General features: G+C 40.2%; 1 protein-coding gene across 4 annotated transcripts; it reads left to right on the forward strand.

The window, feature by feature from the left end:
• The first annotated feature begins 24,100 nt into the window (after positions 1 to 24,100).
• LOC149808209 (dimethyladenosine transferase 1, mitochondrial-like) lies at positions 24,101 to 44,665 on the forward strand. Of its 4 annotated transcripts, none has more exons than XM_089974890.1 (5): positions 24,101 to 24,238; positions 28,699 to 28,979; positions 37,447 to 37,822; positions 40,061 to 40,214; positions 44,300 to 44,665. In XM_089974890.1, the coding sequence occupies exons 2-5, from the start codon at positions 28,722 to 28,724 to the stop codon at positions 44,562 to 44,564; spliced, it is 1,053 nt and encodes a 350-aa protein (XP_089831016.1). In that variant the 5' UTR covers positions 24,101 to 24,238; positions 28,699 to 28,721; the 3' UTR covers positions 44,565 to 44,665. The 4 variants fall into 4 exon arrangements, with proteins under 4 accessions (XP_089831016.1, XP_089830996.1, XP_089831026.1 ...); XM_089974870.1 differs by having other exon boundaries at positions 24,173 to 24,307; XM_089974880.1 differs by having other exon boundaries at positions 24,194 to 24,311.
• The last annotated feature ends 27,424 nt before the right edge of the window (positions 44,666 to 72,089 follow it).

Here is a 72,089-nt window from a genome sequence, read left to right on the forward strand (position 1 = left end):
TACTTGTAAGTTATTATTGTTCAGTATTTTTAACAATAAATTGGTTTGCCTAAGATAGTTTTCTCTTGATTTGGTGTTGTTATTAAGTATTGAGTTTATGACGCTTAGCGAGTCACTTATTATTACCGCTTGGGGTATTTTGTTCTCTTTGATCCATTTGAGTGCTTTAAGTATGGCCCAGAATTCAGCTGTGTATATAGAGCAGAGGTTAGGTAGTCTTCGTCCTACTTTAATGTTAAGTTCGGGGATTACGTAAGCTGCTGCTGTTCTGGGTGGTTCTGTAATTTTGGATCCATCAGTGTAAATCTTAATGTAGTTGCAATATTTTGAGTTGATTTCTTCTGTACAGATTGTGTTTAGTTTGAGTTCCTGTTCGTTTTTATTGCCATATTTCGTAATGAGGGTGTTAACTGTGGGGTTGATATTTATCCATGGTTCTTTGTCATAGTGATTTGCAATTTCTGCTTGGAGTTTGTCTATAGGAAGTTGTTCAACTAATTGATGGACTAATTTCCCTGCTGGTATGTTTTGTGATAATTTAGTTCTAAAAGGTATGTTGCATTTATTTATAGCTAGCCGGGTGGGGTGTGTGTCGGGGTGTGTTGTTAGCCTGGCTGCATATCTGAGGGTGAGTTCTTGTCTTCTAAGGTGGAGCGGCAGTTCTCCAGTTAAGATTTGAAGTTCCACTAGTGATGTGGATGGTAGTGCACCAGTGCAAATAATTAGGGCCTTTCTTTGTATGCTATCTAGTTTTTTGAGGTTATTTTGGGGTGCCGAGTTGTAAATTTGGCATCCGTAATCTAGTTTAGATCTAATTAACGATTTATATAATGCTAGTAAGGTTTCTTGATTGGATCCCCAGGTGGTTCCTTTAAGGGTTGTAAGGAGGTTAAGGTCTTCATTGCACCTTTTGACTAGTTCGTTTATGTGGTGTCCCCAGTTTAGCTTGGAGTCATAATGCATTCCTAAAAATCGTGCTACATTTACGAATTTAATTTCTTGATTTTGGATGGTGAGTTTGGGAAACTGATTTTGTAATTTACGTTTGGTGGTGAATAATACTGCTATGGTTTTTTCATGGGATATTTTGAAACCCCATTTATCAGCCCATTTCCCTATTTTGTTTAAACTTGTTTGAATATCGCTGATTACTTTGTGGTTGGAGGGGTTTCCTGCTCTCCATAATCCTCTATCATCAGCAAATTGTGAGAGTTCAATTAGTTTTGATGTTAAGTTGGTGTCCAAGTCATTAATCATGATGTTGAAAAGGGTTGGGCTGAGTACGCTCCCTTGTGGTGTACCGTTTTCAAGTGTGTGTGGTTCAGAGTAGGTGTCGCCGACTCTGGTTGATATTTTACGGTCAGCGAGGAAGTTTTCAATGAATTTAAACATTCGACCTGTGATGGCGTAGTGGTTGAGTTTGGCTAATAAGCCTTTGGTCCATACAAGGTCGAATGCCTTTTCGAGGTCAATAAATACTGCAATTAAATTCCTATCAGCTTTGCGTTTGGAGTTGAACGCCAATTTAATTGCGGTTTCTAATCGTATTAGTTGATCCGTGGTGGATCTTTTGTTTCTAAATCCGCATTGATTATCGGAGATTAAATTATTGCTCTCTAGGTGGTGTTTGAGTCGGTTGGTGACTATGGTTTCCATGATCTTACAAATGTTGTTTGTTAGGGAAATGGGTCTGTAGGAGCTAATATCGTTAGGGTCTTTTCCTTGCTTGGGTATTGGAATTACTATTGCGTGTTTCCATTTATCGGGTAGTTTGCCTGAGGTCCATATTTGGTTTAGTAATTTAATAATTGTTTGTTTAATGTTATTTGGGATATTTTTGTATATTGTGTATCCTATTTGATCTTCCCCTGGGCTAGTTTCGTTTTTGGTTTTCAATGCTAGGTCCCATTCGTAAGTTGTAATGTCTTTATTTAGGTTCGAGACTTTGGGACCGAGGTCTTTAAAGAGATTACTATGGGTTCTTTCTACTTTGTCCCTATGTAATTGAAATGCTGGGGTGTGGTTGGTGTTGCTACTCATATCTGAGAAATGCTGAGCTAGTCGGTCAGCCTTTTCTTTATTAGTAATGGCTCCAGCTATTTTTGGAGTGGTGTTAGTTGTCTTTCCTCTAATTGATCTAATCTTATCCCAGACTTGTTTGGTACTAGTTGTGATATTGATATTCGTGCAGTAATTATGCCAAGTTGATTCCTTTGCCTGTTTAATTATGTTTTTAAGGTTTTTCTCCTTTTGTTTATATATAGTGAAATCAATAGAGTTTTTAGTGCGTTTGAATTTATTGAGGGCTTTTTTCTTATCAGTGATGGCTTGTTTGCATTCATCATTCCACCATGGGACTCCTTGTTTATGTGGGTTACCACTAGTTTTGGGTATGTTAGTGGTGGCTGCCTTTAGTATGGTATCAATCAGGTCTTCGTAATATTTATTAATATTATCATTTTCTATGTTTTTGGTGTCTATTTTGCTTAGTGTTTCATTAAATGAGGTCCAATCTGCTTTTGAATATATCCATCTAGGGGTTCTTTTTAGCGAGTTGCATTGGACCGTCATATGCAGGGTGACTATTACTGGAAAGTGGTCACTGCCCAAGGGGTCAGTTTGATCCACTCTCCAGTCCGCCACCTGGGTTATTGATGGCGAGCAAATGGTGAGGTCGATGGCGGACATGAGACCGTTTTCTGTGTTAAGGCGTGTTTTTGTACCGTCATTTAAAATGGCTAAGTTAGATTCTGCGGTCCATTCTTCAATCAATTTGCCTCTTTTGTCCGTCACACCGCCCCCCCCCCCATAGCTCGTTATGGGCATTGAAATCTCCACAGATGACGATCTGATTTACTCGTTACAAAATTGATATTACCTAGATCATAACCAAACAACGCGCGGACGTGAAGGAAAACATCCCCTACTTTTCTCATTTCATATGATCTACTATCCACATACGTGAAGCATCAATAAACAAACCCCTAATCTACTATTTACACACGCAAAGCATTAAAATTAAACCCAAATCTACTATCCACACAAACCTACGTCAGCGCTTACAAACAAACAAACACACACACACACACACACACACACACACACACACACACACATACACACACACAAGAAAAAAAGAGTCAGTGTTTATATTCACACTACTCTACATACACACATTGGCAAATCGATTGTTATTTCTTTTCTAAAGGTTTGGGTAGCCCTGAAAAGGTCTGTTTGTTTTTGAACTCCAGTGACACCTGGTTAATGATGGCACCTTCCAGGCCTGGCACCACACACACATCTTCTTCCCCAGTCTCCTTTTACCTTTTTTTGTGGGAGTGCAGAGGCGGGATAAGTGGCTTATTCACCCCAATCCTCTGTCTCTGGTATCTTGTAAGCCATTCTCTCTCCTATTTTCTTTTCCTCCTCTTCCCTCTGTCTTCTCTCCTCCTCTTCCTTCTTTATTCTTTCCTCTTCTACTATGGCCTCCGCGGCCAGTTCATTTAACAGGCGCCTGACATATTCCAGATGTATCTGGAGTTCAAGAAGTTTGCTTATTCTGGTATTCATTGTCTTGTTAACGAATGAACAGGGTACCTAGAGTGCCAAGCGAGTTTCAATTTATACTTAAAGCGCGGACGTGAAGGAAAACATCACCCTAAAACAAAATTGATCTTACCTAGATCATAACCAAACAAACGCGCGGACCTAAAAGAAACACTCACTCACTTTTTTCTACTGCCCATCACTATTTTAAAAAATTTTCATTAATCACTTCAATATACTATTCACATACGCAAAGCAATCCAATCAAACCCCAAATCTACTCTCCCCACACCTCAAACAGCAAAAATCATGATCTTAATCGACTATCCACACAAACGTACGTGAGCACTTACAAACACACAATCATATACACAAACACATACACTCACATCACAAAAGAGTCAGTGTTTATATTCACACTACTCTACATACACACATTGGCAAATCGATTGTTATTTCTTTTCTAGAGTATTGGGTAGCCCTAAAAAGGGCTGTTTTTTGTTTGCTATGGCAATCTTTTAGTTTCTAAGAATGCGTCGTCCTCTGAGGATAGACTTTCTGACGATAGGTCTGCTTCTTCGGAAAGAGAAGAAGAACTCTTTGGTGTCGATACGACAATCGACAAAGCCTCTGTCAGGTTCAGGTTGCTGCTGCTGCTGCTGTTGCTGCTGTTGTTGTTGTTGCTGTTGCTGCTGTCTCTGAAGTCTGTACTTCTCTGTCCATTCTTCTTTCTCCCTGTTCACTTCTTCTCTGAAGAGCTCTTCTATCAGGTCTTCACTGACTTTTAGCATTCTCACATTCTCTATCTCTTCATTCTTCGGTATCAGACTGTGTCTGACCCTGTGCAAATTCACGTAAGCTTCGTTTAGCTTAGCTAGTTTGGAGCACATCTTCGTAGGAGGATGAGTCGACAATGGATGGTTAGACTTGAAACTACCCCGGTTCTTAAAGTCAAAGCGCGGACGTGAAGGAAAACATCCCTCTACGGTTTTCGAGCCGGAACGATCAATGAGTGTCATGAGAGAGATAGAGAGAAGTGAAAGAGCATGAATCAACATTCTTATAGCCAAACAAAAAACAAAGGCATTTTTTTTCAAAACACAAATTTTTTTAATTCAAAATCACTTAACACTAACCAACAACTCTAACATTTTTAACAATAATCCAACAATATAACATCAAACATTTTTTTTCAAATGACAAACATTTTTTCAATTCACACTCTACTTTAAACAGGGCTGACAAGGTTGTGAATGAAATTGTGATTTCCACTGTTGGAAGTCATTAGGCCATTGATGGACACTACGTTTCCTAGCTTGAGACAAAAGATAAGCATAATGGTCACAAAACCATCGATCTACTTCCACATCATTTCTAGAAGAAGAACGAGGATCAAAATGAGTCACTAAATGTTCTAAGGAATAGCCCAGGCTGCGATGATGCAGAAAATACACACAATATTGTCCACACACCAAGGAATCTGTGCCTTGTAATTTCACATTATTGAATCGGGTAGTCTGAGCATTTCTTCTCATGAAGTCAATGATATCGTCTTCCAAAGGGGGCAATCCGTACGAATCGAAATATTCCACACAGCCTTCTTGAGGAAAGTAGACGGCTACCCAGTGGGTTCCTGGGAGATGACTGTCGTCCGTGTTGATCACGTAAGCTAGATGGTCTTGAGGTTTGCGATGAGGGAGTTCATCTTTAGCACAGACGACAGGATTCCAAGAAGACGTGTACGAACTGTGGTTCAAAAGGTAATAAAGTTCCCAGGTATCCATGTTTTGTGTATGCTTTTTTTCTTCTTCTTCACAGGTAATAATAAGTCATCAATTCGATCCTGATTTTTTGCTTGAAAATGTCTGACAAATAACCGTTTCTTCGTTTCGTCTCCTCACTCTGATTCAGGAGAGCTTCGATACGATCGATCTTTTGAGTGGTTAATGGTGGACAAGAATGTTCACGCAAGTCTTTATACCACTGATGCAACACGACTTCGTCCGAGATGAGACTCCAAGCTTCGTCCAGATACTCGTCCAATTTTTCTTCTTGACTCAGCATCAGGCATTTATCGTGTTGAATTTGACTGGGATGATCGTTTTGACATCCATAGCAATCTTTCTTGATCAATTGCGTCATTTTTTTCGACCAAGTGTTTGGCAAAACAGGAGACTAAATGAGCTTCTTGTTCTGGCCATCTTGACTTCATCATAACTTCGTCGTCTTTGTCTTGAGATTCTTTTTCCACGGTCTCCTCACATTACATCTCCAAAGTTTCTCCACTAGGTAAAGAGGGATAACAGTCTTCCATGGCTTCTAATAGTCTAGAATGACTTTTCTCAAACTGTTGATTTCTATGGTATTATCGAATTCTGCATACAGGATGACGTTCACTGTCTTGTCCAGTGGTTCTGCAAACTGAAGTTCCACACGAATCTGGCCAGATTTTATAGGGTGAAAATGTCCCTCGTCGCTGCCTTGGTCTGGAGTGAAATCGAAAGCCCACAAATCATAGCCTCCTGCGTAATCTTCGTACGTAATGCCGTGACTGGTGTTGGTCCCTAACTGACCGGTGGCTTCGTACAGGGACAAGTACGATCTCAAGTAATTGTTCTGGATAAAGTCCGGTTCGAAAGGTCTGATACACAAGGTCTTGTCATCGCGACTGACTTCGATTTTCTTCACCTTAAGGTGTTTAAACTTAAAACGATTTTCACTGAAGGCTCCGTTGAAGGCTGAATTCTTGACCATACCAAGGATTAAACGCTTGGGCAACTGTCCTTGAAACAGATGATCTTCGATCATGGATTGATGGTTAGCGGAAATGGTGAACGTTTTCACGTCCACGCGTTGTATGGGATACTTGGCGGTCGTTCTGCTCAACGTTTGACTGATGTCATTTCCCACTTTAGGTAACACTTCCACGCGTCGTAGGTAGAGTTTGACGTCCTCGATTTTGCTTTTAGGATTGCCACCAGTAGTAGCATCAGCATCAGCCAACAAATGGAAAGCAGCACTGCTACGATTCAGTCTCAAGTGAACATTTACACCGTTCAGCAAATATTTCTCTTGCAACCACATGTCCAAATGCAAACGATCCATCAGTTCTAAATTCTTTCCATTTAATATTTTGTTTCTTCGTTCTACAAATCCCTCATTGGTGTCTGCTTTTCTTTTTGGGTCATCACTAATACCTGTTTTATCAAAATCGCCCTCTTCGTCAGGTTCCCATAGCACGCAAGCATTGAGATGGGTGTTCTTGGCATCTATTCCATACGTCAAGAGATTTTCCAGGTAGACACGGTAAGGGTAAGTATCCATGCTGCTACTGACCAGTTTGCTATTCAAGTACAAGTCCACTGAGCTGAACAAGGAATGCATGAAATTGTTGACGGGAGCTACTTTCTCTTCGCCGCTTATAGAATCTCCTCCCTTATCTAGAACTCTGAGTTTCAAGTACAAGTAACTGCTGTTCAGATCGATGGAATCTTCGGGCTGTCCTTTGATTTCAAACTCGATGGAAGCGGAATCCGTCAAAGAGGAGACAGGGTGAAATTCCACCCACTGTGATTCTTGCATCGTCATCATGGTGGGGGGCATGGCAAACAGATCCAGTTCCGACTTGGAACAGGCGCAAGATTCTCGGTGCATCATTTTTTTCTGTTTCTCAATAATCAAAAACGTCTAAGTTTCGAACGGTTCTTCTTTTCTTTGTCTTTCTAGCTTTAGACGTGTGAAGTCTGGTGAAAGGGTGTTTCTTCGTCGTCTCTTTCTGCCTTGTCCTTGCTGAATGCCTGACTCGGTAGCGTGCAGGGCATTTATAGGTGTTTCTCGTCGGCCCAAAAGGTCTTTGCCCCTTTGCAGCAAGACATTTTTGCCTGCCCTCATGAAGGCTTCTTTGGGGTTTTGTTTATCGATGATGACATTTTGGAGAAATTCTTTGCCTTGTGTCAGTGCCGCATCTTTCAAGGCGTGCAATCCGCGTGTCACCATCGGTTTCAACACCGGAGCCACCGAACGAAAGACCGATTTTAACACATCTCCTAAACCGTGTCCTCGCTGTCGAGCAACCCCTCGGTACACTGGATACATGACTTACGAGTCGTGAGAGAACCGTTTTCGAAAATGGAGTTTCACCGTGACTTTTCCTTTGGTGAATGGAATATTTTGTCCCAAATCTCCTTTTATAGCAATGTTCACCGTGTCCAAATACGACTTGCTTACAGGCAAATAATGAGGATGTACAAATTCGCGGTGGACGTGATAAGTGTTTCCACCTTCCTCGTCAGTGTTCGTGGCAGAATTTACTTTGAAAGGAATGACACGCAGTAACGACACGGAGGTGTGTCCCACTTCGTTGTACTCCATTACATCGGAGTACACAAACATCAAATTCAGTCCCTGGTTCAGTTCTACCGGGAAACGAAAATACCTCGCAAAATGCCCGTTGTTGTCAATGTCTGCCATGTGAATCTTTTTGGTCTGCTTATCCGTGACCATATTGAGGTCTCCACCCAAAATGTCATACAATTCAGGGCAAAATTTAATACGTATACTTCTATCCTCATTTTCAAATTTGATGAGTAGACGGTGAGACAGTTGATGGTACTCAATGGTGACACGTTTTCTTAGTCCGGTCAGAACTTTGTCAAATGTTGCATAGAATTTGTCAGCGATGGCCTCCACCAGATGTTGACCACTAAAATAATGGCCTGAGTTAATTTTAAAGTGATAAACGTAAAAAGGAGGAGAAGGGTCACTGGTGCTACGGGGTATTGGGGTATGCGCAAGAAATGATTTATGTTGATGAGTGGTAGTCATGATTTGCTGCACTATTGGGTCCAGAATTTCGACGTCAAAAGTGTTTTGAGTTTCAGTGATGTTTTTGATTTGTGTTGGGTAAATCATTTCTACCAAAGCCACTTCCCAATGGGCTTCGTGATCTAATAGGATGGCCTGAGGTAATTTGGCCGTGTAACAGCACAACGTGTTGTGGGGAAACACCTCCAATGAACTGTCACTGGGTAAGGTTAAGTAAAATTGGTTTTGGTGACTCATAATTCCAGAGATCTGTGGCTGTCCGAGGGGTTACTGGACGTAAGAGGCGTGTCTCCGCTCAAAATGGGGTTCTGGTTGTGGTTAGAGTTGTGACTGGCACTGGCACTGGACACAAGGTTCCCGTGGTTCCCGTTCGAGGAGAATTTCAGGGAGGGATTGGGAAGCAGGTAACCGATGCAACTGCTCAATAAAATGGTCCACACTTGTTTGTCTCCTTGTTGCAAACTCAAATTGGCAATGGCTGCCCCGATGACACAATACACCACGAAGATTTGGCAGAAAAAGACGTTTTGCGTTTTAGGCACACGTTCTCCACACCACACCCACAAGGGTTGTTTTTGTAAATCTTGCAGAGAAGAACTAGGTGAAGGAGTGGTCGACGTAGCTGCGTCTGTGTGAAAGGGCATGATGGTCACTTCTTTTTATAGTCGATGACTTGCGAAGCGTCGATCCAAGAATCAAAACTGGGTGGATATCCTTTCCAACGTACTTTGACTTCTTTGACACGTCGTTTGCCCACTTTACGGATTCTGCGTTCGAGAATGCTTTCGATGTCGTACACGTCGTCTTCTTTTTTGGTGACACGTTGTAACTCGGGCAAATAAAACGTTCCTTTGAGCACTTCTCCGTTCATGTCTTCCAATTTATAGACGGCAGGATGACGGCCATGCACTCGTCCAGTGACACGAAACAATTCGGTGGTCCAGTTAGGTAAGTAACCTTTGTCGAAAGTGCGTTTGGTTTTGCCAATGCGCACCCAATCTCCTACGACCAACACTCCACTTTTCTTGGGGACAGCCCTCGTCGGGGACGTACCAAACAGGCGCTCAAACACCAACACTTCGTTCTCGGGAGTCACTTCTTGCGGGGCACGTCCAATGCTTCGATGGTAAGATTGGTTGTACGCTTGCACCAGGTGCGGTAAGATGTCGATGTACTTCAGAGTGTGGTGATGCGTAAAATATTTCCACATGCGTTCTTTCAAAGTGCGTTGAAAACGTTCCACGATGCTGGCTTTGGTTTCCGGATTCTCGGTGGTAAAAAAATGAATGTCACGTTTCTTTAATTCTTTTTGGAAAGCTTGGTTCAGAAATTCGGTACCTTTGTCCGTTTGCCATCGAAGAGGGTGACGACCGCTTTGTTTCAACACTCGTTGCAGGGCTCGCATTAACTCGTTGCTGGATTTGGAAGTCAAAGGCACGATCCAGGCAAATTTGGAAAAGACGTCGATGACACAAAACAAATATTTGTAGCCACGATTGTAGCTGACCAAATGAGAGACATCGGCTAAATCGGCTTGCCATTGATGATCGATGCCTTCCACTCGGGTGCGACTTCTGGAAAACTTGCGTCGAATGGGTTTGTGTAAAGTGTAGGTACCTTGTTTTGGAACCATCGTTGCACTTGAGGTAAACGGAGACTTTTCAGTCGAGTTTTGGCAGCACGATACAACTTTTGAACTCCTGCGTAACCTGCAGGATGGGAGGGATCGTAGTAAATGCTGGCTAAGACTTTTTCCATTTTTTGTGTTTGTTTGTGTGTTAATAAGTCACCCACTCTTCGGTGATGCTACTTTGGGTGGGTCGAAAGGGTGGTTTAGAAACGGATTTACGTGTCCGATGGGCTACGGGAGTAGAAGTCGAAGGTAGTGGTGGTGGAGGTGGCAATGGAATGGCTTTGGTCTTCTTTTCTTTTTTCACTTCTGGTTTCCATTCTTTCTTTTTCACTTCTGTCGAAGGAGTGGACATCATCTTTTTAACCCAAGCTTTCATTTCTTCTCGTTGGGGTGTGGGGGACGGGGTCAACAAGGATGCTGCAATCTTACTCGAAATGGGAGCTGCTGACGGTGTTTGAAACATTTCTCGCATCTCTTCTTCCTCAGGTCTTCGTGGGGTAGCATCTTTGGTGATCCATGGGGATGGTAGTAGTGGTGGTGGTAGTAGTGATGATGGTGCTGGACTTTTCATCAAGGTCTTAAAATCTTTCAGAGTGGGAAGAGCTGTTTCGTCTAAAGCTTTCTGGTGAAAGAGTTGCAGTCTTTGCAAGAGTTGACCGTACTTTTGCGATTTTTCTGTTTCGGACAAATCTTGGCGATCCATCAAGGACTGCAATTCGTGTTGTAACTGGGACATCTCGCTCCAATTGGGATTGGAAGGTAAATGCGGGGTGCGTTGTTCTTGCCAACGATGGTATTCCATCCATCGTTTGTAAGGCACTAAAGCTAGTTTCCGTCCTTCCATGGGGTTTTCAGGGGTCGATTGTGAGATCTTGGGACTTCCGAGGGCCTTTTTATCTTGCTCCCACCAGTCCTCCCAACATGGTTCCCATGACTCCTTTCAGTAAGGGGCCTAACAAGAGGGGTAAAATGCCTCCACGTTGGACCAACATCTTCTTCTTTTGACGAATGGGAATTTTCTTTTGAACCATTTGGCGAAGAACGTGACGATGTTTGCCTAAGCATTGTTTCTGGTGTTTGGACAAAGGGATCGTGCCTTTCAAGACGTTCAAACAGCATTCGCACACGGTATCGATGACCTCTTTGGAGGCTGATTGAATGAGTTTTTTTCGTAGAGGTGGAGAAGCTTTGGACAGGACAGATAACATGTCCCCATGTTTGACTAAACGAGGAGGCAGTCCTTTTCTTTTCTTTCCTTGGGGCTGTTTAGAAGAGGGATGTTTTCTGGAGGGTGACATCTTTGAGTCTTCAGCAGCAAAAACACTGATACCCCGACTTGGTCACAGGCCTTTTTTATACTGGAACGCGTCGCCACTGATTGTCTTTACGTCGTATCAACTTCAGGACAGGCATGACACGTCGTGCAGGGGTACGCAACGGACTAAATCGAGCCAGTTCTTGCTTGGACAAATCCAGTAAACTTTGTAACATGCCCGATCTTTCTTGAACTTTGATTTTGGGAGAAGGTACTTTGTGAGCAGCAGCCACTGCCACTAAATTGGAGGGTCCTGCCACTGGGGAAGTTCTTTTTGGGGTCATCAACGGAGAAGTTCTTGGTGTGATCAACGTCTCCAAGTACTCTTCAGTTCTTGGTGTCATCAACGGAGAAGTGGATGAACGTGAGGCTGCCGGAGACGCAGTCACCGCCGTGGCAGGTCGTGGTTTGTGAGTGTAAGGTTGCCTCCTGGCCGAAGTGCCTCTCTTGCGACTAGTTTTTTGTGGACTTTTCTTTTTCTGGGGAGTTTTTCTCTGTTTCTTTTTCTGGGGGTTATTTTCTTTTTCCGGGGTGGTGTCTGGTAAGAGGAGGGTCCCGCCACTGGAGAAGTTCTCCTTGGGGACCTGGTCTTTTTCTTCTTCTTGGAGCTTCGTTTGACTTTTTTCTTGGGGAGAAGTTTGGGGGCATTAGGATCCCATCTTAAGAGAGAGCGAATGATGACCCCTCCTAGAGTACCGCTCCCTCCAGGTTTCAAAATGATTTGATTTTTGGTTTGAGTGTCGATGCGGGGATCGGCCAGTTGGGTCAAAGCGACTTTGTTTCGATCAAAAAAGCGTTTGGTTTGATGAGGAATCTGAATGATCCCTTGGAGTAATTGACGTGCCGTCACCGTGAACCATCGTAAGACTTCTTTGAGACTAGCTTCTAAGACACGAGCTCGTGTTTGTGGATTTTTTTCTCGACTGATGCCATACAAGGCGCGAATCAATTTGACGAGAAGATGCGACTGAAGGGACGTCATATTCAAAATGTGTGTGAGACAGACGAAAAGGGTCTGAGGTTTTTATAGATTTTTTTGTGGGGTGAAGTTAAGTCGAGGACGGAGACGTGTACAGGACAGGCCCTCCGTCTTGGCACCAGTGGTGAAACAAGTGGGTACGAAATCGCAAATCATCGGTGGTCGCAGGTTTCAAATCGACGAGTAAATAGGCGTGTGGAGTTTGAGTGGCATCGTCGTACGCCTGAGTCAGCCAAGGCGTTCCTAACTGTTTGGCTAAGACTTGCACTTGCGATTTATCTCAAGGGCTTTTAAACAAGACCACGTAATGCGCATTGAGACTGATGGTGCGATGGGCTTTACTTTGTTGAAACAAATGTTGAGTGATGTAAACGACACTGGCATTACGGTGATGCCCTTTGCGCGTGAACCACAGCTTAATTTCTTCTTCGTCTTCTTCTAACATGTCGTCGAAAATGACCAAATGGGTTTGACGGGAGTCAGAGACGATGCCGTCGTCTTCTTTAGGAATGCCTCCCACAAACACGATGGAATCGCCTTGACTTTCTCGCAGGAGGCTGTACGCCGATTGCCACTCTTTGTAACACCACACGATGCGCTGAGGTGGTCGATCGATCAAATGATGTCTATGTTCGATCAAACGTTTGACGAATTCGGTTTTGCCTGAACCGCTAGGTACAGCAATGAGCATGTTAAAGGGAGTGCGAAGATACAAGGCCTCCCAACTGGCACGATCTAAGTGTTCGTCGATGACTTTGACAGTGGAGGAAGAGGGAGCAGAGACAGCAGAAGTAGCCATAGTGTGAGGAATGTCACTTGTGACACGAAAACAAACAAGACGAGAGTTTATATACTTTTTTCAGAACACGTTTATTGAATGTTTTAAACATGAACAACACGAAAGACAAAAATACATAAAAGCCAAATAGGTATGTACAGGAATGAAAAACACATCAAAACGATCAAAGTGGAATATAAACAAGTCTCTGTACAACATGTTTTGGGTAACCAAGATGTCCTAGGGACAGTGTGTAATGTTCTTACAGTCTCTACATGAGGTATTGTCACACAAGTGTCCTCCCGGAATGACCTTTCAGGAACGTCCATGACAGTCCTGTCCTGAAGCGAGTGGTTGTTCTCGGTGACGGGCTCTTCTGGCACTGTCACTAACACAGGTTGAAAAGTAACTTTTTTCCTTGAACAACTCTTGTGCATACTGGGCCACTTCTTGGGTCCAAGCCTCAAAACCCCTCTTTTTCCAGTCACGAACATCTGTCCAGTGGGGGTGTAAGTCACAAGCGACACACACATCGTCATACACGTCTTCGGTAGCTAAAAGTTGACGAATCTTTTTTTCCTGTTGAGGTCGAGAAGTATCCAGATGAAATCGCAAGGCTTTAAGCAAAAGGAGTCTTTCGTGACCATTTAAGGCCATTGGGGTGGTAAGTACTGTTCGTAAAGAGTTCACAAGGAATCGGCTGGTAAACGAAATCCTAGAAAACAAGTCACTAAGACACACACCACTTGTCGACCCAAATTGAATGGATACAGTTCTTGTAATAATTGATGGTAATGATCCACGGTTTGAATATGGTCATTGAGTTCCTTCCACGGAATCTGTTCAATTAATGCGACATAAGTCGTGGCATGGCAGCCTGTTTTTATAGTCTCTTTGTTTCGGAAACAATACACGTACTTTCTAGCCAGAGATCTTCGTTCTCCACTTGGGAATCTAAATGTTGCATACTGTAACCTAAACGTCACAGCGTACAGCATCGTTCCCATCGCAAGGCTCACAATCGCATTCCACTTCAGAAGCCCAACACTTGAATTGTGCCTTTCTAAACTTGTTTTGTGTTTCTCTGAAAGTATTCATCTTGTTCGCTTGGTCTTGGCAGTCACAATGAACTATCGATCTTGCCTAGGGTTCCTTTTTATATACAGACCAATACCGACGTGTCCATACGGTAAGGTGAAATGATTGGGAAGTCGCACTCGCTTCTGGCACACGATTTGATAGACTTTTTCCAAGGGTCGACTGACGATGTGGTGAGTGGGTAAACGTACAATCTTGTTCGGTTGATAGGTGGTCACTTTAAAGTGTTCATCCTCTCCAGATTGCAAGGCTTCTTTCAATACCCCAAAGTTGACCACACGACTGGTACGATAATTCAGAGTCAATCCTTTCACTTTACACTTCGTGTGCACTTCTCCTTGTTTGTCCCGGTATTCGTAGCCGTAATTTTTGGGACCGCCACTGACGAAACTTAGAATCTTGTCGTCGGGATGCTCGTCTGTCCAGGCTCCTAAACGGTCTCCTTCGATGTCAGGGTGCTGTGGACTCGGGTGATGGATGTAAATGCAACTGTCCGTGTCAAAGTACAGGACGCGTTCCCCTAACAGTTCTAAAGCTTCGTACAATTTTAAGCGAGCATGAGCTGTCACGTAAGCCGCAATGATGACATTTCCAAAAGGGTCGTCTTGTACAAAGTCCAGATCTTCTTCGTAATTGACCAAGATCAAATCCTCGCGAACGACGTCCACGTGTTTCATGTATTTGGTTTTGTCGTGAATCATCTGGAAGTAGCGGGAAGGTTCTGTCAAATATTCCGTCTTGGGTAAACACGGTCGTTGTGCCATTTTACCCCACAAGCAATTTAACATCACTTTGGCAAACGATCGCCTGCCTTCGTTTTTTTCGATGTGGTCTAAAGAGATGCCTTCTTGTTCGTAGTATTTCTCTTTGAATTGTATTTGGTCTTCGGGAGTGTGACACCAGGAAGGATAGCCGCTGGCTTCTTGTTTCAGTTTCAAAAAGGCATCCACGTAGTCGGCGAAAATGCCTTTCTGACTGGGATCACCCTTGTGGTACTGTTGTGTCTTGGGAAAGTGGCAAATTTCGTACACTTCTAACAGCTGGTATCCCATGTCCAGAGCTTTGAACAATTCTACGCTGACCCAGGTTCCCGTCAAGGCACGTTCTTCCTGGCTGTGCTGACAAGGTTGGTCTTGGTTGCACGTTTCGGCACAAGTACGGCACAAGGGAAACATCAGTTTGCCTTGACAATGGTGAGGTAAGACGGGATGGTACAAGTCCGTGGGAGGCAAAACTTTACACTTGATCAAGCCTTCGTATTGTCGAATGTTTTTCAGGTCGATGTGTTCCGTTAACAATTGTGGGTGCCCTACAGGAAAGCGACAATATTTGCACACGTAAGGATACAGCGAACACACGTCCAAGTATTTGATTTCTTCTCCTTTCTCTTCGTCGGCTTGGTACAGCAAACAGGTGGCATTGGTCCTTCCTCCGTACAAACTATCCCTCGGGTTCAGCGGGTCCATGAACTGGTAACTTTCCACGAGGCGTTTAAATTCGGGATCGGTTTTCATACGGTGATCGTACTCGTGTTCCCACATTTCCACCACTTGGTATCCTTGCTGTTCTAACTTTAGGCGTCGCTGACAAGTGTCCTGGTACAAGTCTTCCATGGTTCGTTGCAAAAACTGATTTTTAGTGCTACGATCAGGGTAACAAACGGGACATCCGTGAAATAAGCAACCGTTAAACTCGTACACGATCTTGGGGTTTTCTAAGTCCCAGCCATCTACCGAATACGTTCCGATGGTCTTTTCGCCCCCTCCGTTGCGGGCATGCTGAATCCACTTGTCTTCCTTGTCGCACAAGTAATGTAACCAACGTAGGGCTTTGACCGAGTATTGACGCTTGACATAGTGGGTCGTTTGAGGGCTGATGACAGCCACGGTGTTTTCAGGCATGAATCGTTGTCGATACACTAAGGAACACGCTTTGGCAATGGTGCAAGCTTCTTTCAAAGGATCGACCCCTCCGTGTTCCATGAACAGTTCTCGAAATTTTCCACAGCAACGTCGTAAAATGTCCACGTCGGAACGACAATACTTTAGCATTTCTTTTTGAAAGTCGAAAGGGTCCGAGGCGTGAGCCTGGTACCAAGCGTAGAAAGCGTCTCGTTGTTCGGTACGCATGTTGTCGGGGTCGTAATAGTGAGCCTCAGGCAAGTGGGGTAGAACGGCGTGTTGATTGGCTTCCGTATTGAAAAAGTGTGGAAAGTACCCTTTAGCCATTTCTGTCATTCCAAACGTTTTAGGCATTCGACTCAAAGGCATGGCCAAGTAACTCATCGAATCTTTAAACTGCACTTGTCCCACTTGCATGAAAATGATTTTGGCTCCGTTCAAAGTCACTTTAGGACGCTCGGTGCCTTGTTCCGTATAGTATCTCAAAAGAAACTGTCCATCGTATCCGGAGAAATTGTGAGCCATCACCGTGGCATGACGATGACAATCTCCGTAACGTTCGATGTCCTCTTGGCTCCACGTCTTGTCGATGGGGTCTAAGACCCATGGAGCGAAATCGGCTAGCGTGTTTGGTCCCCGAAAGATTTTTTCACGCCCTCCAGGAATCTTGCTGCAGTGAGGGCAATGACTGAAGATAGGTTCTTGAATGCACTTCTCGCACACTCGATGAGCCACGCAGAAATTAGGAACGTGAATGCCAGTCTCTTGCATGCATTCGAAATCGAAAAAGATGAAATTCCCTTTCTTTTTGTGACCGTCCTCTTTCTCTGGTGGGGGTTGGTATTTTTGCACGTAGCATTGGTGTTCCAAGTCCACGATGTGGTGACAAATGTGACATTTTTTCTTTCCTCGATATACGTGTGCCTTGGCAGTATTGGTACATATGCCTTGTCCACACGTAGGGCACAATCTCAGGAGTTGACAAGCACATTTCTTCTGTGAACCTTGTGTTTTCAGATGTTGTTGGTAACAGGTAGGGCTGACAAACGTGCGCAGACAAGTTGAACAAGGCACTGGTTCTTCGCTCAGACAGGGTGAAGAGGCCAAACATCCTGAGCATTTCAATCCACAATGCTTGTGTTGCTCTCGATTATTATAACCATAATCACATTTCTCACAATAATAAATATATCCCAGGAAACCGGTGATAGTGGTAATGGTATCGAAATGGTCATCGTGATAATAAACATGAATGTATTTTCCGTCCTTAAAATCTTGGCCTCGAAACAACAGAGGCCCGCGCACTTCTTGAGGGTACACTTTCAAGGTGTAGCGTGGAGCTAGGACATCTTGCAATGTTTGCATTTCAGGAATGCCACAGGGTGTGTCTTTGGACAGGCCAGCTTGTTGCAACAGGAGTTCTGCTTCGTTTCGTTGTTTGGCTCGGTCCGATTGTCGAATAGTTTTCCAGGCTCTTTTCCATTCTGCCGTGTCGTTCTTGTTGGCATAGGTTCGTCCCACCACGATGGCTCGAGCTAAACACATCTGGTCCTGAGGGTTGTTAATTCGGACGAGACTCTTTTTGGTGCTGCGAAGGTCGTCCACCAATAACATCTTTTTGCGTCCAGTCCCTTGAGGAGGAGAGACGTGGGTCATGTCCAGTGTGGCTTTTCCATCGGTGATGTCAAACTGGTCATTAGATTGTTGTACGTGTTGAATCTTGTCCATGACTTTGGAAGCGGTCAATTCTGCAGGGGTGCTAAACTCGATCCAAACAGGGGATTTCAAACCGTCGTGTTGTATGGAAAGTCTCAAGCGATCGTCTTCTTTGGGTTGACATTGTCGCTTGAGTGCAGTGAGTAAAGAATCCCACACCCCAGTGATAAACACTTCTGCTTTCTCTAACGGCACTTCAGCCTTGAAATCTTTAAACTTCACCGTGTATTTGTAAGCCGTGGTTCTAAATTTTCTAGAGGAGCGCTTTTCCGTCTCTCGAATGGAATAGTACTTTTCAGAATTGACTAAGGATGGTGAACTTGGTTTAGAGGGTTCGGATTCTGGTTCACTCATGTCCTCTTCAAAATCACTGGCATGAATTTGTGCCAAGCTTTCAGCCCTGGTTCGAGGCGATAGATCACGTTTCTGCCTCTTACTTTCTTCTTCTTTCTTCTCGAATGAATAGGATCGTTTCATCTTGAGTGCAAAACGTCAAATGACTCAAGTTTAAACACCATAGACTAATTTATAGTCATGGCAGACGAGCGTATATAAAAGGGTGTGTGTCTTGTCCTTTCACTATTCATTTCACTCTCAAACCGAGCACAACGATGGAAGAGACTAACCAAATCGAACGTTTCGTCAGAGCTTTGCGAGGGGTCATTAGAAAATTCTCTTCAGACCAGCCTACGGACTACTCTCCTTCCTTTCGAGATAAAAGTCAAGATACTTGCTATATCTGTCAGAAGAAAGGGCATTGGTCTTCAGAGTGTCCAGACCGTCAAAAAAGAAAAAAAACAAGGGCTAAATAAGACAAAAGTAAAGATACCTGTTATTATTGTAAAGAAAAAGGACATTGGTCTCCAGATTGCCCAAAAAAGAAACAAGAGGAATCAGAAGAAAAGAGGAATTCTTCAGAAGAAGAGAGGGATTCTTCAGAGGAAGAGAGTGATTCTTCAGAGGAAGAGAGGGATTCTTCTGAGGAAGAAAGAAGACAGGTGAAGAAAAAGAAACAGGAGAAAAAAAAAAGAAGAAGGGAAGAAAGCGAGGAGGAGAAAGAAGAAGAGGAAAAGAGTGTGACGGTGAAAAAATTCAAAAAACAGAGAGACTTAACAAGGAGACAGAAGAAGTCAATGAACTTTTAATTAAAGTGTTCTGTTGTGAATTGTGAATTGGATTGTAACAATGGATAAAAGAATAAATTAATGATACAAGGTAAGTGTCTTTGAGTTGTGATTTTAAAATAAGAAGCTACACTCACGCACTCATACACAGACACGTACTATAAGGGTAAAATGGGTGGTTTTTTTTTTTTTTTTTTTTTTTTGAGTTATTGGCAAATTGAAATTGTATTTCTTTTCGAGAAATGTGGGTGGCCCTGAAAAGGGCCTTTTTATTTTGGTGTAGGGGTGAGTTTAAGCAATCAACTTTAACTGCCTTAAGCCTTTGCCACGGCCAAGGCCTACTTCTGGACTGCGTAATGTTGATGATGATGATTGGGTTGAAATCACTAAGGGTGGTACGGTAAGCTTAGTCACAGGGTTGACTTGTTTAGCCCGGGAAGGTCGTATTCTCTTCGGTCGTAATAAAGAAGTCTGATACATTTGTTTCAGACTTCTTAACTCCGCTAAAATGTCCAACAGTACCGTGACCGTTTGATTTTCACCCTCTTGTTTCTTTGCTGCTACTTCTTCTTGCTGTTGTTGCTGTTGTTTTTTTCTTACCTCTTCTTCTTGTTGCTGTTGCTGTAGGAGAAAAGCTTGTTCCGCTTCCTTTTGTCGTTGTATAAATTTCTCCAATTCTTCTTTCTGTCTCTGTCTAAAATTCTCCACTTGCGGTAATGAAGAAGGTAACGAAGGTTCCGGAACAAATTCTTGCGAGGAGAGAAAATCCACAAAATCCCAATTCACCTCTTCTGAAAGTAAGTCCGGGTTCCCTTGGGCAGTCTCCCCTGCTGGTGCACCCCAATGGATCGTTTTCTGAATTTCCGTCATGTTGAATCACTGTCGCATAGATTGACTGTACACAAGCACTAGCGAATCTATATAGACCACGTGACGTCACAGACTGCTCTCTTCGGATTGGATGTGGGCTGACTGAATTTTGTAACGCGTGTTCGGATTGGTGAATGAACTCAATCCGTTTCAATCCTTCCTCTACCTATAAATAAGCGCAGTTCACTGCATTGATTTACCTGTTCTCGTCGCTTCAAGATGTGGACCACGGTTGAATCATCCACCCTTGTGTCTTCCATGATGTTTAGGACGGACATGCTCATGTATGTCCGATCCAAGTGGACCGTTGTCCACAGGACAAACACCAGCCTGTTGATACGTAGGATCTACGTTGAAAGACAAGGATGCCTGAAAAGAGTGCTAATTTACGGGCCAACAGTGAGACGCAGCCTAAGGACAAGAAGAAGACCAATGCGGTGCCCTTTATGTTAATGAATACATTAACATAAACCCAAAGGCCCTTTTCAGGGCCACCCATATTTCTCGAAAAGAGAATGACTTTTCAATTGCCTACCCCTTTTTTAAATTTAAATTTAAATTTAAATTTAAAAAAATTTAAAAAAAAAATCCCATGTTCAATTCCGCTTGTCCCTAGACAAGCCCAAACTCTATTCCCCATGTTAAATTCCCCTTGAGGCTAAAACGACCCAAGACTATTTCCCATGTTAAATTCCCCTTGAGGCTAAAACGACCCACGATTTTTCTCCATGTTAAATTTCCATTGAGGCTAAAACGACCCAGGGGTCTCTGTAATGCTAATTCCCATTGAGGCTAAAGTGACCCTATTCACTACTGATAGCGCACAGGCGCTAGCGAATCTATATAGACCACGTGACGTCACAGACTGTTCTCTTCGGATTGGATGCGGGCTGACTTAATTTTGTAACGCGTGTTTGGATTGGTCAATGAACTCAATCCGTTTCAATCCTTCCTCTACCTATAAATAAGCGCAGTTCACAGCATTGATTCACCTGTTCTCGTCGCCTCAAGATGTGGACCGATGTGCCATCTTCTGCGCTTGTGTCTTCAATAATGTTCCGGACGGACATACCCATGTATGTCCGATCCAAGTGGACAGTTGTCCACAGGACAGACACCAGTCTGTGGATACGTAGGATCTACGTAGAAAGACAAGGATGCCTCAAAAGAGTCCTGATTTACGGTCCTACAGTGAGACGCAGCCTAAGGCCAAGAAGAAGACCAATGCGGTGCCCTTTATGTTAATGGATACATTAACATAAACCCAAAGGCCCTTTTCAGGGCCACTCATAGGTCTCGAAAAGAGATTGACTTTCAATTGCCTACCCTTTTTTTAATTTTTTTTATAAAAAAAAATAGAAACCCCTCCCTGTTTCAATTTTACATAGACCCTATACAGACCCAGGGATTTTTTGTCCATGTTAAATTTACATAGATCCTATACAGGCCCACGGGTGTTAATGTTAAATTTACATAGACCCTATACCGACCCAAGAAGGTCTGTAATGCTAATTCCCCTAGACCCTATACAGGCCCAGGGTTTTTCTCCATGTTAAATTTACATAGACCCTATACCGGCCCAGGGGGGTCTGTAATGCTAATTCCCATAGACCCTATGGTGGCCCCATTCATTACTACCGTATAGTTTATCCTTACACATCCTTGTATGCGATCGCGTACGTTTGTGTGGATAGTAGAGTGTGTATTTGTATGCGTTCGCGTACGTTTGTATGGATAGTAGAGTGTGTATTTGTATGCGTTCGCGTACGTTTGTATGGATTGTAAAGTGTGTATTTGTATTCGTTCGCGTACGTTTGTGTGGATAGTAAAGTGGTTTTTTTCCCTCCACCTTCCCTTCTGTGTGGATAGTAGAGTGTATGTTTGTATGCGTTCGCGTACGTTTGTGTGGATAGTAGAGTGTTTGTTTTTATGCGTTCGCGTGTGTTTGTGTGGTTAGTAGAGAGTGTGTTTGTATGCGTTCGCGTACGTTTGTATGGATAGTAGAGTATGTTTTTATGCGTTCGCGTATGTTTGTGTGGATAGTAGAGTGTGTGTTTGTGTGCGTTCGTGTACGTTTGTGTGGATTGTAGAGTGTGTATGCGTTCGCGTACATTTGTGTAGAAAGTATATTTGGGGTTTGTATGCGTTCGCGTTAATTTGTGTAGATAGTATATTTTTTTTTCTTTTTTCTTTTTCCTCTTCCCGTGTGTGGATAGTATATTTGGGGTTTGTATGCGTTCGCGTTAATTTGTGTGGATAGTATATTTTTTTTTCTTTTTTCTTTTTCCTCTTCCCGTGTGTGGATAGTATATTTGGGGTTTGTATGCGTTCGTGTACGTTTGTTTGGATAGTAGATGTTGTGTTTGTTTGCGTTCGCGTACGTTTGTGTGGATAGTATATTTGGGGTTTGTTATTGGCTCCTTCCCGTGTGTGGATAGTAGATAATGTTTTTTTTTTCTTCTCCTCTTCCCGTCTGTGGATAGTAGATTTTGGGGTTTGTATGCGTGCGCGTACGTTTGTGTGGATAGTAGTGTATTTGTTTGCGTTCGCGTACGCGTACGTTTGTGTGGATAGTAGATATTGGGGTTTTCGATAGTAAATATTGGGGTATTTTTTATAATAGATATTGTGTTTTTTACCCTTCCCTTCTGTGTGGATAGTAGAGTTTGTGTGTGTATGCGTGCGCGTACGTTTGTGTGGATAGTATATTTGTGATTAGTATGAAAATAGAAGAAACCCAAAGGCCCTTTTAAGGGCTACTCATATGCCTCGAAAAGATTTGCTTTCTTGCCTAACAATTTTTTTAGTCGGTTGTTTAGTTGTTTGTGTGATAGATTGATGTTCATCGGTTTACGTCTATGTGTTACATATGTCTATGTCTCTACAGTATTTGTCTCTACCTAGGGTAGCGTGTATTCAGGTCAGCCATTTGCAACATTGTTGCCAGTGTCCACTACCGTAACGTCAATTCCTATTGAGTCTAAACAGGCCTATGTTCAATTCCAGCTTGAGGCTATAGTGCCGGGACCCTTTTTTAAAATAGAAGTCTACGTGAGGCTAAAGTGCCCCACTTAACTACTGGTTCATTCATTCCATTCACTCCCTTAATACACAGTTGCTTGCAGTCAATCTTAACTGCGTTCGAAATGCAAGTATGCGTATTTGTATATGATATAAATAAAATATACGTATAGTATGTGCAGTGGCGTCACTGGTGGGGGGCAAGGGTGCGGACCACACTGGGTGACACCATCAGAGGGGGTGACACTAAAATGATATTACTAAGGATTCTTTATGGTCTGTTACGGAAGGAGGTCCATGTGGGTGACACGATGAGTAACATGGGAGTGATCCCATGAGTTACCACACTGGGCGATACTAACCCTAGTGATGCCACTGAGCATGTGCGCTGTATCTTTGATGTACGCAATCACATTAAAACTTGATTTCAACTGTCCTGCGTGAAGATCTGACAGTGACCGCTTAAGAGTCATGATCTGGCGACCACTGAATTAGCCAATGCAAATGCAGCTATCAGAAATTTTATTTGAAAATTAGATGGCGAGATAGAGAGTGGTGGCGGGTAAATACATCGTGAAAAGAGCAATGATTTACCATGGCGAGACATAGAACTCTGGTGTACATCGATGTTGCTGTTATTAAGACAAGGTGTTGGTAACATATTTCAGTGGAAAATGCAGAGAGATCGAAGCACAAATTTATTTATATGTTAAGGCTTTTTCACTCATCTTTCGCGAATAGCATCATACATTTTATGAGGGAGATTTACTCACATTTTCGATGTAAATGTATACTTGTTTATGAGCACTTTTTCAAAGTTAACGTGACGTTACATCTAATAACACCATATATATAATCTGCATTTTGTCCCTAAATAATAACTCTTTTACATTAATGAAAGTATTTGGCAAAACTAGCGGATGACACCAACTATATTTCACTGAATGCCCTCTTTTAACTCCGATATGCAGTCATTGTGCAATTTACATCGAAATAACATAGCAATGTTATTAAATTGAACATACATTCAGTATGCTTTCTTCTTTCGTTCCAGCGTCCGCCTCGGATGCGGGAGGTTACGGGTTCGAACCCCGGTTAAGACATAATAAAGACTTATAAAAATGTCTGCGGCATGATGTCCCAGTGCTAGACATTACCATTAACTGCCACACTACATTGCTGAATCTCCACGTGAACTTGTATATACTCTCAATATTATAGTATATTGGGCCTAATGGGCCTAACCCGGTTGACATCATGGTCAGACACCCGGGCTGAACTGGTTTTGGGCTGTAACTACCCGTCGACATACTTAAAACTTCGTCTTAGTGTTCATAAATAGCATTATGTTCAAGCGAACAAACGTGATGACCAAACAAAGTAAAGTACCAATGACAAGGCAGAGTGATTTCCCTTGGCTACAGGATCTGCAAGTTGGTTTTGACAGTATTTATTTACTGTCGGTCTCCCATATGATGACGTTTCAGATGTTTTAATGATAGGTTTGTAAGTTTCTCATTTGTATTTAGTCATGAGTAACGTTCTTTGAAAGTAGATTACAGTGTGGAACCGCATGCCCGTATAATGGCTTTGACACCTTTTTTCGGTATTTGCATCACATTTCTCTGAGATTTCAGTTACAGACAATTCATTAGACTTGTATGACACTCAACTATTCGGAATACATCAATCAGGGTTAATTGTTTCATTATTGTATTATTTTAATATTATAATATTTAATTCAAGAATCATTTGATTTCTTAAATTTTCTTTCAAACTGATAAGATTCATCGAAAATAGATACCCTGTCGACAATTATTATGTACACCAGAAAGACAAAGTTGTTATTTATGATGTGGATATGTGTATGATAAAATTCCGAAAGAGCTGTGTACTTGCTGGACATGCCCCAAAAATGAACTCAGTCCGAATAAGCCGTATATTTGCTGGACATGCCCAATAAATGAACTCAGTCCGAATTAGCCATGTATTTGCTGGACATGCCCAATAAATTAACTCAGTCCGAATTAACCATGTATTTGCAGGACATGCCCAATAAATGAACTCAAATGACTGATTGCTGGCTTGGCAAATCAGATGTATGAGATGTGATTTCTGCACTTACCCCATGTATTTTTATGGTCATTATGTTTTCCCAATGGTTTTGAGGACTCTTTTGCATAAGACAATGTGTGTGTGTGGTAGTTTATAGTCATGTCTGGCACTGGGACATCATGCCACAGACATGTAGCTTTGTTGGCACCTCATAGCCTCATCCCAGCATATATGGTTGGTTAAGACTTGAAAGTGACACCCTGTTTTTTCTAAAAGTGTTATGTGCTATGGGTTTCCCTGTACACCCACCGAAGTATTATAAGTGTTATTGTCTCCAAAAATAATAATAGATATGATACATTTTTGTCAGGGTTGCGCTTTGTTTTGTTCATCAGATCTTTGAGTTTTAATTATCCCTTTAAAGTTTCGGTGGATACACTCCCTTCCCTTTGCCTGGGCTGGCAGTGGGCTTGGTATCTATCCTTCCTCACTTGGAACTTAGGGGAGTACAATTCCCGAGGGACTACATAGTCCCAGGGTATTGTTCCTTCCCTTGCCCCATATTGTTTGAGAAATCACGTAGTGACTCTGTCAGAGTCAGTTAGTCCATTGTGTGGTGCTATATGTGTACACACTGTTTAATGTCCCCTTTTTTTGTGTATGGACAGCTCTATCTATATCAAATCATAAATAGTTTCTTTACTTATCTGAACCTGTTTGTTATTTTGTTTAAATTGTTGAACCAAAAAGAAGTGTTGAAAATAAATAAGGTATCTATATGCATTGTATTTCTTGTATTATGAGTGCATGTTTGTGTTGGGGTTATTTGTGATACAGTTAGCGTAATATTGTCTAATTATTTGCATTAGCTTGATGGTCAAAAACGGATTGAAATCTTAAATAGTTTTTATTCTGTAAGTTTTACAGCTGCCTCGCTTGGTACTCAGCATTAAGAGGTTAGTGTTAGGACTGGTCGGCCTGGTGTCAGGATAATGTGACTGGGTTGGACATCGTGCTTCATGTCTGCGGCATGATGCCCCAGTGCTAGACATCACTATAAACTGCCACATTTGCAGACATTGTAGTGATATGATTGAATTTCTTTAAAGCTACATTAAAAATCCCAAAATCACATCACATCACTTCTGTAAGTTTTAGAGTTGGAAGTACCTTAGTACCTGGTTATTGTTGTATACACCTTTATGATTAAAAAAAACTGGATTGAAATTCTCCATTATGCGGATGTGATGGAAAACATCCTACAGTGTATGTTATTGTTATTATAAAGTTATTTTAAATAATACCTTTTTGTCTTCTTCCTTCACTTTAGAGTGCTCACTATTTTTGTGGCATAGCTGTCGGGAGGTATTGTTAAGTTATATTTATATTTATATTGTGTTGTAAGGTGTATATTTGGGTTATGTGGAAAGCCTTGGCACTTCATAGGGATTGAAAAGTTTAGATGTGTGGACGTAAATGAAAACATTGGGTTATTTGATTGTCATTATGTGATTTTTTTTATTAGTCTTTGTTTGGATTTCGTTCATAATGCATCTCCTTGTGGTTGGTCATAGTGTTGTTGCCCATCTTGGGAGAATGTTGTTGTTGCCTCGTCTCTGCCGTATACCAGAGGGTTGGACTGTGCAGTTTGCAGGTAGATCCATTGCCAGATGTTGTTTTCCCTAAGCTTGGACAGAATGTCATAGAGGGAGTGTCCCCATACCAAATCGTTAGTAAAATAATACAGCTATGCAATATTTTGCTACAGTCCGGCATCAGTTTTGTTTGTGTTGGTTCAGTGTTTTATTTTCATTCTATTTTGAGGAATTTGCTTTCCTTTTGTTTTTCTTTTTCTTGCTTTTTTGGGGTGATGCTTCCATATTGTTGTCTGTTTCTATATCACTGGTTGTGGTGTTTGTTCTTCTTGTGGTGTGGTGTTGTGTTGCTCTTCTGGTTCTTGTTCTTCTTGTGTTGTATCATGTTCTGGCTCAGGTTGTTGCACTACTATTTTTGTAATGTTGTTTGGGCCAGCTGCTGCTTGTATGAATGTTGTGTTTTGTTTATTTTGTGTTTTTTCTTTTAATTCTATTTCTAATTCTAATTCAAGTTCTAGGTCTTCCTGTTTCTTATTTTTGTTGGTGCAGTTCCATCTGTCATGTTCTATTTTTCTACAACCACCACATGGATGCATCATGTGGCAATTCTAGAACCAGGTTTGTATGGGTAGTCCATATATTTTGCAGAATTCTGGTATTTTTGGGGCATTATGAATGCCAATTTTTGCGACTATTTTCTTGTACATAATCTTGGCATTGATTTGTACGTGTCGTACCTGTGTATTTTGATGCCTGTGTGTTTTTCAAAGCCTTGAAACACCACTAGTGGTATCTCTTTGGGATATCTCGACACACATATGTCTGTGAACTTTTTCTGAATTAGTTTGGTAATGGGGGTGGGTGCAGTCACCTTGGCCACCCTCACACATATACAAAGGGCAATAACTCTTGCCAATTGTCTCCCCTGTTGCCTACAGGTGATGCTTGTTTAAAGCTATGCAGAACATCATGTAAAAGGATGCTCCCATTGCAGGGAGGCTGGAAGGGTATTAAAGTAATATGATAGGATAAGTATTCTAGGAAAAATATAATTTGCTTTCTCATTTGAATATGTTTCCTGATCACATGAACGCTAGGAGCATAGGTAATAGTCAGAGGGAACGTTGAGCACCCAGCTTACACCCCAGGTAAACTATAAGAGGAGGACATTGAATTCCGCATATGAAGGTAAACTTACTGTCCTGATTGCAAACAGCACAACCGGATGCAATGTGGATTACGACTAGAAAGAAGAAATAATGAGATCTTACCATATTAAAGTTTCAGGGGAATTCAGCGAAAGGGTGTTCATCCAAAGGTTTTGCCTATGTCATTTGGGTCTGGTAGCTGAGACTAGGCCTACCAGATCCAGAGTGTTGTTGTGGACTAAGTCTCAATAAAAACTCAAGAAGGTTGACTGTGCATGCCAACTGATTGCCTCATTATCATCTTTGATAGGAACATTGTCATCAGACTGATAGGAACATTGTCATCAGACTGTTCTTATTTTGTGAACATAGATCTTCATGCTACATACACGCCATTCAGAGCTGACTCATGTTGACACAGTTCTTGGAGTATATGTTTACATACAGGTCATTCAGAGCTGACTCACGATGACACGGTTCTTGGAGTATATGTTTACATACACGTCATTCAGAGCTGACTCACGATGACACGGTTCTTGGAGTATATGTTTACATACACGTCATTCAGAGCTGACTCATGATGACATGGTTCTTGGAGTATATGTTTACATACACGTCATTCAGAGCTGACTCATGATGACACGGTTCTTGGAGTATATGTTTACATACATGTCATTCAGAGCTGACTCATGATGACACGGTTCTTGGAGTATATGTTTACATACACGTCATTCAGATATGACTCATGATGACACGGTTCTTGGAGTATATGTTTACATACACGTCATTCAGAGCTGACAAATGATGACATGGTTCTTGGAATATATGTTTACATACAGGTCATTCAGACATGAAGCATTCTGACAGCAATTTCCAGAAATGTTCAAAATGCTGTGTTTTGACAAATTTTGCAGCAGAGGTCATGCAGATTGTGATACTCTTTATGTGGAGTATATATCCATTAAAAATCACATCTTTGATAAGGGTTTGCATGTACTTGTGTTGCCTAGATGTAACTGAAAAAATTCAGCATTTAGGAGTAAACATTTTTCTTAATTTACTATACTGAATTAAATTCTTTGTCTTTATCTTTAGGTTTGAGATAATATGTGTACAAAATGAGGTTTCCCCCTTTACCATCTCCCCGAGATGTTGTGCACCTGTACAAATTGCAGGCGAGGAAACAGTTGGCTCAGAACTTCCTGTTAGACATGAATCTCAATCGTAAGATTGTGAATAAAGCAGGGAAACTTGCTGGATGTTATGTGTGTGAGGTCGGACCTGGGCCTGGAGGTATCACTAGAGCTATTTTGGAACAAGGTGTAGAGGAACTGACTGTCATTGAAAAAGATCCACGCTTCATGCCAGGACTTCAGGTAATCATTTGTCAAATTTAAAGTTAAAAAATTTAAACAGTGTTGTCTGATAGTTTCATATACTGAGGATCCTATCATGATTTCAAAAGTAATATAAATGAATTAGGGGTCATGCTAAGGGATTATTTATTGGGGATACATTTCCTTCATTCATAGAATTTCACTTCAGCCCACCATAAAAGTACGGTCAGCTTATTTTATTATTATAAACTTTGACCTCTGACTCAATTTTAAATAATTTCTCATCAGTTCAACCACTTTATACAAGAGAGGGAGTTGACTTAGACCATACTTTCCCATCAATTCAACCACTTTATACAAGAGAGGGAGTTGACTTAGACCATAATTTCCCATCAATTCAACCACTTTATACAAGAGAGGGAGTTAACTTAGACCATACTTTCCCATCAATTCAACCACTTTATACAAGAGAGGGAGTTGACTTAGACCATAATTTCCCATCAATTCAACCACTTTATACAAGAGAGGGAGTTGACTTAGACCATACTTTCCCATCAATTCAACCATTTTATACAAGAGAGGGAGTTGACTTAGACCATAATTTCCCATCAATTCAACCACTTTATACAAGAGAGGGAGTTGACTTAGACCATAATTTCCCAACAATTCAACCACTTTATACAAGAAAGGGAGTTGACTTAGACCATAATTTCCCATCAATTCAACCACTTTATACAAGAGAGGGAGTTGACTTAGACCATAATTTCCCATCAATTCAACCACTTTATACAAGAGAGGGAGTTGACTTAGACCATAATTTCCCATCAATTCAACCACTTTATACAAGAGAGGGAGTTGACTTAGACCATAATTTCCCATCAATTCAACCACTTTATACAAGAGAGGGAGTTGACTTAGACCATAATTTCCCATCAATTCAACCACTTTATACAAGAAAGGGAGTTGACTTAGACCATAATTTCCCAACAATTCAACCACTTTATACAAGAAAGGGAGTTGACTTAGACCATAATTTCCCATCAATTCAACCACTTTATACAAGAGAGGGAGTTGACTTAGACCATAATTTCCCATCAATTCAACCACTTTATACAAGAGAGGGAGTTGACTTAGACCATAATTTCCCATCAATTCAACCACTTTATACAAGAGAGGGAGTTGACTTAGACCATAATTTCCCATCAATTCAACCACTTTATACAAGAGAGGGAGTTGACTTAGACCATAATTTCCCATCAATTCAACCACTTTATACAAGAGAGGGAGTTGACTTAGACCATAGTTTCCCATCAATTCAACCACTTTATACAAGAGAGGGAGTTGACTTAGACCATAATTTCCCATCAATTCAACCACTTTATACAAGAGAGGGAGTTGACTTAGACCATAATTTCCCATCAATTCAACCACTTTATACAAGAGAGGGAGTTGACTTAGACCATAATTTTAGTCCTTCATAACCTGATGAATCAATGCATGCACATGATTCTTCCATCCATGATATGCCATATTTTTGATGTAATATACACACTTGGGAGGAAAGTGGCACCGGAACATAGCACAATGCTTGGAAAGGAAGTGGCTCCTGAAACCATGATTGCTTGCATGCTTGGTGTTTTATTACCACTTAAAGGTTTGAGTAAATCAGTCATAAAAAATATGGATAGTTTTTGTTTTATTCAACAGAAGTAATGTTGGGAGAATGAATGCACATCAAAGTAGAGCCAGAGACAAAGGGTCCGTCAAATTACCAAATCAGATTGTAGCCTAGTAGGCTATCAAGTACAGAACATGGGAACCCAGGTTAAAATTTGTATCCCAAAAAAGCAGATTAAACCGTTTGCATGCAGACTTCTTTTTATATACAGTAATCGTTGTGTCTGTACATGCATCCACCCTTCCATCTAGTACACAATCTCAATCGCACCACTAGTCCAGGCCTGCAGTTTTTGATGGATTGCCAAGACACTTGGTAAATATTGAGATCATCACTTGAAGATACACATACCACCACAGTTTTGTTAAAGTTATTGCCCTTTTTCTTGAAGTTTATTGTATATGTTGGTCCTTCTGTCTGGCATGCAATCACATTATGATCATTACCTTGACATAGAGGCCAAGTGTCCCGTCTTTCCCATATTTGTCATGTATTTTGGACCGGAATACAGGTGTATGTTTTTGTTGTTAAAAATCGTTTTTTTTTATATATAAAAAATTAATTAAAAATTTCCTTGCAATTTTCTGTTTAGAGTTGGCACTTTGCTCCATTCTAATTTCCTTGCAATTTTCTGTTTAGAGTTGGCACTTTGCTCCATTCTAATTTCCTTGCAGTTTTCTGTTTAGAGTTGGCACTCTGCTCCATTCTGATAGCAATGTATAGCATGTATATAGTAGTTCTAAAATATGATTGGTTCATTCAAAATCGAGGCTACTATGCCACTCTTTAACCACCATATTGGATTGCACAAGCAATTACTGCCATCACTGTTTCTCATCTTCATAATATTCAGCTTCTACTCATGTCAAAAAGTAAAGCAGAAGATTCATAATTTTCTCCAGGAAAGAAAAGAAAACAGAAGGACAGTTATGCCATCATGTTTGGATTTGTGAAACCATCTTGTCAAGGAGAAAACATTATGTTTTGCAAATTGTGTAATGTGATGTCATTATTGGGCATGGAGGTATCCATGAGAAGACAGCATGAAAAAGCTAATAAACGTTAGCTTGCTGCTTCATCATCAACAACTCAGCCTGAACTTATGACATTTATAAATACCAGTGAGAACATTGATGTAATTTGAACAAAATTTGGTTAACTAAATTTCTTTTAGAAATGAGCCTTCCTCTTTCAGTTACTTGTGTTGCTGGCAATTTATTTCACACACATTTTCCAGATGCTAAAATTCACAAAGGATTACTTCTGTGCTAAAACAAAAACAGTTAAGTAAGAAAATTACACAGAATTCAGATCATAATGAAATTGGAATTGATAATGATTGGAAAAAAAGCAATGTGTGGAAAAGGCAAATAGCTTGTATCTGAGTGGGTTTTGCATGCTTGCACATTTTAAATGGGCACCTGAACAGAACAGGGTGCCCATTCAGAAGGTGCAAGAGTGCAAAACATGCATCTTTGACATTAAATAATTAAGTTACTGTCCCACTTTACTGATGGTTGCAGATGTTCTAAGTAGTTACATATGCATTAAATTTCTAAAAATCAGTATTTGTTTCTGAAAATCAGTAAGTTTTAGATAAGCAGTCAGTATTTTGTACTCGAGGATGACAGCTATGCCTAAAGAATGATACCAACAAATCACTTTGCTTCCACAATTTGTTATTATTGCCCACAATTTATTATTGCTCACAATTTATATTATTGCCCACAATTTATTATTATTGCCCACAATTTATTATGATTGCCCAGAATTTATTATTTCCCACAATTTGTTATTATTGCCCAGAATTTATTATTATTGCCCACAATTTGTTATTATTGCCCAGAATTTATTATTATTGCCCACAATTTATTATTATTACTTTTTTTGTTTTCAGCTTGGTAAGATATTAACCTTTTTGCATATTGAAACAATCTCATTGACAGAATTAGTCCTGTAGTTCTTGATGGATTGGCATAAAACATGGTAAACATTGTAGATGTACATGTTGATGAATCACCTCCATTTTTGTCTTGTAGCTTAATGCTGTGTATGACATAATCTTGTTGGCACAAATATTCTTGCAAATTTTGATGACTTATCTTGAAATATTTTTGTCATCACCTGACAATGCACATTTCATCAATCACCGTGTTACTGCAGCTTGTATGATAGTTATTGCCTTGTTATAGTTAAATGCAACTAGTCTCATGGATTTCAGGAAATTTGAGGAATGTTCTGAAGATGTGTATATCAACAAACTACTGTGCTCTTGCAGTTTTTGCTGGAGTTATTGCCCTTTTTGGCTTGGTGCTAGATGGTGGTGTATGACAATTTTTGCTGGAGTTATTACCCATTTGGCTTGATGCTAGTTGGTGGTGTATGACAGTTTTTGCTGGAGTTATTGCCCTTTTTGGCTTGTTGCTAGGGGGGCGCTCACCAGATAATATGTACTTTTGAGAGAGTGACGTAAGTAATGGAGAGAATGTTGGCATACCTCTATGCTACATTAATGTAATGTGGATGATATTTCTTTTGGATATTGTACTTTTGGAAATTTTACATGATTTAAGCACACTGCTAACTAAAATGACTGCTTCCTTGTGTTAAAAAATCAGCCTGAATTAGCCTAAAGTACACTATACATAACAGCTATTAAAATAGGGAAAATGAATTTTGCCAGACTAGACAATACCAGCTTCTGAAAGTGCAATGAATGAATTACCAGATATATAAAATGTAAAAAAAGTTATCGGCTCCTTTATATACAATTTATCTCTGAAGTTCAGGAAGTGAAAATGACCAAGTAGAGCTAGCACTTTTTTGAAAGGTGCACATGTGAATTAAGGCCAAGCTGTATACTCTATAACCCATAGTGCACCCATCAATGATACACCAAAATAAAGGGAATTAAAGGTTCTTTGCATTATACCTAAGATATACAAGGTCTTTTATAAATAGCCAGTATAAACAGTGAGGAAAGCCGGGGAAATTCTTTTTCTTTAAAATCCTAACCCTATGCAAAATATGAAACTGTAGAGCGCCACCTAGATGGTGGTGTATGACAGTTTTTGCTGGGGTTATTGGCCTTTTTGACTTGGTGCTAGATGGTGGTGTATAACATTTTTTGATGGATGGTCATAAAAGCTTCTTCACGTTATGCTCATCTTTTTGTTCTTATAATGTTTGTTACAGTTATTGCTATTTATGTTCTGCAGATGAATGCACTGTAAGACAGAATCCTGTGAATGCAGCTTGTGTTGCAATTTTTTTATTAAATACTGTGCAACTTATTAAATATTATGGTCATCTTCAAAAGATGCACATGTTAAAAAATCTTTGTATTTCCATGATATGTGTCAGAGTTTTTGCTCATTTTGCTGGTTGCATTGTATTTCAGAATTTTGCAATGCAGCTACTCTGGCAGTTTTTAGTGTCACTGGTCATAAACCAAAAGATTTTATGCTATGACCTGCTGTCCATATTCTGCCCATGTCACTACTTTACTTGGAGGATTGCCATGAAACGTTACAAACATTTATCCTAACTACAAATCATGCTGCACTGCCATCTGATATGACCGCCTCGATGGCTATCTTGAAAATCTTGCTATTACTACTATTCCAAGAATGGATGATCATATCAGCATGGTGATTTTTATTTAAAGACTTCCTATGACATCTAGTTGGTCAATCTGACATCTAGTATAGCCAATATGGTGGCCATCTTGAAGGTTTTGCTATGGCTACTCCTCCTCAATGGATGGGCATATCCATATATGGTTTTCAGCAAAATTATTTGTTTGATGTCTGGTTAGCCTTAAGTGAAAATGCTGACCATGTTACATCCAGTATCACTGCCAGGGTGACTAGTTTGAAAATCTGGGTCATATCAAAATTGGGTTTTAAATAAAGGACTTCATATGATGTAAAGTTTATCCAGAATAAAATGGTGCTGATCTGAGAACCATTATGTCAGTCATGGTGGCCATCATGAAGATTTTGTTATTGCTTGTCCTCCTGAATGAATGGTCGTATTGACATGGATTTTCCACTGAATGAATGGTCATATTGACATGGATTTTCCACTGAATGAATGGTCATATTGACATGGATTTTCCACTGAATGAATGGTCATATTGACCTGGATTTTCCACTGAAACACATCTCATGATACCTGCTTGGTCCTATATGAAAATGGTACTGATCTGACAGTTCTGTGGCCATACTGACCATTTTATAAACAGTTCTTATTGGATGGTCATACTTACATGGAGTTTTCAGTGAAAAACTACTTATAATGTCTGGTTAGTCTTGAATTAACATGATGCTAATTGGTCCTCAATTTTGATGATTTCATAAATCATATTATTAGTACTTCTTCAGAATATATAATCATGGCAAGATTGAGTTTTCACTAAAAGAATTTTTTATTTTGCTGGTTCTAAATGAAAACGGTGCCTATTATTAGACCTGCAGTATAGCTCCTATGGTGACCGTATTGAAAATCTTGGTATAAAGTTTTCTTGTACACAGATGGTTCTATAGACACGGGGTTTTCACTGAAAATTTTTGTATGATATCTAGTTGATCCTCAGTAAAAATGGTGCTGACCTATGGTGGCCATCTTGAAAATCTTTATCACTACTCTTCTTGAGGGATTGTTTTTGTTGGCACTCCATCATTTCTTACTATATGATTGGTCGTAAGTGAGAATGATGACAACATGACCTCCCAATGTGTGTATGTATATGTATATATATATATATATATATATATATATATATATATGACTGAAACATATATACAGTAATACATAGTTTTAAATGATAATGGCGACCTTCTGTGTGCTTTACTACAGACTCATCTTCGTCGTGGAATAGAATAGGGATGCCAGGGAGTTGGGGGTCCAGGGATCGTCCTGGGCTTCGCCAATGTCGCAAATTGCGATTTTTTTTCCTTATTGGCGACAAAAATATCCCATCTGGCGAATTTTTTGGCGACATACTTTTTGGTTATTTAATTTGTACATACAATCATGGATTTGGACTGAATAAATTTAAAGCCAGAACGAAAGGAAGCCACAAACTTGACTAAACAATGCATGGGAATCAATCTGTTACACAAACGATCCTTTGTTCTTATTGACAACCCTATCTTTACAGTGCATTGTTACATCATAATCTGCTTATGCTGACATCTGGGCTGAGTACTGTATGCTACGATACAGTCAATCATGCTACCGCACTATACCTACAACTGACCGACTTCTGAAGACGCGAATAGAACAGATAGAATTAATTGTATGGCTAATCCTTCTGTTTTTTTTATACATATACCAATACAATAGTTTTGCTGAACCTTCATAGAAAACTGATAACCTTTGAAGTACCGACTACTGTGTATAAATACAAAGCAAATGGAAAAAATCTCAATCACAGTTACATCTGTCGCCAGTGCAGCATTATACTCATTGATCTTTTCCTTTTGCCATCAGTCCCGTGTTACGGCTGCAGAGACTTAAACTCCGCAACAAGAAATAGAAGAAAAAAAAACAGTTTTGCATAATTAATAATAATTATTTATTTCTCAAAATACAGGAGTGAAAGAATCCCTAAATTGGGTGTGAATTTATGCTTATATATACGGTCCAATATTGCCAGGTGTTGACTCGTGTAAGTTTCATTTGTGGGAATGGAGATCCTGTTTTTCTTGTCGAGAAAATTTATACAGCATTCAGTGATCATTCTTGGGATTTAGGAAGCAATTCGCTACAAGCTTTGTGAAGCTAGCCATAAAAGGGGGGGGGGGGGGCTGCTGAGAGGCTACTGGTGTCACATGTCAGCACTGAGGACTGTGAACGTGGATTCAGTAAGATGAACCTCATAAAAACTGACATCAGAAATAAGCTCTGCATCTCATCTCTCGCGACGGATCTTCATGTAACACTTTGTAACATTTTGTTAATGCTTGTTGTAATTAAAGTATTAACTAATCCATCTTTTGTAATTTTCATTGCCTGTTACATTAATAGACTAAATTAACACTTGGAAAAATGTACACTACTTTTTTTGGCGACACTTTTTGAAAATTGGCGACAAAATATTGAGGTTGGCGATTTTTTTGGCGACAGCTTTTTGAAAGCCAGGACCATCCCTGGGGGTCTATTTCTCACCATTCCTCTAGTTCTTAATATAATCCATGAATAATTATTCACTTTTGTGAAATAGTTTTATATAGGTATGATTTGAAAACATGTGGAACAAGCCACAGTATTATGTCAAAGGCAATGAGGCTACTTTAATTCAACATGTGGTAGCCCAGACTCTGGAGTTTGGTAACCCCTAACCTTCAGACAGATTGGTCAGGTCCTGACCTGTCTTAAACAACTGGGATACTTTAATTCAACATATGGTGGCCCAGACCCTGGAGTTTATTAAACCCTAGCCTTCAGACACAAGATTTGTCAGACCCTGACCTGTCTAAGGCAGCTGAGCTACTTAAATTCAATATGTGGCAACTCAGATCCTGCAGTTTGGTAGCCCCCAGCCTTTAGACATAAGATTTGCCAGACCTTAACCTATCTCAGACATTTATGAATGCAACTTAATTTAACACATGCTTGCTTAGACTCTGCAGTTTTGTAGCCCCTAACCTGTGTACACCAAATTTATCAGACCCTAACATGTCTCAGACAAGTGGGCTACTTAAATTCAACATATGATAGTCTGAACTCACCCTGCAGTGTGTAAACCCCATATTCTTCAGACACAACATATTTTGGCACCTGAAATTGCATTCCTTTCCAATATATATATATATATTTCAGCTCCTTGCTGAAGCTGCCAAAGGAATTGAGTGTGGACATGCCAATAGAATGAGGATTTTTCAGGGGGACATTCTACGTTTCAACATGGAAAACCTTTTCCCTCAAGAACTGAAAAAAGATTGGAAAGATGACCCTCCAAATATTCATATAATTGGAAATTTGCCATTTAATGTGTCCACACCTCTTATAATTAGATGGCTTGAAGCCATATCCACACAGACTGGGGCATGGAGATATGGACGAACTCAGTTGACCTTGACCTTTCAAAAGGAAGTGGCAGAGAGAATGGTGGCATCTGTTTTATCAAGAGAACGATGTCGGTTGTCCATTATGTGCCAATATCTGTGTGATGTCAGTTTGAAGTTCGAAATTCCAGGTAAGTTAAAAAAGAAAATAACGTATTGAGAGGTACTTCTTTCAGGGTCCTCATAGGTTAAATGTAGGCACCAAATCTTCAGAATTTTCCATTTCAGCAATTAACTCCTAAAATGTAACATCTGTTTCTGTTTTGTGTTGAAATTATATGCTGGATACTATTTGTTATGCATATTTAATTTGTAATTTGTGTTTGGATTGTAAGGGTCATATTGTAAACAAATTTTATTACACAGCTAATTTGTATCTATGATTGTAAATTATATTTTAAGATAATTATTACTTGTAGGTAAACATGTTACTTTGATTTGAGTTCAGAACATTGGTTTTCCTCTTGTAAATTCCTGATCTACCAGATGTTTGCCATGTTCTTTATTAAACGTTTAGTAATAGACCTGACTTTATTTATAACTTAGAATGTTCTGGAAATGAACTTTTGACCTTCATTCTGGTCCTCTTAATGTGTATTAGGATTTAATATTAAGGTTGATTACGTCAGAATTATTTAATCCTATCTCAAAATCTGTCCTATGATCATTCTTTTAGTTGTATTAAGTTATAATTTTAGAGGATTTTTAAAAATTCCAGTTGTTCATTACAAAGTGCCCATTTATACTTTTGGACTAAATCACTGTTATGGATTTATTGTGAATTCATTTAGAGACATTTTGGATTATATTATTGTACTACATAAAGATTTTTAGCACATAAACACTATTCCAGGCTATTGGTACATTAGCTCTTTCAAGATTGGAATTCATTCAGAACACCACTCATGCATACAAGAACCTGTGGAAATAAAAGTCAGGTTTGATGTTCTTCCTAAATACTATCTCTACTTAGTTATAAGTCGGATCCAACTGCAAAAAAAACCCCAGACCCGGATCTGCCATCACATAATTTAATTGCTGATCAGGATTACTGATTACTCCTAACAAGCTCCATACACCTAAATCTGCTGGTGCATTATGCAACTGTATATACCTGATCACTAAAATTTGCAGTTGGATCAAACTTATAAGCATGTATATATGGCAAAGAGTTTTATCAGCATGGGCCCAAAGTCTAGCATTACTGAGTCACTTAAATGTACCTGTATAAATGATATAAATCTTGATTAACTCATAACCAGACAAAATGGGAAAAAAAGGGAATAAAAGAAAAAGAATTAAATTAGTAAAATGATGAACAAATAATTAGTAATAAAATTTTAATTACAAAATATTATAGGTTTTATGTTGGTGAGCCACATGTGAAATATGACAATTCTTGGTTCCAAGATAAAACTTTTACACGTTATGATGCAAACGAGATACACATGGTAGTTACTTGAATCAGCAATAACATTGTGAATGGAAACTCTGAAATAATTAGTAGGCAATCAGTGCAAATTAGTAGCCCATCAGTGCAAATTAGTAGCCAATCAGTGCAAATTAGTAGCCAGTCAGTGCAGAATTGCTGACAAATGACCTTTAAATTGAAAATTTCACATGCCAAAATGGCAGAAATGTTCATTGACCATCGTCATAGAAATGCTGAATAACAAGTAATGCCTGTATCAATAAAAGAAATTTAATTTTCTAGGAGTTTCAAAACATTTTGTTAAAATAATGAACTTCAACATATTTCAGAATAGAAATAATTTTAAAAAAATATGGTACCTTACTAATATCCTGTCTAGAAATGATAAATTCTAGTGAACGCACAAACCATCTTGAGATTGAACAACCAGAAAAATGTCATGGTATACTGCTTGTATCCCAAAGTCAATAGCTTTAGAAAGATCAGTTGAAATGAATTAGGTTTATTCAGGTTTATATTGTACAAACATTTTTTGGGGGGAGGGTATGGATCAATTTATGGAAATAAACTTTGGGTGTAAATTTTAAACAAATTAAGAGAATCACAAAGACAAATGTATATGAAGCAGTTATCTCCCTTCTTATGTTGGGCATTTAAACATCTTTTTGGAAGAGTATTGTAGTTGTTAATGTCATGGCATTTGAGATATGTTCATGGTAAGTTAGTTAAACCAAGTTCATGAGTAATGTTTAACGTTAAATTTTCACAACCATATCATACTGGAAAATTCTGTATGGTTATACTACCTAAAGACAAATATAAAATCGTATAGAAATTTTCCCATAAACCATAATTATGTTCAGTTATGTAGCAAACTGCAATTGGAAACTAAAATTTACTGTAAGCAATGGCTGTAGGCAGTTATTTCCCTTTTCAGGTAAAGCATTTGTACCTCCCCCTGACGTAGATGTAGGTGTAGTGAAGTTCACACCTCTAGAAAGGCCATTGATTGAACTCCCATTCCCACTGATAGAAAAAGTGGTCTCTCATATATTTCACACAAAAAGAAAGCTTGTCAAAAATTGTGTGCCGTAAGTAATTTTATATTTCTTTGAAGAGTATCTGTAACAGTCAGTCAGTTAGGGCCCTGCTAGTAGATTCATAACATACTTGCTTTACCAGCTGAAAATTCCATTCCTTTTTCCCTGCACTCACATTACAGCAAATGTCACCTCTCAATTGTCCAGGTACAGTTAAATTGTGAAAATCAGTTGGTAACCCTGTAAGCTTCCACTTGGGCCACCAGTGCCCAGCTTCCCGTGGACATTCATTTATTAGTCAAGTCCACCTGCAAACAACATACCCTGATCTACTGTTGTATAATGTGTCAAAAAATCAGGGTCTGTGTTGCTCATTTTCCTGATTACTCCTCTCAAACTACACAGACCCAGATCTGCCACATATTATGGGATGCCAGCTCTATGTCTGTGCAATTTGCAGTGGGACTTAACTTGTAAGTGAGTATATATGGTAAATTTAGGAATCAAAGTAAGCACTTCAGTATGAAAGTATTCATTTTAAGACTTCCTAATGTTCATTTAAGAGCATCCGACTCGGAAGTGGGAGGTTGTGGGTTTCGATCCCCGGCTGAGTCATACCAAAGACTTGCAAAAATGGTACTAACAGCTGCCTTGCTAGGCGCTCAGCATTAAGAGGTTAGTGTTAGGACTGGTCAGCTTGGTGTCACAATAATGTGACTGGGTGGGACATCATGCTACATGTCTAGCACTGGGGCATCATGCCACAGACATCACTGTAAACTGCTACACTGCTGACATTGTAGCGATATGACTGCAAAATTGTTCAAGCTACATTAAAAAGCCTAATCTCTCACACACACACACACAGACACAGACACACACACACACACACACACACACATTCTTTTTATGAGACAATGATAACTCCATATTGAAATACTGTATTTCTACAGTGATAGTGTTTCTGTTCAATTTCTACACATTGAGTGCACTTCTCTGTTGTGAAATACTGTATTTCTACAGTGATAGCATTTCTCTATTGTGACATACTCTATTTCTACACAGTGAGTGCACTTCTCTGTTGTGAAGTGCTATATTTCTATATTGATAACATTTCTTTATATTGTGAAATACGCTATTTCTACACAATGATTGTTGTTGTTGTGGGGTTTAATGCCATATTTCAGCACACGATAGGCTATGCATGGCAGCCAGTATTAATGGTGACACAATGATTGTACTTTTCTGTTGTGAAATACTATATTTATTCATAGTGATACATGTAGTCCTTCTATTTTGTGAAATACTATATTTCTAAATAGTGAAAACTCCTCTCTGTTGTGAAATACTATATTTCTACAGTGATAACATTACTTTATATTGTGAAATACTATATTTCTACAGTGATAACATTTCTTTATATTGTGAAATACTATATTTCTACAAAGTGATAGCACTTCTCTTTTGTGAAATGCTATATTTCTGTACAGTGAAAGCTTATCTCTGTTGTGAAAAATATAATATTTCTATACAGTGAAAACTCCTTTCTGTTGTGAAAAACTGTATTTCGAAACAGTGAAAACTCCTCTGTTGTGAAATACTGTATTTCGAAACAGTGAAAACTCCTCTGTTGTGAAATACTGTTTTTCTACAAACATGATATGTAAAGAAGTCATGATGTTATGTAGTAGCTATTTTCAAAATACTGTCTTCCAGACCCAGCATTCTTGCTGCTTCCAGGCTTGGGACATTTTATTTGACCACTCTGATGCCCAATAATTTCCTTCAAGTTCTGTGGTTTCCTCACAGAGCACTTTTGACTAAGCACCAATATCTGACCAAGCTTGTGTGCAAACAGTGGGAAGTAAATATGATTTTGCAGGAAGAACACATCATTTTCTTGAGATTCCTATCGTTTTTTTTTGCATTAGAAATAACTTTTAGGTATATATATATATATATATATATATATATATATATATATATATATATACACCTTGTTATAAAGGCAACTTTTGCTCCTTCCTAGAAGTACTAGGAGAGACAGTAACATGATAATCCATTGTGCAGTGCTGTAATATAGCAAAGACCATGATGTTTATAATATGTAATCATTTTCCAAGTTTCAGGACTTCATACATTCTGTATAGAGTAGAAATTTGGGTCATTAAAGATATTTGTAACATTTTATAAAACTGAGGAGAGAAATAATTATAACCATTGTTTTTACATTCTTTCAAAACACAGAAGAAGGGCACATGAATACACAAATTATTATGTCCTCAGCAGAACCTAGAAACTGCAGGTTTGTATGTTTACACTAATGTGTAAAGTTTGAAGAACTTGGTAGCAAGTAGACATGAAGTTTCATATGAATTAGGAACAACTGCTACTCTTTTCTTGTTTTATATATTTTCTGAAAATGACATATTGTACCCTAATTTGGATTAAATTTTGTGATCCTGTATAATTGGGGCATTATATATGTATCATTATGTTGCTTTTAGCCTTACTATTGAAAGCAGGAAAAACCAAAGTTAAAGTAGCCTCTTTCTGGTATCATGAACTAATAACATCTTGAATTTATGTGTCATTTGATACAGATTTAACCAATCCAAAAACACTTGTTACAAAAACTTGGTAAAATGATTTGGTTGGTATAAACGTTTTTTTATATTATTTTTTTTTTACTTTCTGACATAGAAGATAGATATGAGACTTTGAGCTTATCTTTAAAAAATGGAGCCATGGTGGTTCAGTTGTTATCTCAATTGAGATTATCTTTAAAACATGGAGTCATGGTGGTTCAGTTGTTATCTCAATTGTTTAGCATTCTGGACTCTAAACCAAAAGGTTGGTTTAAACCCATGCCCAGACTATGTTCAGACAGTTATGGTGGTGTGTCCTTGGGCAAGGCAAATAACTTATGCTGTCTTGGCACAATATAAACTGTAATTTTTTGGTGTATGGTTAAAGACCAGCCTGCCAAGCAAACTTCTAAACATTGCTTAGGACAATGCTAAAGACATTTAGTACAACATAAATATAGAATTATGCAGTATTGTTGCATTTGTCCCCCATGTATAGCGCCACGTCCTGAGGAAAACTGTCCCCAACCCAGGTTCTGCCTTTACAAGAGGGATTTTAAAAAATTTAGAAACTTTTATGCTCATCTGCAATCACATTCCATGATTTAAAGTCTAAAGCTTGAATAGTATTTGAGGAGTTGTGCAGCATGACACAAACACATATGTCTAGACAGTTCACATAATTTCCACCTGTTAATAAAATGGGAGTAAAATAAGTTTCAGAGCTGATCAAATTGATCTTAGAACCATGCATAAATTTGTTGTTTCAGCTTATTTCATGCAAGTAGCAGGCAAACTACAGAGGTAACATTACTTTTAAAACTGATGCAGTGCATCCTTTGAATGTTTAATACTACAGTGCAGTGTTTTTACCATGTTTTTGTGCTGATTTTACATTCTTGTGAAAATTTGGCCCACAGTGTAAAACAAACTAATTTCCTAAGCTTTGATCTAGCCTTACTATAACTGGCATTATAATTGATACCATATATATTCTGTTAACAGTCAGGTCCAACTTCAGACAGTATAGACCCTGATTTTCCATCACATAATGCTACAGCAGATAAATGTCTGTGTAAATTGCAGTTAGACACAACTTTTATGCAAGTATATATGGTAATATTCCAATGCCCATCCTGTTTAAAAACAATGTAGAATTTTGTTTTTCTTCACCTAAATATTCTAATCTAATCTAATTTATAAGAGAAAAGAAGTAATTATTAACAGTACTGTATATACTTTACAGAACTGTATATAATTTTGTACAAGTCCTGTCCAAAAGCAAACATCACAGACCCTGATCGGATGTTGCATAATGCACCAGCATGTCAGGGTCTATGTTGTTTGTTCTAGTGATTACGTCAAACAAACTGCATAGACCCAGTGGTAGATATGGGTCTGTTCAGTTTCCAATTTAACTTGACTTATAAGTGAGTACCGGTGTTTATAATCTTTAATTATTTTTGAAGCAATAAAAAGGGGTTTTCCATCTTTTCCTTTCCCAAGGACAGCAATAAAAAGGGGTTTTCCATCTTTTCTTTTCCCTAGGACATTGTTTCCGCCAAACAGACCTGAACTCACAGCTCGAACGTTTGAAGAGGCAGACGTCAATCCCGACATTCTCGCACGTCGTTTATCTGTGGAAGAGGTGGGAAGACTTTGTCATATATACAATAAAATATGTCAGGAAAATCCAGGAATATATGAATACAACTTTAGAGATCCAGAATACATTGAACTGTACAGGAATAGAAGAAGTATTGAACTTGCCAAAATTGAGGACCAAATTTTGCATGGTGTAGAGAATACTTGATTACTCTGTGTGAAAGTAACAACATTCAAGTGCATTTACCTTATTTCTCTTTATTAAATCTTATTTGTGCATGCTGAATAATAAAACAAGTTCATATTGTTTTTTGTTTGTCATTGTTATGTTACTTCAACATTCTGAAGGTTATACTGTTTGAAATAGCAAGTTAAATAAAGTGCCTTGCCCAGGGTCATGCCACACTAGGCAGTCTAAGCTAAACTGATAGTGGGGATCTAACAAGTGGTCTTATGGTCACAAGTCATAATCACTCTGCCACCGCAACTACTCAAAACAATTTCTTGCAACACATATTATGGTCTCTTAATGTCCTAGACTTTCGAATAGTGTGGTCTTTGAAATGGGAGAATCTGGAGAACCAAGAGCAAATGATGTACCTTAAGTTTGTGACCTTTGCACATGCAAGTTATTGAACCTCAGACAGTATGGGTGCAAAAAAAATAAAAGTCACATGAAATAGACCAAATCTTGGAAAATTGAAAGTAGCTTTGGTTTGTTGCATACTGACTGACACATTGTATTTCTTGACTTGGCATTTTCAGTACACTTCTCTCAAAATATTTTATGATTATTTTTAACAGTTCATAAGTAAGAGATAAAGAGAAGACAATACTTCAGGCATTTATTTCAGATTACATGCATTTAGGAAGTTATAGATAATCGATTTAATCGCCTATAAATTGAGTCCATATGCAAAACAACATAGACCCTGATCTGCTCTTTAATAAATTGCAATCAGATCAGAGTCTTTTTTGTTGGTTCTTCTGATTACTAATAACACACTGCATAGACCCAGATATGCAGGATCATAATGTGACAGCAGATCTGGGTCTGTGCACTTTGCATTTGGAATTGACTTATAAGCAGGTAAATACAGTTCTTGGTTATAATCATAAAATAACTATCCATTTCAGTATTCTGCAATAGATGTTGATCCCGTTTAATGCATCATATCCAAACCATCCAAGCCATCAACATTCTTAATGCTTGATTCGTGTTATGATAATTTGTATTGGAAATACAAGTCTTGCCAGACCTTTTCTTCTGAAATTTCGGTTGTCTTTTGAAGTACTTATAAATATGAGAAACTAAAAATAGAGGATTATAAATGAAGGGTTTTCAGTTTAATGTTGCCTTAAGAGTTTTCTTTGCACAGCTGTCATTGTTATTTAGGACTGTTCCATCTCAAGTTTGATTTGCATGCACTATAATCATTATTATTTAGGACTGTTTCATCTCTAGTTTGCTTTGCATGCGCTGCAGTCATTATTATTTAGGACTGTTCCATCTCAAGTTTGATTTGCATGCACTGCAGTCATTATTATTTAGGACTGTTCCATCTCAAGTTTGCTTTGAATGATGGCAGTCATTATTATTTAGGACTGTTCCATCTCAAGTTTGCTTTGAATGATGGCAGTCATTATTATTAGGACTGTTCCATCTCAAGTTTGATTTGCATGCGCTGCAGTCATTATTATTTAGGACTGTTCCATCTCAAGTTTGATTTGCATCCACTATAGTCATTATTATTTAGGACTGTTTTATCTCTAGTTTGCTTTGCACACACTACAATCATTATTATTTAGGACTGTTCCATCTCAAGTTTGCTTTGCATCCACTATAATCATTATTATTTAGGACTGTTTGATATCAAGTTTGCTTTGCATGCACTGCAATCATAATTACTAAGGACTGTTTCATCTCAAGTTTGCTTTGCATGCACTGCAATCATTATTATTTAGAACTGTTCCATCTTGAATTTGCTTTGCATGCACTGCAGTCATTATTATTTAGGACTGTTTCATCTCAAGTGAACTTGTTTCAACTAAAGCAAGTAATAAAAGATGAGCATAAAACCAGTCCAAAGAGTGAAAATAGCTACTGTGTATACTAGCTTATAAAACCGCTCTTATCAAATTGCATTTAAACAGTCATGACTGTACCAAATTGCAGCCTGTTTGTGTATGCATTTAAACAGTCATGACTACCAAATTGCAGCCTGTTTGTGTATGGATTTAAACAGTCATGACTGTATCAGATTGCAGCCTGTTTGTGTATGGATTTAAACAGTCATGACTACCAAATTTCAGCCTGTTTGTGTATGCATTTAAACAGTTATGACTGTATCAGATTGCAACCTGTTTGTGTATGGATTTAAACAGTCATGACTGTACCATATTTCAGCCCATTTGTCTATACATTTAAACAGACAGTCATGACTGTACCAGATTTCAGCCCATAAATCTATACATTTAAACAGTCATGACTGTACCAAATTTCAGCCCATAAATTTCTATACATTTAAACAGACAGTCATGACTGTACCAAATTTCAGCCCATAAATCTATACATTTAAACAGACAGTCATGACTGTACCAAATTTCAGCCCATAAATCTATACATTTCAACAGTCATGACTGTACCAAATTTCAGCCATAAATTTCTATACATTTAAACAGTCATGACTGTACCAAATTTCAGCCCATAAATTTCTATACATTTAAACAGTCATGACTGTACCAAATTTCAGCCATAAATCAATACATTTAAATAGAATAGTATTCTTCTTTAAAGCAGAGTGCCTCGAGTTCACAAGCAGTTATACATATTTGCATAAAGACTGGAATAATTATTTTGATTTTTATAAACACCAGATTAGATTAGGTTTGTTTGGTTTGGGGATGTAGTTATTTCTTGAAGTATAAGAATACCTCCTTATTGGACTGTCTTTCTCGTCTTCATACGACCTGGCATGCACACTATAATGAGAGCAGTGTACATGACAAGAATCTATTTTTATGGATGGTATAGCGTATCCCCATAAAACTGTTTTAAATATGTGAAAAAATATTTCTATGTATGTGCAATAATGGCTTCTTTTACATATTATAAATTCTTTTCTCAATGTGTAGATTCTTTGCTACATATGTATAAGGTATTATTCATTTCCTATATGGGAAATAAAATATTGTTGTACTTTTGTGTAATATCTTGCACATATTTAAAATTATTCAACTATTTCACATATAAGAAAACAAGAGTAAATGCAAAAATGGCGTGCCAGAGTAACTCAAACACCGATTGGTGGAAATTTTAATTATGAATGTTAGCAGTTAAAAAGGGGGATATTGGAGCAAAATAGAGATTTTAAATTTATTTCCTTGTTAGATTAATCCAGTGATCATAACTGCTTGTACAGTGTGCAGATAAATGCAGTGATCATAACTGATTGTACAGTATGCAGATTAATCCAGTGATCATAACTGATTGTACAGTATGCAGCTTAATCCAGTGATCATAACTGCTTGTACAGTATGCAGATTAATCCATTGATCATAACTGATTGTACAGTATGCAGATTAACCCAGTGATCACAACTGATTGTACAGTATGCAGATTAATCCAGTGATCATAACTGATTGTATGGTATGTAGATTCAGCCAGAAATCATAGCTGCTTTGTACAGTATGCAGATTAATCCAGTGATCGTAACTGATTGTACAGTATGCAGATTAATCCAGTGATCATAACCTGCTTTGTACAGCATGCATATTAATCCAGTGATCATAACTGCTTTGTACAGTATGCAGATTGATCCAGTGATCCTAGCAGCTTTGCACATTATGCTAGAACTCCTAGTGTAACATTCCAAGTGACTGCTGACCAGTCCTGTCATGTTGTCACTGAATAATTCATCCTCAGTGAGGTCACTGCAAACTAGTGGCAAAAGCTGGTGATAGTGGTTATTCTTTTCAAGCCTTTGTTATTACAGACACTTTTGAAATACAGTCATGGAATTTGATATGTGTGATTGCATTTGGGATCACCACATACATACAGATAGATATACTATTGCCTTTCATACTCCATTGATTCTTTGCATTTACATGTAGCTCACTTTTCTAGACACTGTTGCATGTATGGTCATTAAGCCTAGTATGTGTGCATTCACCTTTATGACCCATGTAAACACCAATAAAAGTAAATTGTGGTTTTAAGGATGTACTTTGCTGGCTATACCAATAAAAGTAAATTGCGGTTTTAAGGATGTACTTTGCTGGCTATACCAATAAAAGTAAATTGTGGTTTTAAGGATGTACTTTGCTGGCTATACCAATAAAAGTAAATTGTGGTTTTAAGGATGTACTTTGCTGGCTATACCAATAAAAGTAAATTGCGGTTTTAAGGATGTACTTTGCTGGCTATACCAATAAAAGTAAATTGTGGTTTTAAGGATGTACTTTGCTGGCTATACCAATAAAAGTAAATTGTGGTTGTAAGGATGTACTTTGCTGGCTATACCAATAAAAGTAAATTGTGGTTTTAAGGATGTACTTTGCTGGCTATACTAATAAAAATAAATTGTGGTTTTAAGGATGTACTTTGCTGGCTATACCAATAAAAGTAAATTGTGGTTTTAAGGATGTACTTTGCTGGCTATACCAATAAAAGTAAATTGTGGTTTTAAGGATGTACTTTGCTGGCTATACCAATAAAAGTAAATTGTGGTTTTAAGGATGTACTTTTCAAATAAATTGTGGTTTTAAGGATGTACTTTGCTGGCTATACCAATAAAAGTAAATTGTGGTTTTAAGGATGTACTTTTCAAATAAATTGTGGTTTTAAGGATGTACTTTGCTGGCTATACCAATAAAAGTAAATTGCGGTTTTAAGGATGTACTTTGCTGGCTATACCAGTAAAAGTAAATTGTGGTTTTAAGGATGTACTTTGCTGGCTATACCAATAAAAGTAAATTGCGGTTTTAAGGATGTACTTTGCTGGCTATACCAATAAAAGTATAATTGCGGTTTTAAGGATGTACTTTGCTGGCTATACCAATAAAAGTAAATTGCGGTTTTAAGGATGTACTTTGCTGGCTATACCAATAAAAGTAAATTGTGGTTTTAAGGATGTACTTTGCTGGCTATACCAATAAAAGTAAATTGTGGTTTTAAGGATGTACTTTGCTGGCTATACCAATAAAAGTAAATTGCGGTTTTAAGGATGTACTTTGCTGGCTATACCAATAAAAGTAAATTGTGGTTTTAAGGATGTACTTTGCTGGCTATACCAATAAAAGTAAATTGTGGTTTTAAGGATGTACTTTACTGGCTAAAATGCTGATGCTAAGTTCTTTTTGGTATTTTAAACCTTATATACAGGACTGAAGTAGCATTCTTAAGAATTTCCTTTAGGTTCATCATTTGCACAGATTTGTGTATTTTATTAATTATAAGTGAGGAAAAAGAGAATCTTTCATCTTGGATTGATTCCATGAATGGTGTTTACAGGTTTCATGATTTACACTTGCACCTTTTGTAGCTACTTTTATTAAGTACCAAATTACCAATGACGTTCTTGTGTTTAAAAGTTTACCTTGGAATAATACCAACTTCCCAGTCGCACCCACATATGTAGAGCGGGAAAAGCTGAACCAGGAGCAATTATGTAGCGCCGGCCTAAGGTGCCATACTTCACCCATCTGTCACTTCTCTTCCCATGGCCACACAATCAGTGATGTAACACTTACTGCAATTGCTCACAAACCCAGTTGGAGTTCTGAAACCAGACAAGAAAAGGAATCTTACTTAAAACATTGAAACTAAATGGTTTAAACCAAGAAGATTAGAAAAAAAAAGCCAAGCTCGTATAAAATCATCATCTCTTTGCAGCCGGCACATTTTCATTCAAATAATTCTTTCAATTTGCTTATTAGTCACCCAGTAGCATATAATTACTACTAAAATTATGAAATATCCAGGATATAATTTCAGGTTATGCAAATTTACGTTAACAAAAAACAGATGGGGATATGGCTCGTCGATTTCTAGATCAGTATAAAATTTGTTTTAGTATGAACATCAGGTTGAAGCCAGCTAGTTGAAACATCAAAACTGTCAAGCTTTTATTTGAAATCGCATACCATAGGGACCAACAATTTTAATTTTCGCATAATGAGGGAAGGGGTCTGATTTTTTTTGTGGAAAATTAAATAGCTTGGGAAAATATTTCTCTGATTTGTAGAAGAGGAGAAAGGTTATTATAGTCATTATTTATGTTGAAAATAAACAAGTTATCTTCTGGTAAAAGAAAAATAAAATATCTTATTTTAAAAGAAAATTACAGGTCAGCTACCTCAGAAAGATGGAGTGTAGGTCCAAACAGGTTGAATCCCACGAGAACAGATTTGTATTGTCTAGCCCATGTCTGCTATTTGGCCAGAAAGGATCAAATTCAAGTCCATCCCTTTTACCCACCTTGTGTTGTCATAATGCAGAATAAAATCCTTCAAATTTGATTGGTCAATTTGAGTTCAATGAATACTGTACATCGCTAGCTAGCGCATGACGCTCCAAAGAGCTCATATTCTTTCAGAATAATCGCCGCCATAAGGCTGTTTTGATCATGTGGTTCATCTAAACTCCAGTCTGTCGTCTCTGCGCCTTAGAACACGAATGCACTAATCGGATCCTACCTTCTCTATCTCATTACCGATTGAAATAAAATTTAAAAAAAGAGGAGTTATTATTTAAAAAACAGGATATGTATGGCGCCTCATATATGCTTTATTGTGACGTTATCGGAATATTGTGACGTCTTCATTGTGCTAACTTGTAACGTTGTCAGCCATGTGCTCCGTCTCGGCATGTAACAGGTTTCTTTTTCCTTCTACATAATAGGTAAAATCACACTTTGTACTAAAGCCGTTGTAGAAAAGAAAGACTGCAGCAAATACAATATAAACGAGTGTAACAAAGTTATGAAAACGTCCTGTTTATCCAGGTGGTACACCATGTACAGCGTTAATGCAATGGCATCCTGTCGGCAGGTGCTAACCTACTATGAGGAGTATACAAGACGGCGTATACATCGTCTGATGCGCGTTACGTGACGTCAAAGAAAAACGGGTATTCCTATTACAATTGTTAACTGTGGATTATATCGTATATACTTTATCCATGGCCATAACCGTGTGTGTCATGCGTAATTTACTTTACTTAAAATGTTATCATATAATGATCAGATTTCATAAATATTCAGTTTTCCAACGAAAATATTCACTTTAAAACGATGTTTAAGGAAGCATTTAAATGGAATGTATAATTATTGCAATTTTCTGGCATACGGTATGATTGTATGCATTCACAGAAGGGGTTACCGTGTATACTGAGATCTGGGTAATACACGGTGTTCCGCTGTGACAAAATCATGTACGTTGATAGATAAATAGTAAAAATGCATCTTATCTGCTTGCGTTACATTTTACCCTTCCCCTACACCGTCAGAGTATTTTAAAACCCAGGCAGGTGATATGTACCTGTTTTTCCCGCCTATCTGCCTGTTTAGCTAATAGTATCAACCCCTTAACCATCAGTATTAAAATATTAATATTAAATTTTAAGTGATGATTTGAATATCAAAATGATAAATACTGAACATCTTTTAACATCAACGCATCTTGAAATTAGTTTCTACCTTCCCTGACAATTAACCTGCGATGGACTGGCGCCCTATCAAACAGAAAATCGGAACACCCTCGTTTCTTTCAGATGTATGTTAATTAACTTCTAAAAAGTGACGGATAAGCCAGAGGACGTTCCGATCGCTAGAAATTAGCGAAAAGAGAATCCAGAATAAACTTCGACCTTGTGAGTGACAGGAAGTCTCTAGATGGCATTATTTTGTCACTGTTTCTAGATCGTGACTGTCTTCCTCGTTTAAGACATTTCATCGTTTCTGAATGGCTTTCAACATTTCAGATTGAAAGAGAAAGCACGTGTATGTATCGATCTAGTAGCTTGTATTTCGAGACTGAGTATCGCTGTTCGGTCTCTTTGTGAATGCAAGTGCTAAGGAATGACTGAGAGTTTTGTTTTCGTGTTATTGTCTCCCTGCAGGTAGTAGTGTTGCTTCCTTCATCTAGCGAGCTCCGACAAGATCGTTCTTTCTTATATCATTAATTCCGTCTTTACATCATATTCGGCTCGAGTTTTCAATGATTAGTACAGCAGACTCCGTCTAGGGAACGCCGAAATTAATGAGCCCTAATTAATTTGGGAGATATGAAATGTGCTTGTTTCCGGTTTTAGGTGTAACACACACAGATTGTTAGCATGTCTGGTTCCCGATAATAGGGTGTGGTCTGTAATCCTGCCCATATCAGGATGTGTCTCTGCCGTTGTGTGTCTTTTGGCATGGCATTTAGATTGATTCGCCAGCATTTAACCTTTCAAGAGTAGTGAATAGGGTCACCCTAGCCTCAATGGAAATTAGCATTACAGGACCCCTTGGGTCACTCTAGCCTCAATGGAAATTTAACATGGGGAAAAATCATGGGTCACTCTAGCCTCAAGGGGAATTTAACATGGGGAAATAGTCTTGGGTCACTCTAGCCTCAAGGGAATTGAACATGGGGAAAAAGTCTTGGGTCTCTCTAGCCTCAAGGGAAATTGAACATGGAAAAAAGTCTTGGGCAACTCTAGCCTCAAGGGGAATTGAACATGGGAATAGATTGTGGGTCTGTTGAGCGACAAGGGAAAATGGAACAGGGTCGGGACCCTATTTTAATAGGGTCCCGACCTGATGGGTCTATGTAAATGGAACATACGAAAATTGAAACAGGGAGGGGTCTCTATTTTTTTTAAAATAAAAAAAATAAAAAAAGGGGTAGGCAATTGAAAGTCAATATCTTTTCGAGAGATTGGAGTGGCCCTGAAAAGGGCCTTTGGGTTTCTTCTTCTTCTTCTTCTAACTCCTCCACTTCTTCCACCAAGTTCTCACTTTTTCCATTATTCCTTTCTTCTTCCTCTTTTCAGTTTCTGTTATCCAGTCATTATGACCCATCGCTCTGAATTTCTTTTGGATCTTCATCCAGTTGTTATTCAATCTTTCAAACTCTAATTTCTTCTTCTTATTCTCTTCTTCCTTTCTCTCTTTGCTCCATTTTTCTTTTATCTTCATCACTTCTACTTTCATTACCTCTCTAATTAGTACTTCTGCTTTTATCAACTGGTTACAACCCCACTTTACGTACCACATGTCAGTCCAATAAAAGCTATTTTCTAGGAAGCTCCTAACTTCTATGACACGATCCAAGGCTTCCTTTAAAGTACCTACTCTCACGTAAGGTGGATCAATGAATCCTCTGATTCTTTCTACTTCTTCCTCAATCATTCCCCCTATTTGACCTTTTGCTACTCCAAGACTCTTCACATTGTTCAGGCTACCTTCAAATCTTCCTTCCTTATTCAATCTTTCTACTACATAAGTCCCATCCATGATCCAAAAATAGCTATGTCTCAAATCGTTAAATAATTTTGTCACCTCCATTCTTCTTTGTTTATTCCTTAGAATGGTGTGAACGACGAATACTGAGGGTTCTTATAGTTAAAGCGCGGACGTGATGGAAAACATCCCCCTAAAGCCCAAAAGTTATATTACCTAGATCATCACTTAAAACGCGCGGACGTGAAAGAAAACATCCCCTACTTTTCTCATTTCATATTATCTACTATCCACATACGTGAAGCAGCAATAAACAAACCCAAAATCTAGTATTCACACACGCAAAGCATTAAAATGAAACCCAAATCTACTATTCACACAAACCAACTTAAACCCTTACAAAACCCAATAATCTGCTATCCACACAAACCTACTTGAGCGCTTACAATCACAAACACATACAATCACACCAGAAAAGAGCGAGTGTTTATATTCACACTACTCTACATACACACATTGGCAAATCGATTACTATTTCTTTCTAAAGGTTTGGGTAGCCCTGAAAAGGGCTGTTTGTTTTTGAACTCCAGTGACACCTGGTTAATGATGGCACCTTCCATGCCTGGCACCACACACACACATCTTCTTCCCTAGTCTCCTTTCACTCTTTTGACTGGGAGCGCAGAGGGAGGATAATTGGCTTCAGCACCCCAATCCTCTGTCTCTGGTACCTTGTAAGTCATCCTCTCTCCTATTTTCTTTTCCTCCTCTTCCCTCTGTCTTCTCTCCTCCTCTTCCTTCTTTATTCTTTCCTCTTCTACTATGGCCTCCGCAGCCAGTTCATTTACTATGCGCCTGGCATATTCCAGGTGCATCTGGAGTTCTAGCAGTTTCACAGTCCTTGTATTCATTGTCTTGCTGTTAACAGGTCGACGATGATTAGCCCAACTGTTGTTGTTGTTGTTGAGTTGAATTATAGTGGTGTGCGCTCGCAATGAGCATGTACCACTGGTTTGTGATTCCACAAGCACCTTTTTAATTACTCCTGGGGGAAGGAATGCTGCCACTTCCTCCAGGCCTTTATGTGTTCACAGAACACTTATTGATTGGGCCGTCAGGTCGAAGTACTTTTGTGTACATATCGATCTGACTGTAAGGCCTATGTTTTTGTTTGAGTGGGATTGGACCCAGCACGCACTCTGTCATTCATTTGCATTGATAAGCGACTAGTGGGATTGGACCCGATCTAGTTCGTATTTTTAATTTATGATGCGTGCACTGCACGTATGGGTTTTGATGTCTGTCCGTGGTAAAGGGTGAAAGTGGTCGGGCTCGGGCGGAGTTGTCTTGCCACAGGTTAGCAGGGTTTTTCCGATCCAGGATATTTTGTTCTAAATTTCCGTCTTTGGAATTTGAATAATAAAAAAACTCTGTGCTGTTTTTAAGAGAGATAGAGTCTATTGAGGTCGATGTTAGCTACTAGGTGACAGCATTTTGGTCGGTTGGTTTTGCAGCATTGTGCTGCTGGCCCTGGATGGAATTGGTGTTTTTTCCATCTTATTGAGTAATTATTTTGGGTCCTATTTTTCTAGTTGTAAATTTTTGTTGCAGCCTTGTGCTGCTGGCCCTGATAGTCATTGAGTTTTTTGACTACCTTATACTAGTAATTTTTGGGGTAGTATTCTATATATTTATTATTTTTGCAGCATTGTGCCGCCGGGCCTGATAGTCGTTGGGTTTTTTCGACTACCTTATATGTGTAAGTTTTAGGGTCTTAATACGGGGATCCCTGATTGTCTATTCTTGCGACCACCTTATACGTTCTATGTAGCCCAACTGACGATCAGTTTTCAATTTATACTAAAAGCGCGGACGTGAAGGAAAACATCCCCTAAAGCAAAATTTATATTGCCTAGATCATGACCAAACAACGCGTGGACCTAAAAGAAACACTCACTTTTTTACTACCCATTACTAATTTAAAACTTTTCATTAATCACTTCAGTATACTATCCACATACGCAAAGCAATCAAATCAAACCCCAAATCTACTCTCCACGCACGTCAAACAGCAAAAAAACCCCAACATTATCATTATCTACTATCCACACAAGCACATACACTCACACCACAAAAGAGTCAGTGTTTATATTCACACTACTCTACATACATACATTGGCAAATCTATTGTTATTTCTTTTCTAGAGTATTGGGTAGCCCTGAAAAGGGCTGTTTTTCGTGTGCGAAGTTGAAGCTAGGGCGATCTTTTAGTTTCTAAGAATGCGACGTCCTCTGACGATAGACTTTCTGATGATAGGTCTGCTTCTTCGGAAAGAGAAGAAGAACTCTTTGGTGTCGATACGACAATCGACCAAGCCTCTGTCAGGTTCAGGTTCCTGCTGCTGCTGCTACTGTTGTTGCTGTTGCTGCTCTCTCTGCTGTTTCTGAAGTCTGTACTTCTCTGTCCATTTTTCTTTCTCCCTGTTCACTTCTTCTCTGAAGAGCTCTTCTATCAGATCTTCAGTGACTTTTAACATTCTCACATTCTCTATCTCTTCTGGCTTCGGTATCAGACTGTGTCTGACCCTATGCAAATTCACGTAGGCTTCGTTTAGCTTAGCTAGTTTGGAGCACATCTTCGTAGGAGGATGAGTCGACAATGGATGGTTAGACTGGAAACTAACCCGGCTTCAAAGTCAAACCGCGGACGTGAAGGAAAACATCTCTATACGGTTTTCGAGCCACAACGTTCAATGAGTGTCATGAGAGGGATAGTAAGAAGTCAAAGAGCATGAATCAAGATTCCTATAGCCAAACAAACCACAAAGGCATTTCTTTTCAAAACACAACATTTTTTTATTCAAAAATCACTTAACACTAACAAACAACTCTAACATTTTTAACAATAATCCAACAATATAACATGAAACATTTTTTTTCAAATCACAAACATTTTTTTCAACTAACACATTATTTTGGACAGGGCTGACAACGTTGTGAATGAAATTGTGATTTCCACTGTTGGAAGTCATTAGGCCATTGATGGACACTACGTTTCCTAGCTTGAGACAAAAGATAAGCATAATGGTCACAAAACCATTTATCTACTTTCACATCGTTTCTAGAAGAAGAACGATGATCAAAATGAGTCACTAAATGTTCTAAGGAATAGCCCAGGCTGCGATGATGCAGAAAATGCACACAATATTGTCCACACACCAAGGAATCTGTGCCTTGCAATTTCACATTATTGAATCGAGTGGTCTCAGCATTTCTTCTCATAAAGTCAATGATATCGTCTTCCAGAGGAGGCAATCCATAGGAATCGAAATATTCCACACATCCTTCTTGAGGAAAGTAGACGGCTACCCAGTGGGTTCCTGGGAGATGACTGTCGTCCGTGTTGATCACATAAGATTGATGGTCTTGAGGTTTGCGATGAGGGAGTTCATCTTTAGCACAGACGACAGGATTCCAAGAAGACGTGTACGAGCTGTGGTTCAAAAGGTAATAAAGTTCCCAGGTATCCATCGATTTGTGTTTTTTTTTCTTCTTCTTCACAGGTAATAATAAGTGATCAATTCGATCCTGACTTTTTGCTTGAAATCGTCTGACAAGTAAAAGGCGTTTAGCTTCGTCTCCCCACTCTGATTCAGAAGAGCTTCGATACGATCGATCTCTTGAGTGGTTAATGGTGGACAAGAATGTTCACGCAAGTCTTTATACCACTGATGCAACACGACTTCGTCCGAGATGAGACTCCAAGCTTCGTCCAGATACTCGTTCAATTTTTCTTCTTGACTCAGCATCAGGCATTTATCGTGTTGAATTTGACTGGGATGATCGTTTTGACATCCATAGCAATCTTTCTTGATCAATTCCGTCATTTTTTCGACCAAGTGTTTGGCAAAACAGGAGACTAAATGGGCTTCTTGTTCTGGCCATCTTGACTTCATCATGATAACTTCTTCGTCTTTGTCTTGAGATTCTTCTTCCCCGGTCTCCTCACATTCCATCTCCAAAGTTTCTCCACTAGGTAAAGAGGGATAACAGTCTTCCATGGCTTCTAATAGTCTAGAATGACTTCTCTCAAACTGTTGATTTCTATGGTATTGTCAAATTCTGCATACAGGAGGACGTTCACTGTGTGATCTGGAGGTGGATTTGCAAACTGAATTTCCACACTAATCTGACCCGATTTTATAGGGTGGAAATGTCCCTCGTCGCTGCCTTGGTCTGGAGTGAAATCAAAACCCCACAAAGCATAGCCTCCTGCATAATCGTCGTACGAAATACCGTGACTGGTGTTGGTTCCTAACTGTCCCGTGGCTTCGTACAGGGACAAGTACGATCTCAAATAATTCTTCGCGACACCAAAGTTGGGCTCAAAGGGTGGGGTACACAAGGTCTTGCCGTCGCGACTGACTTCGATCTTGGACACATTGTAATGTTGAAACTCAAAAGGATTTTGATCGTGGGTTCCGTTGAAGGCTGAATTCCTGACGATACCAACAATCAAACGACTGGGCAACTGTCCTTGGAACAGATGATCTTCGATCATAGAACGCTGTCCAGCGGGAATGGTGAACGTTTTCACTTCTACGCGTCGTATCGGATACTTGGCAGTCGTTCTGCTCAACGTCTGACTGACGTCGTTTCCCACTTTAGGTAACACTTCCACACGACGCACGTAAAGTCGGGCTTCTTGTATGATAGTTTTGTATTCATTGGTATGGGCCATCAAATGGAAAGCGGCACTGCTACGATTCAGTCTCAGACGGATATCCACCCCGTTGAGCAAATACTTTTCTTGTAACCACATGTCCAAATGCAAACGATCCATCAGTTCTAAACTTCGCCCTTGCAGAATTTTCTTACGACGGTCGTTAAACCCCACATTGTGAGGATTGTCATCTTCTGTCAGAACTGTGTCGCTAAACGTGGCCACACCTGCCGTGCCAGGTTTCCATACCACGCAAGCATCCAGATGAGTATTCTTGGCTTCTTTTCCGTACGTCAGTACGTCAAGAGATTTTCCAGGTAGGCACGATATGGGTAAGTATCTATGTTGCTGCTGACCAAGATTGTTATTCAAGTACAAGTCCACTTCGCTGAACAAGGAATGCATGAAATTGTTGACAGGAGCTACTCTAGCATCGCCTCCTGGATTGGTGTTGTCCGTTTTGATCACTTTGACTTTCAAATACAGGTAACTGCTATTCAGATCGATGTAATCTTCGGGCTGACCTTTGATTTCAAACTCGATGGGAGCGGAATCCGTCAAAGAGGAGACGGGGTGAAATTCCACCCATTGGGATTCTTGCATCGTCATCATGGTGGGTGGTATGGCAAACAGATCCAGTTCCGACTTGGAACAAGCGCAAGACTCTCGGGGCATCATTTTTTTCTCTTTCTCAATAATCGAAAACGTCTAAGTCTGGAACGGTTCTTCTTTTCTTTGCCTTTCTAGCTTTAGACGTGTGAAGTCGGGTGAAAGGGTGTTTTCTTCGTCGTCTCTTTCTGCCTTGTCCTTGCTGAATGCCTGACTCGGTAGCGTGCAGGGCATTTATAGGTGTGTCTCGTCGGCCCAAAAGGTCTTTACCCGTTTGCAGCAAGACATTTTTGCCTGCCCTCATGAAGGCTTCTTTTGGGTTTTGTTTGTCGATGATGACATTTTGGAGAAATTCTTTGCCTTGTGTCAGTGTCGCATCTTTCAAGGCGTGCAATCCGCGTGTCACCATCGGTTTCAACACCGGAGCCACCGAACGAAAGGCCGATTTTAACATATCTCCTAAACCGTGTCCTCGCTGTCGAGCAACCCCTCGGTACACTGAATACATGACTTACAAGTCGTGAGAGAACCGTTTTCGAAAATGGAGTTTCACCGTGACTTTTCCTTTGGTGAATGTAATATTTTGTCCCAGATCTCCTTTTATAGCAATTTTGACCGTGTCCAAAGAAGACTTACTGACAGGCAAATAGTGAGGATGTACAAATTCGCGGTGAACGTGGTAAGTGTTTCCACCTTGCTCGTCAGCGTTCGTGGCAGAATCCACTTTGAAAGGAATGACACGCAGTAACGGCACAGAGGTGTGTCCCACCACGTTGTACTCCACCACATCGGAGTACACAAACATCAAATTCAGTCCTTGGTTCAGTTCTACCGGGACACGAAATAACTTGCTAAAAGACTCGTTGTCGTAAATGATTGGTAATTCGTTTTTCTTCATCATGACCATTCTCATGTTCATGTCTCCGCCCAACATGTCAAACAATTCAGGACAAAATAAAATGGACACAATTTTACTCCCGTCAAATTTCATCAAGAAGCGACGAGCTGCTTTGTGGTATTCCATGGTGACACTTTTCTTGACACCTTCCAAAGCTTTCATAAACACGACATTAAACCTGGAGGCTATGGTGCTCACCAAATGTTGACCACTAAAATAATAGCCTGGGGAAATGGACAAGTGATAGGTGGTGCACTTTTGATTTTGTGTGCCAGGGGTTTTTATGTTATATTTGCCATGGGTATCCAAGTACTGTTGCATTTGCTCGTCATGAACTTCCACATCAAAAAATTTTGATTGGGAAGGACATTGAGGACTTGGGTCGGGTGAATGATTTGCACTAAAGCCACTTCCCAATGGGCTTCGTGATCTAATGGGATGGTCTGAGGTAATTTGGCCGTGTAACAGCACATCGTGTTCTTGGGAAACACCTCCATGGAACTGTCACTGGGTAAGGTTAAGTAAAATTGGTTAGTGTGACTCATAATTCCAGAGTTCTGTGGCTGTCCGAGGGGTTACTGGACGTTAGAGGCGTGTCTCCGCCTAAAATGGGGTTGTTGTTGTGGTTGTTATTGGAGTGGTGACTGGCACTGGCACTGGACACAAGGTTCCCGTTGTTCCCGTTCGAGGAGAATTTCAGGAAGGGATTGGGAAGCAGGTAACCGATGCAACTGCTTAATAATATGGTCCACAATTGTTTGTCTCCTTGTTGCAAACTCAAATTGGCGATGGTTGCCCCGATGACACAATACACCACGAAGATTTGGCAGAAAAAGACGATTTGCGTTTTAGGCACACGTTCTCCACACCACACCCACAAGGGTTGTTTTTGCAAATCTTGCAGAGAAGAACTGGGTGAAGGATTGGTAGCCGTAGTAGCTGCGTCTGTGTGAAAGGGCATGATGGTCACTTCTTTTTATAGTCGATGACTTGCGAAGGATCGATCCAAGAATCAAAACTGGGTGGATATCCTTTCCAACGTACTTTGACTTCTTTGACACGTCGTTTGCCCACTTTACGGGTTCTGCGTTCGAGAACGCTTTCGATGTCGTACACGTCGTCTTCTTTTTTGGTGACACATTGTAACTCGGGCAAATAAAACGTTCCTTTGAACACTTCTCCGTTCATGTCTTCCAATTTATAGACAATAGGATGACGGCCATGCACTCGTCCAGTGACACGAAACAATTCGGTAGTCCAGTTAGGTAAGTAACCTTTTTCGAAAGTACGTTTGGTTTTGCCAATGCGCACCCAATCTCCTACGGTCAACTCTCCACTTTTCTTGGGGACAGCCCTCGTCGAGGACGTACCAAACAGGCGCTCAAAGACAGCACTTCGTTTTTGGGAGTCACCTGTTGCGGGGCACGTCCGATGCTTCGATGGTAAGATTGGTTGTACGCTTGCACCAGGTGCGGTAAGATGTCGATGTACTTCAGAGTGTGATGATGCGTAAAATATTTCCACATGCGTTCTTTTAAAGTGCGTTGAAATCGTTCCACGATGCTGGCTTTGGTTTCCGGATTCTCGGTGGTAAAAAAATGAATGTCACGTTTCTTTAATTCTTTTTGGAAAGCTTGGTTCAGAAATTCGGTGCCTTTGTCCGTTTGCCATCGAAGAGGGTGACGACCGCATTGTTTCAACACTCGTTGCAGGGCTCGCACTAACTCACTGCTCGATTTGGAAGTGAAAGGTACGACCCAGGCAAATTTGGAAAAGACGTCGATGACACAAAACAAATATTTGTAGTCACGATTGTAGCTGGCCAAATGAGAGACATCGGCTAAATCGGCTTGCCATTGATGATCGATGCCTTCCACTCGGGTGTGACTTCTGGAAAACTTGCGTCGAATGGGTTTGTATAAAGTGTAGGTAGCTTGTTCTTGTAACCATTGTTGCACTTGAGGTAAACGGAGACTTTTCAGTCGAGTTTTAGCAGCACGATACAATTTTTGAACTCCTGCGTAACCTGCAGGATGGGAGGGATTGTAGTAAATGCTGGCTAACACCTTCTCCATTTTTTTGGTTTCTTAATAAGGCACCCACTCTTCGAGGATGCTACTTTGGGTGGGACGAAAGGGTGGTTTGGAAACGGATTTACGTGTCCGATGAGCTACGGGAGTAGAAGTCGAAGGTAGTGGTGTTGGAGGTGGCAATGGAATGGCTTTGATCTTCTTTTCTTTTTTCACTTCTGGTTTCCCTTCTTTCTTTTTCACTTCTGTCGAAGGAGGAGTGGACATCATCTTTTTAATCCAAGCTTTCATTTCTTCTTGTTTGGGTGTGGGGGACGGAGTCAACAAGGATAATGCAATCTCACTTGAAATGGGAGCTGCTGACGGTGTTTGAAACACTTCTCGTATCTCTTCTTCCTCAGGTCTTCGTGGGATAGCATTTCTGGTGACCCCTGGGGATCGTAGTAGTGGTGGTAGTGGTACTGTTGATGGTGCTGGACTTTTCATCAAGGTCTTAAAATCTTTCAGAGTGGGAAGAGCTGTTTCGTCTAAAGCTTTCTGGTGAAAGAGTTTCAGTCGTTGCAAGAGTTGACCGTACTTTTGCGATTTTTCTGTTTCGGACAAATCTTGGCGATCCATCAAGGACTGCAATTCGTGTTGTAACTGGGACATCTCGCTCAAATTGGGATTGGGAGGAAAATGCGGGGTGCGTTGTTCTTGCCAACGATGGTATTCCATCCATCGTTTGTAAGGCACTAAAGCTAGTTTTCGTCCTTCCATGGGATGTCAGGGGTCGATTCTGAGATCTTGGGACTTCAGAGGGCCTTTTTATCTTGCTCCCACCAGTCCTCCCAACATGGTTCCCAAGACTCCTTTCAGCAAGGGGCCTAACAAGAGGGGTAAAATGCCTCCACGTTGGACCAACATCTTCTTCTTTTGACGAATGGGATTTTTATTTTAACCATTTGGCGAAGAACGTGACGATGTTTGCCTAAGCATTGTTTCTGGTGTTTGGACAAAGGGATCGTGCCTTTCAAGACGTTCAAACAACATTCGCACACGATGACCTCTTTGGAAGCTGATTGAATGAGTTTTTTCGTAGGGGTGGAGAAGCTTTGGACAGGACAGATAACATGTCCCCATGTTTGACTAAACGAGGAGGCAGTCCTTTCCTTTTCTTTCCTTGGGGCTGTTTAGAAGAGGGATGTTTTCTGGAGGGTGACATCTTCAGGAGCACCAAAACACTGATACCCCTACTTAGTCACAGGCCTTTTTTATACTGGAACGCGTCTACACTGATTGTCTTTACGTCGTATCAACTTCTGGACAGGCATGACACGTCGTGCAGGGGTACGTAACGGACTAAATCGAGCCAGTTCTTGCTTGGACAAATCCAGTAAACTTTGTAACATGCCCGATCTCTCTTGAACTTTGATTTTGGGAGAAGGTACTTTGTGAGCAGCGGCCACTGCCGCTAAATTGGAGGGCCCTGCCACTGGGGAAGTTCTTGGGGTTATCAACGGAGATGTTCTTGGTGTGATCAACGTCTCCAAGTACTCTTCAGTTCTTGGTGTCATCAACGGAGAAGTGAATGAACCTGAGGCTACCGGAGACGCAGTCACCGCCGTGGCAGGTCGTGGTTTGCGAGTGTAAGGTTGCGTCCTGGCCGAAGTACCTCTCTTGCGACTAGTTTTCTTCTGTGGACTTTTCTTTTTCTGGGGACTTTTTCTCTGTTTCTTTTTCTGGGGGCTTTTCTTTTTTCGGGGTGGTGTCTGGTAAGAGGAGGGTCCCGCCACTGGAGAAGTTCTTGGAGACACGGGTCTCCTTGGGGGCTTAGTCTTGGCACCGTGGCTCTTTTCCTTCTTCTTGGAGCTTCGTTTGACTTTTTTCTTGGGGAGAAGTTTGTGAGCATTAGGATCCCATCTTAAGAGAGAGCGAATGATGACCCCTCCTAGAGTACCGCTCCCTCCAGGTTTCAAAATGATTTGTTTTTTGGTTTGAGTGTCGATGCGGGGATCGGCCAGTTGGGTCAAAGCGACTTTGTTTCGATCAAAAAAGCGTTTGGTTTGATGAGGAATCTGAATGATCCCTTGTAGTAATTGACGTGCTGTCACCGTGTACCATCGTAAGACTTCTTTGAGACTAGCTTCTAAGACGCGAGCCCGTATTTGTGGATTTTTTTCTCGACTGATGCCATACAAGGCACGAATCAGTTTGACAGGAAGATGCGACTGAAGGGACGTCATGTTCAAACTATGTGAGACAGACGAAAAGTGTCCGAGGTTTTTATAGATTTTTTTGTTGAGTGAAATTAAGTCGAGGACGGAGACGTGTACAGGACAGGCCCTCCGTCTTGGCCCCAGTGGTGAAACAATTGGGTACGAAATCGCAAATCATCGGGGGTCGTAGGTTTCAAATCGACGAGTAAATAGGCGTGTGGAGTTTGAGTGGCATCGTCGTATGCCTGAGTAAGCCAAGGCGTTCCTAACTGTTTGGCTAAGACTTGCACTTGCGATTTATCTCGAGGGCTTTTAAACAAGACCACGTAATGCGCATTGAGACTGATGGTGCGATGGGCTTTACTTTGTTGAAACAAATTTTGAGTGATGTAAACGACACTAGCATTACGGTGATGCCCTTTGCGCGTGAACCACAGTTTAATTTCTTCTTCGTCTTCTCCTAACATGTCGTCGAAAATGACCAAATGGGTTTGATGGGAGTCAGAGACGATGCCGTCGTCTTCTTTAGGAATGCCTTTCACAAACACGATGGAATCGCCTTGACTTTCTTGCAAGAGGCTGTACGCCGATTGCCACTCTTTGTAGCACCACACGATGCGCTGAGGTGGACGATTGATCAAATGATGTTTGTGTTCGATCAAACGTTTGACGAATTCGGTTTTGCCTGAACCGCTAGGTCCAGCAATGAGCATGTTAAAGGGATGGCGAAGATACAAAGCCTCCCAACTAGCACAATCTAAGTGTTCGTCGATGACTTTGACAGAGGAGGAAGAGGGAGCAGAGACAGCAGAGGTAGTCATAGTGTCAGGAATGTCACTTGTGACACGAAAAACAGACAAGACAGAGTTTATATACTCTTTCAGGACACGTTTATTGAATGTTTCAAACATGAACACGAAAGACAAAAATACATAAAAGCCAAAGGCTTAAGTACAACGATAAAAGGCACATGAAAACCATCAACGTGGAATAGAAACAAGTGTCTGTCCAACATGTTTTGGGTAATGTTCTGATCAGTTCTATAGGGAGTAAGGTCACACAAATGTCCTCCCGAAAGGTTCTTTCAGGCATGTCCACGACAGTAGTGTCCTGGGTGACGGGTTCTTCTGGTACCGTCACTAACACAGGTTGAAAAGTAACTTTTTTCCTTGAACAACTCTAATGCATACTGGGCCACTTCTTGGGTCCAAGCCTCAAAACCCCCTTTTTTCCAGTCACGGACATCTGTCCAATGGGGGTGTAAGTCACAAGCTACACACACATCGTCATACACGTCTTCCGTAGCTAAAAGTTGACGAATCTTTTTTTCCCGTTGAGGTCGAGAAGTATCCAGATGAAAACGCAAGGCTTTGAGCAAAATGAGTCTTTCGTGACCATTTAAGGCCGTTTGGGTGGTAAGTACTGTTCGTAAAGAGTCCACAAGGAATCGACTGGTAAACGAAATCCCAGAAAACAAGTCACTAAGACACACACTATGCGTCGTCCCAAATTGAACGGATACAGTTCTTGTAATAATTGATGGTAATGATCCACGGTTTGAATATGGTCATTGAGTTCCTTCCACGGAATCTGTTCAATCACATGTGATAAAAGTCGTGGCATGGATTCCTGTTTTTATACTCTCTTTGTTTCGGAAGCAATACACGTACTTTCTAGCCAGAGATCTTCGTTCTCCAGTGGGGAATCTAAATCTTGCATACTATAACCTAAACTTCAGAGTTTGTTTAGAAGTTTCCTCTTCGTCTAAATAGATTCCACGTAAAATATGTTGGTAATCCTTTAACTCGTCTTCCTCAATGCGTTGCACTAGGTGAATGTCGAAGTAACCAAAATGATGAACATTTCGTTCATTCACTAACTCAAAGTGTTGAACAAAGTCTGACCACTGAAACAATTTCTGACGAATCAGTTCTCTTATACCATTGATGTACCAGTGGTTAAACATCTGGTGACGTAACGGATTCAGCTGTTCTTTACGTTTGACTTGTATTTTGACCAGCTCTCGGTAAATGCGTTCTCTCAACTCCACAGGCAAAGCTCGAATGTTCTCTTGTAAAGTATCCATGAATAGGTCAGTCAGTACAATTCACAATCTTCTCCTAGAGCAAAAGTAATCCACATAGTGAGTAATTTCTGAACACTGCCACTCAGGGTAACGTCCAAGAATCTCATTGAACTCTTTTGATGTAAACGGTCAAGAGTGATATAATAGGATGATTGCACACTTGACACAGAGAAATCTAACACATTGATTAATTTTTTTCACTTTCCTCTTGTGAATTTCTCGGCACAAAAGTTCTACAGTCACCCATTGAGATTTCACTCTGGCAAGCCCTGCCAAACTTCTTTGTAAATCTTCTCTTGCAGTTCTTTAGGTAATGATTCAATATCGCTTTTGAAATGAAGTTTAAATACTGGTCTTGGTGATGTCCAACATTTAACTCCTAACCAATCTGGTTTCTTCTTCAACGACATGGCAAGTTACTTCAATGTCTCGGTCCCACTAAGGGTAAGTAATGACAATTCGGTGACCAACAAACATGTTCTAGGTAGGCTGAATCTTGTGGTTCTCAGTGGTGAAGTGACACACAGCAACTGAAGCACTTGACTTCATCCCCTTCGCCCAAGTAGAAAAATCCGGCTCTGGCTAATTCTTCGGGGGTCGGTCCTCCCAGATACTTAGGCCATTTTCATTTGAACGATTGAAGACGATTTTCAAAGTCGCAATATCCCGACAAACGCACAGGAAACGAATATTCGTCTTTCACAGGTTCGTTTCGATGAGGGTTGGGTGACATGGACAGGAGTTTGCTCAGGGCTGGATGACATCCGTAGGGGGGTAGACGTGAAGGTGAACATCCACCTTTAAAATGAAACCCAGTAAAGTGTCCAAGAGGACGAGCGGCATCGCTTTCGCATCCTTCAGGTTTGGCACGCATAGCATCACTTTCCATCATAGGGGTAGTGAGAACAAAGTTCCCATGATGCTTTACGGCATCGCTAAGGTCACAGCGTACATCATCGTTCCCATCGCAAGGCTCACAATCGCATTCCACTTCAGAAGTCCCACACTTGAAGTGTACCTGTCTGAACTTGTTTTGTGTTTCTCTGAAAGTATTCATCTTGTTCGCTTGGTCTTGGTAGTCACAATGAACTATCGATCTTGCCTAGGGTTCCTTTTTATATACAGACCAATACCGACGTGTCCACGGTAAGGTAAAATGACTGGGAAGTCGCACTCGCTTCTGGTAGACGATTTGATAGACTTTTTCCAAGGGTCGACTGACGATGTGGTGAGTGGGTAAACGTACAATCTTGTTGGGTTGATAGGTGGTCACTTTAAAGTGGTCATCTTCTCTAGACCGCAAGGCTTCTTTCAATACGTCAAAGTTCACCACTCGACTGGTACGATAATTCAGAGTCAATCCTTTTACTTTACACTTCGCGTGCACTTCTCCTTGTTTGTCCCGGTATTCGTAACCGTAACTTTTAGGACCGCCACTGGCGAAACTTAGAATCTTCGTAATTGACCAAGATCAAATCCTGGCGAACGACGTCCACGTGTTTCATGAATTTGGTTTTGTCGTGAATCATCTGAAAGTAGCGGGAAGGTTCGGTCAAATATTCCGTCTTGGGTAAACACGGTCGTTGTGCCATTTTAGTGTGACACCAGGACGGATAGCCACTGGCTTCTTGCTTCAGTTTCAAAAAGGCATCCACGTAGTCCGCGAAAATGCCTTTCTGCGTGGGGTCACCCTTGTGGTATTGTTGTGTCTTGGGAAAGTGGCAAATTTCGTACACTTCTAACAGTTGGTATCCCATGTCCAGAGCTTTGAACAATTCTACGCTGACCCACGTCCCCGTCAAGGCCCGTTCTTCCTGGGTGTGATGACAAGGTTGATCTTGGTCGCACGTTTCGGCACAAGTACGGCACAAAGGAAACATCAGTTTACCTTGGCAATCTTGAGGTAAGACGGGATGGTACAAGTCCGTGGGAGGCAAAACTTTGCACTTGATCAAGCCATCGTATTGTCGAATGTTTTTCAGGTCGATGTGTTCCGTCAACAATTGTGGGTGCCCTGCAGGAAAGCGACAATATTTGCACACGTAAGGTTACAGCGAACACACGTCCAAGTATTTGATTTCTTCTCCTTTCTCTTCGTCGGCATGGTACAGCAAACAGGTGGCATTGGTCCTTCCTCCGTACAAACTATCCCTCGGGTTCAGGGGGTCCATGAACTGCTAACTTTCCACGAGGCGTTTAAACTCGGGATCGGTTTTCAAACGGTGATCGTATTCGTGTTCCCACATTTCCACCACTTGGTATCCTTCCTGTTCTAACTTTAGGCGTCGCTGACAAGTGTCCTGGTACAAGTCTTCCATGGTTCGTTGTAAAAACTGATTTTTAGTGCCACGGTCAGGGTAACAGACGGGACATCCGTGAAATAAGCAACCGTTAAACTCGTACATGATCTTGGGGTTTTCTAAGTCCCAGCCATCGACCGAATGCGTTCCGATGGTCTTTTCGCCCCCTCCGTTGCGGGATTGCTGAATCCACTTGTCTTCCTTGTCGCACAAGTAACGTAACCAGCGTAGGGCTTTGACCGAGTATTGACGTTTGACATAGTTGGTCGTTTGAGGACTGATGACAGCCACGGTGTTTTCAGGCATGAATCTTTGGCGGTACACTAAGGAACACGCTTTGGCAATGGTGCAAGCTTCTTTCAAAGGATCGACCCCTCCGTGTTCCATGAACAGTTCTCGAAATTTTCCACAGCAACGTCGTAAAATGTCCATGTCGGAACGACAATACTTTAACATTTCTTCCTGAAAGTCGAACGGGTCTGAGGCGTGAGCCTGGTACCAAGCGTAGAAAGCTTGTCGTTGTTCGGTACACATGTTGTCGGGGTCGTAATAGTGAGCCTCAGGTAAATGGGGTAGAGCGGGTTGTTGATTGGCTTCCGTATTGAAAAAGTGCGGAAAGTACCCTTTAGCCATTTCTGTCATTCCAAACGTTTTAGGCATTCGGCTCAAAGGCATGGCCAAGTAACTCATCGAATCTTTAAACTGTACTTGTCCCACTTGCATGAAAATGATTTTGGCTCCGTTCAAAGTGACTTTAGGACGTTCGGTGCCTTGTTCCGTATAGTATCTGAAAAGAAACTGTCCATCGTATCCGGAGAAATTGTGAGCCATCACCGTGGCATGACGATGACAATCTTCGTAACGTTCGATGTCCTCTTGGCTCCACGTCTTGTCGATGGGGTCTAAGACCCATCGGGCGAAATCGGCTAGCGTGTTCGGCCCTCGAAAGATTTTTTCACGTCCTCCAGAAATCTTACTGCAGTGAGGGCAATGACTGAAGATAGGTTCTTGAATGCACTTCTCGCACGCACGATGAGCCACGCAGAAATTAGGAATGTGAATGCCGGTCTCTTGTATGCATTCGAAATCGAAAAAGATGAAATTGCCTTTCTTCTTGTGTCCATCCTCTTTCTCTGGTTGGGGTTGGTATTTTTGCACGTAGCATTGGTGTTCCAAGTCCACGATGTGGTGACAAGTGTGACATTTTTTCTTTCCTCGACATACGTGTGCCTTGACAGTATTGGTACATATGCCTTGTCCACAGGTAGGGCACAATCTCAGGAGTTGTCAAGCACATTTCTGCTGTGAACCTTGCGTCTTCAGATGTTGTTGGTAACAGGCAGGGCTGACAAACGTGCGCAGACAAGTTGAACAATGCACTGGTTCTTGTCCTTCATTCAGACAGGGTGGAGAGGCCAAACATCCTGAGCATTTCGATCCACAATGCTTGTGTTGCTCTCGATTGTTATAGCCATAGTCACATTTCTCACAATAATAAACATATCCCAGGAATCCGGTGATAGTGGTAATGGTATGGAAATGGTCATCGTGATGATAAAGGTGAATGTATTTTCCATCCTTAAAATCTTGGCCTCGAAACAACAAAGGTCCGCGCACTTCTTGAGGGTGCACTTTCAAGGTGTATCGTGGAGCTAGGGCATCTTGCAATTTTTGCATCTCAGGAATGCCACAGGATTTGTCTTTGGGCAAGCCGGCTTGTTGTAACAGGAGTTCTGCTTCGTTTCGTTGTTTGGCTCGGTCGGATTGTCCAATAGTTTTCCAGGTTCTTTTCCATTCTACCGTGTCGTTCTTGTTGGCATAGGTTCGTCCCATCACGATAGCACGGGCTAAACACATCTGGTCTTGAGGGTTGTTAATTCGGACGAGACTTGTTTTGGTGCTGCGAAGCTCGTCCACCAATAACATCTTTTTGCGTCCAGACCCTTGAGGAGGAGAGACGTGGGTCATGTCCAGTGTGGCTTTTCCATCGGTGATGTCAAACTGGTCATTGGATTGTTGTACGTGTTGAATCTTGTCCATGACTTTGGAAGCGGTCAATTCTGCAGGTCTGCTAAACTCGATCCAAACAGGGGATTTCAAACCGTCGTGTTGTATGGAAAGTCTCAAGCGATCGTCTTCTTTGGGTTGACATTGTCACTTGAGTGTGGTAAGTAAAGAATCCCATACCCCGGTGATGAACCCTTCTGCTTTTTCCAACGGTACTTCGAACTTGAAATCAATTTTCTAGAGAAGCGCTTTTCTGTCTCTCGAATGGAATAGTATTTTTCAGGGTTAACTAAGGGTGGTGAACTTTCTTTAGAGAGTTTGGATTCTGGTTCACTCATGTCCTCTTCAAAATCATTGGCATGAATTTGTGCCAAGACTTCAGCCCTGGTACGAGGCGATAGATCACGTTTCTGCCTCTTACTTTCTTCTTCTTTCTTCTTGAATGAATTGGATCGTTTCATCTTGATAGCAAAACGTCAAATGACTACAGCTTAAACACCATGGACTAATTTATAGTCATGGGAGACCAGCGTATATAAAGGGTATGTGTCTTGTCCTTTCACTATTCATTTCACTCTCAAACCGAGCACAACGATGGAAGAGACTAGCCAAATCGAACGTTTCATCAGAGCTTTGCGAGGGGTCATTAGAAAATTCTCTTCAGACCAGCCGACGGACTACTCTCCTTCCTTTCGAGATAAAAGTCAAGATACTTGCTATATCTGTCAGAAGAAAGGGCATTGGTCTTCAGAGTGTCCAGACCGTCAAAAAAGAAAAACAGGGGCTAGAAGAGACAAAAGTCAAGATACCTGTTATCATTGTCAAGAAAAAGGACATTGGTCTCCAGATTGCCCAAAAAAGAAACAAGAGGAGTCAGAAGAAGAGAGGGATTCTTCAGAGGAAGAAGAAGAGAAGGAAAAAAGAAGACAGGTGAAGAAAAAGAAACAGGAGAAGAAAAGAAAAAGGGAAGAAAGTGAGGAGGAAGAGTATGAAAAGACTATGATGGTGAAGAAATTCAAAAAACAGAGAGACTAAACAATGAGACAGAAGAAGTCTATGAACTTTTTAAAGTTATTTGTTGTGAATTGTGAATTGGATTGTAAATATTTATAAAAGAATAAATTAGATATAAAGGTAAGTGTCTTTGGGTTTTGATTTTAAAATAAGAACGTACACTCACACACTCATACACAGACAAATACTATAGGGGTAAAATGTTGTTTTTTTTTTGAGTTATTGGCAATTGAAAGTCTATCTCTTCTCGACAAATGTGGGTGGCCCTGAAAAGGGCCTGTTTTGGTGCAGGGTTGAGTTTAAGCAATCAACTTTAACTGCCTTAAGCCTTTGCCACGGCCAAGGCCTACTTCTGGACTGCGTAATGTTGATGATGATGATGATTTGGTTGAAATCACTAAGGGTGGCACGGTAGGCTT

This window comes from Sinohyriopsis cumingii, chromosome 1, assembly GCF_028554795.1.
Source record: "Sinohyriopsis cumingii isolate HCF-2022 chromosome 1, ASM2855479v2, whole genome shotgun sequence".
In the NCBI taxonomy this organism is placed as follows: Eukaryota; Metazoa; Mollusca; class Bivalvia; order Unionida; family Unionidae; genus Sinohyriopsis; species Sinohyriopsis cumingii.

Excerpts from the sequence above, each read along its gene's own strand:
- LOC149808209 (XM_089974890.1), top strand. The coding sequence starts at position 28,722 with ATGAGGTTTCCCCCTTTACCATCTCCCCGAGATGTTGTGCACCTGTAC. Across the intron at positions 37,823-40,060 it reads TTTGAAGTTCGAAATTCCAG|GTAAAGCATTTGTACCTCCC; the intron begins GTAAGTTAAAAA and ends TTCCCTTTTCAG. Across the intron at positions 40,215-44,299 it reads CTTGTCAAAAATTGTGTGCC|GACATTGTTTCCGCCAAACA; the intron begins GTAAGTAATTTT and ends TCTTTTCCCTAG.